Source organism: Artemia sp. Qi Xiang Cuo, chromosome 17 (genome assembly GCF_049724085.1).
Source record: "Artemia sp. Qi Xiang Cuo chromosome 17, ASM4972408v1, whole genome shotgun sequence".
Taxonomy (NCBI): domain Eukaryota; kingdom Metazoa; phylum Arthropoda; class Branchiopoda; order Anostraca; family Artemiidae; genus Artemia; species Artemia sp. Qi Xiang Cuo.
Window position 1 is genome coordinate 52,433,655 of NC_142810.1, and position 72,089 is coordinate 52,505,743.

General features: G+C 37.0%; 2 protein-coding genes across 2 annotated transcripts; one reads left to right on the forward strand and one right to left on the reverse strand.

Annotated features, from left to right (window-relative positions):
- Positions 1-2,201: 2,201 nt before the first annotated feature.
- Positions 2,202-17,052, reverse strand: LOC148942323 (uncharacterized). Its single transcript, XM_089102838.1, has 3 exons — positions 16,901-17,052; positions 13,092-13,256; positions 2,202-3,420 (listed from the first exon to the last, which is right to left on the reverse strand). Exons 1-3 carry the CDS (start codon positions 16,968-16,970, stop codon positions 2,450-2,452), a joined length of 1,206 nt encoding a protein of 401 aa, XP_088958964.1. The 5' UTR covers positions 16,971-17,052; the 3' UTR covers positions 2,202-2,449.
- Positions 17,053-69,404: 52,352 nt separating this feature from the next.
- On the forward strand, positions 69,405-69,824 carry LOC148942324 (protein CFDP2-like). Its single transcript, XM_089103295.1, has one exon. The coding sequence runs from the start codon at positions 69,405-69,407 to the stop codon at positions 69,822-69,824; it is 420 nt and encodes a 139-aa protein (XP_088959421.1).
- The last annotated feature ends 2,265 nt before the right edge of the window (positions 69,825-72,089 follow it).

Below are 72,089 nucleotides of genomic sequence, written 5' to 3' on the forward strand. Positions count from 1 at the left end.
CTACCGCTATTCAATACTATTACTAGTAATATCAATATTACTACTGTGACTATCACAACTATGCCTAAGGGCATGAAGGTGAAATTTTCAAGAAATTTTGAGGGGGAGACAAACTGAATCAGAACATGCCCTTTATGTGCAGGTTGTCCAAAAGATGTAACAGCAATATCTTAGGAACGGTTTGGAGTGTGAAGTTAAAACTAACAGGGCTTGTTGAGAGGGATGTTCAACTAACCAAAAAAAAATATTTGCATCCTAATACTACTGCTTCTACTCATACTACTGCTACTCTTGCTATTATTACTACATCTATTAGTACTACTGCCACTAAAGCGTAGAACTACAATTAATTCTACAGCTACTACTACTACTACTGCTATTAAAACTAAGGATATGAATGCAAACATTTTGGGATATACAGAACCTGTAGGGAACTAAATCGTAACAAACTATGCCCAAACAGATTGTCAAGCGGACGCATCAGAAATGCTTCAGGAATGGTTGATGGTAGGTATTAAGCTGAAAATTTCAGCGTGAATTGAAGGGGATGTCGAAAAAACCAAAGGTGCTATGCGTATACTGCAACTAATGATGCTACAACTATTGCAACTGCGCAAGCTAAGGGTATTAAGGTGAAGCTTTTAAGGATAATTAGGTGGATGATGAACTAAATAAAAAGAAAAAACTATGAGTATGTGGACTTTCAAAAAGTTGACAAAGCAATATCTGAAGAAAAACTTATATTATTAATTTAGACCTTTAAGGGTAACTTATGGGGGATTTTGCAATATCATAGGCAGCACCACTCTATTATAGCTCAAAATATCATTGAAACTTTTAAAAGGACTAATTCAAATCAAAATTAAAAGTTTTGGTGCCCGTTTTAAGAGTAACAAGAGATCGGAGGGCAAGCAGCACTTCTCCCAAGCCCATTCATTTTCAAAACACATCCAGCCAAAATTAGGAGAAAGCCATTTTGTTCAGCACAGTAGAAAGGTCCAGCAACTATATCTTTAGGGATATTAGGCATGTCAATTATCCAAAATTATGCAATTAGCCCATTATGCTTTAAGACTAAAAACTGGTTTAAGTTAAATAAAACGGATTTGTGTTTTTGGTTGCAAATAATACACATCAGAAATATACCTAAAACGACTCAGCAATATATCAAGATTAGGTTGAAACTTTTGGGGATACTACTATTACTATTTCTGTTCTTACAATTTAAATAAATAAAAAAAGTATAAGTGTATCGAGGTTGTCAACGGGTGTAGATAGAATCTTTTGGGAATGATACTAAGTTTTATTTTTCAGGACAACTTCAGAAGCTCTAAAATTAAATTAAAAAATACTGTTCGTGTCAGTATTAAAAAATATTGAAAAAGTTTCTCCAACATAAAAATAGCTATGTTTTCCATACTATGGAAAAAAAAAGTTCCCCATACTATGGATTCTTATAGAAAAAATATAAAATAGTATTTTTTCCATGAAAAAGACTAGGTCAATAAAAACGAACAGAAATTAATTTAAAAAACTTTTTCCACGAAACAAGTTTTGCAAAGAAAAGTATAGCTCCATTTAGCCAAAAAATGAGCAAAAACAAAGTAAAAGCTTCCAAGTGTAAGACTACCTCAAATCACAATCAATTAATAAATGAAACTCAAAAGAAACAGAAATTATGATAAATTGCCGAGTTAAACTCAAAACAAGAAAAAATTAACATAAGTAGGACTGGTAACCCCAGAGCCTTCTCAATACCAAAACAGAATTTAAGCTTTACTGGAAACAAAATAAGTTAAAATTATTAAAACTTTAAGGAATAAATATCAGTATATGTCAATTAAACTGAAAATATATGGTCATTTGTTTTTTATTGCTGTTTTTTTTGTCAGTAAAGTGCAAATTGTGTCCTGGTCTTGAGAGAACATAAGGGGTTATCAGCCCTACTCATGATAATTTTTTTGAGTTTCATTTTGAAGAGTTTCTCAGCTGTATAAACTATTTGGAGCTAATTCAAAAATCTTGATGTGGACAAGCATTTCTTACATACATCATATTTGTTTCAATCAAGCAAATATGTATCGCTAATTATCACAGGATGATGATTAAACTGCTAAAAAACTGCTAAAGAAACTAAAGACATGAAAAAAAAAGACATGAATTTGCTAAAAAAAAAATCCATGAAAAAACATTTAAAAAAACTAATTCGATGTATTACTAAGTGGTTGTGAGAATAATAGCCTCAAATCAATGAGGATAGAACTAGTGTTACAACAATTTTGATAGACTCCTGTATGCACTTTTTGATACCTGTGCAAATTGCTAAAATCACAAAAAAATTTCTACACTCATCACATATGAAAGGTTTTTCAACTGTATGCCGTATTTAAGGTGCATTCAAACTGTACGCTTGCGAAAAACACTTCAAACATACATAACATTTATTTGGCTACTCATCCGTATGCACTCTTTGGTGCCTGTTCAAACTGCCCAGTTGAGAAAAGTTAATTTTACATAAATCGCATTTAAACGGCTTCTCACCCGTATGAATTCTTTGATGTGTGTTCAAACTTGCAGGTTGTGAAAAGGTCTTGTCACATACATCGCATTTAAACGGTTTCTCACCCGTATGAATTCTTTGATGGGATTTCAAATTTGCAGAGTCAGAAAAGGTTTTGTCACATACATCGCATTTAAACGGTTTCTCACCCGTATGAATTCTTTGATGGGTTTTCAAATTTACAGGTTTAGAAAAGGTCTTGTCACATACATCGCATTTAAACGGTTTCTCACCCGTATGCATTCTTTTATGTGGTTTCAAATGCTCAGGTCGAGAAAAGGTCTTGTCACATACATCGCATTTAAACGGTTTCTCACCTGTATGCACTCTTTGGTGCAAGTTCAAATATGAATAATGAGAAAAGGTCTTATCACATACATCACACTTAAACGGTTTCTCACCAGTATGCATTCTTTGATGTGTGTTCAAAGTACCAGCGCGAGAAAAGGTCTTGTCACATACATCACACTTAAATTGTTTTTCACCCGTATGCACTCTTTTATGGGTGTTCAAATTTCCTGCAAGAGAAAAGGTCTTGTGACAATCATCGCATTTAAACGGTTTCTCCCCTGTATGCACTCTTTGGTGCTCGTTCAAACGCTGCTTTCGAGGAAATATCTTGTCACATACCTCACATTTATATGTTTTTTTCTCTTTATGAGTTCTTTGAGATCTTTCCGATTTTGTATACTTCTTACTTTGCAAGCACCTTTTCAAACCAGTTTTCTGATTTTCTAAGCCTTTTCTTTCAGATTCCGATGCACATGCATTTGAAAAACCACTTGTTGACGGATTCTTTGAAACAACTAGTGACGTATTTCCCTGTAAGTATATTCCAGACATGTTTTGTGAAAAGTGACCTAAAATTTAAAATTTCATAGATTTCAAAGAAATCACAAAAAATAAATAAATAAAACGAATAATAAAAACTTAAAAAACCAAAAACACATCTTTCAATATGTTTTTAAAAGACTACGTAGTAAAAAAAAAGAATAAAACAAAATATAAAAAATCAATAAGCTTAAAAAAAAAATAAATAAACCTTTCAATATGTTTTAAAAGTCTAAAAAAAAGGTATATGTTTTGATATGTCTTAACAACTAATTTGTCCTAACAACTAATATGTCTAACACAAATACTTATATTAGCATTTAAAATTAGTTATTCTAATGCAATGAAAGAGCGAAAATGAAACCTTAAGTGATCAAAAAGTATACCGTGGTGTAAATTAACCCATAAGTGAAGGAGAGGAAATATTACAACAAATATTAGGAATTATTGTAACTAAAATAGGAAGAGCTAAAAGAATACACATCATATGTTGAAGCAAAATCTTTGGGATAGCCACAAAGCTTTGGATTAAAAAAAAAATGACGAAAGTCACGTTTTCCACAGGTCTTACACATATCAAATCCAATAGCAATAAGGAGAAGTCAACAAGGGGCAATAAGGGTAACTCAACAGCAACTGGGTGGTGTGAAATTGAATAAAGGATTATTGGCCAAATTTGTGAGAAAGAACATTTATTTCTACCCATATTTGTCATTTTTTGTTTATATTTGTACCTAAGTGCCATTTTAAGTGGCTTCCCTTGGTGTGTCACTTTACTTACTTATATCTTAAAGTTACAGAATGTTTATTTTCTATTCCCAAGGGACTTAATAAAAACAACTGATGTTTGTAAACAAAGCCAAGCTAAATCGATGTCCTTCTTCTTCTTCTTCAGAATCTGCAGCCATCAATAGACATAGTTGCCAAATGCTAAATATTAAAACGCCACCGATTACGTTTGCTTGTCCGTTTGTGCGTATTTTTGGTGATAGTTTGTGCAGATGGGAACAATATTAAAGAAACAAGAGGCCGAGTTGGTACCAGCGGAGTTTTAATCCTTAAACTGCAGGGAATAGGTGATTTGAGTATTGCACTTCCCACATTCTGTCTACCTCAAAGGCAATAAGAATTTTCAAATTAGAAAACATATTGGCTGAGTAAACATATTTTGAAAACATATTGGCACATTTTGGCCTTCACACTAATTGTATATATTCTTTCTTGCTTGTAGGCTAGACTAAAAGTTGGTACTGGTTCATTTAAAGACCAAGACGCCCCCCCCCCTTGGATCCGTAAATCGACGCTAGTACACAGCCAAATAAACCCCTGCTGACTGACGAATAAACCCCTACTTCTCAAAAATAACTGATGGCACCATAAGAGCCGGACGGTCAGCCTACCAACACAAAAGAGAACAAGTACTATGACTGATCCCCACGAGAGTTATCGTACGCAAGGTACTGCGCCTTGTCAGTACAAGTGAAGAAGGTACAAAAACAAGACAAATTACTGATAATCAAATCTCCCCGACTACAGGAACAGCTGAGACTTGCCAGTCTTCGGCAAAACCCAGGACTGAGCTTCCGAAAAAGGATCAATCAGTCATTGTACTCGACTCTCCAACTGAGACTCAGAAAAAGGCAGAAAAAAATTACTTTTATTTTAAAAACGGACACTGTAGATGGGGCAACGGGTGCAGGAATTCCCATTCAGCAGCAGTACGGTCGATATGTGAATATCACTGCAGCTTAGGTGGTTGTGAAGGTGCCAAATCAGACAAACGCGCAAAACTTTATCTCCGAAATGCAAGAAGTTTGCAACAGGCCGCTGCAACAGGGGATATCGTTGCAATTACTACCACCTACCGTCACCAGTTAAACAAACAGCCAAAGCTAACGTGGATACCACAGGACCAAAAAACTCTACAAATCCTCTGAAACATCACCCACCGCAACAACTTCAACGGGAATGTTTTCGAACTCGCACTTTCTATAGGAATGGCTCCTCAGCCACAGACAACGTCCGCCACCAACAAACAGAGATAAACGATGAAGCAATGAACCAGAATCAACCAGCAGTCAACAGAAAACAAATGGAAGACGCAGCTATTGTACAATAAACACAAAAATCAACCATCACTATCCAAACCCCTTCCGTCAGGAACCGACAAACTCCAACTCTCGATACTACAAGAACACTTACCGGCAGATACCGGGCAAACTTACCATGCCTCCGGTCACCATCCTCGAGACGATGGTGTAATTTCTAAAAAGGAAGGTCTAGCAAACTGGAATCCAGAAACTGACCTAAAAAATAAAATAAATACGCCCACCAAAAAAAACATTTTTGACGCAGAATCACTCAAGGTCATGGGCGAGGTAAATGCAATGATTCCCCTCAAACCTGGAAGAAAGAAACATATTTTCAGTTCTTTCCCTAACATGGCGCTCATCAACTCCCAGTCCCTAGGAAATAAGACTCAGGAGCTCAAACACTTCGTACGCCGTGACAAAATCGACATCGAAGCATTTACTAAAACATGGGTGCCCTCTGCAGATTTCGTATAAATCGACGGGTACAACTTCCATCTGCTACCACGGTGTGACGCTGGCGGAATTCCAGTCCATCATGGAGGATGCGTCCGTTTTTCTGTGCAAACTTTCCATTAAATCTCAGATTCTGCAAATATCAGTTCAGAGTAACAGATTTTCAGAAGTCTAGTGGCTAGGGGCTAGGTGTCTTTGGGTGCGTTGTCTACGGAGTCGTTTATTAACCCTTAAATGGACCGTTCCGTAAAGAGTTACTCTCTTACTGACAAAACTGCACGGACCGGATTCGCTACAAATACCCGTGCGCTGCGATAATCATCGCCGGAGATTTTAATGACATAAATTCATCGTGGGTGTATGAGCCGCTATCCCTGAAACAGATGTCAACTTTCCCACCAGAAAAGAGAAGACTCTCGATCGTATCTTCACTAACTGAGCCGATTACTTTCGTGAGCCCGAAACTCAGCACCCACTTGAAAGAGGAGACCATCTAATTATTCGCCTGGTGCCAAATGGCTACAAGCCGAAAAATGGATATTAGATTAGAAAATACCGTTCCATCACCAAAGAGGGCGTCACGAATTACAGATAATGCCTTTCCTTGACGAACTGGACTGGGTTCCTGAGACTCGTGGGAGCTAACGAGATGACTGAATTTCTTCTGGACTACCTTTTCGAAGGATTTCAACAGTGCTTTCCTGAAAAACAGAAAAAGGTTAAAGCCCTGGATGAAGCACGGGATCAGACAAATAATAAACGAGCGTGGCCAACTGTTTGACAAAGGGTACTAGAATGAGGCAAGGAAGTTGCGGAATGTAGTTGTGAACAAATCTCGAGCCGCCCACCGACAGTACGGAGCCAAAGTAGTTGAACAACTTTCGACGACAGATCCCAAGAAATTCCACACTACAGTCAAGAAACTACTCGGTCGTAAATCTCGGAACTCCGAAGTTCTTGATCAAGAGGGGAGATCCTTGTCAACAGACGAAATAAACTCCTACTTCGCCGAAATCTGCTCTAAACATCGACCTCTTCAGAAACCATCCGAATTCGACAGAACACTGAATGGAAATCTCGATAATCACTCCCCTAGAAGTCAAGAAAAAGATTCGCAAGATGGACCAGAATGAGGCATCATGTCCCTTCGAAGTCCCCACCAAAATCATTGCCCAGTGTTCGAAGGAACTGTCTGTACCACTTGCTGTAGTTTTCAATCAGAGCCTTGTTGAGGGAACCTTCCCCCAGCAATTTAAGGAGGCGTAGATCATCCCTATCCCAAAGATGCCGAACCCGAGACAAGTTAAAGACCTGCGGCCTATCTCGAAGACTCCAAACTTCTCAAAAATCTTCGAAAATTTTCTATTTGACTGGTTCTATAACGACATAAAGAAATCGCTTGATTCACGGCAATTTGGATTCCGCCCCAATAACAGCACTTTAAACTACCTTGTCATCGTGATGGAAGAAATCCTGAGCCACCTTGAAAATCCTGGCTCTTACGTCGATGTTCTTATTGGGGACATGGTCAAGGCGTTCGACCTCTTAGACCATTATATCGTCGTTTCTGAAACAGCTGAAATGAAAGCTCGACAATTTCTTGTTAGACAGATACCCAGTTTTCTGAGCGACAGGATGCAATGCGTTGAACTTAAAAATAAGCAGACAACAAAGACGTCAAAGTTCCTCGGATTTCTTCGTAGCATCCTGCCAGAGTTTCAGTTAGCTCCTGAAAATCAGCGCCCCAACCGGGGGTCAAACTGGAGAAAAGAAAAATTTAAGCTCCCCCAGCTAATTGTAGTGTGCGATATGATCGTTCTTTTGTGCCATACTTTTGTAAACATTATAATAACATGTCACAGTGATTAACGTCTTTTTTTCTGACATGCCAGACCTAGTCTTTTGGATATTTTGGCGTAATAATAAACTTGATTGATTGATTAATAGGAATAAATCCTTTAAAGGCCGGACTGTATGGTTACCGAAAATTATCTATGCAGAAGAGATCTTACTGTACAAAAAATGGCGGTTATCTTTTGACGAATGCAAACAGGTTTAGAAGGCGGTCCTTAACTGGAGAAAGCAAAATTTGAATAGCAGGGTTTCAAGTTATCACCTGATTTTAGAAGACAAAATGACAAAAAAAAGGTAAAAAGCAGACACATAGGAAGAACTTTGTTTCACTCTCAGCAATAGCCTTTATGATCACGTTGAGGAAGAAAAAAAAAACAATTAAAGAGAAAACGCGAGGGCAATTGATAGGACACTGACAAGAAAGAATACGCTTATTTAGGGTAAATTATTTGACAATTTATAGATTATACAGCGTGTATGATTGGCGAAACAGGATTAGTCATTGGGAAAGGGAAAAATGATCTAACCTGGTTGTGTCACAAAAGAGTAAGGGTCTAAATGTGCAATTTCTGTGGATGCTGAGGGGTATTTCGAACTAAATCGAAAACCACTATGTGTACCCTGAGGAGGAGTAAAATTTGAAAAATACAGAGTGTTGAGGAGGGGGAACCACCTTAATATACGGAATAATTTCTGTTCGTTTCAAGTTTTAATGTTGCTCCTTACTTCCAGTTGAAAAAAACTTGTTTTTAAAATTTAATTTCTGATCATTTTTTAAATAATCCCATGAAATCTGGCACAACCTCCACGGAAAAATACCCTCTTCACGGATATATTATCTAGACAATTCAATCCCGGGGAAAATTTACCCGGGCAATTACCCTTAACAACTGTTAAGGGTAATTACCCTTAACAACGCGTAAAATTGAGACAGAAAAGAGAAAGCAAGAAATAAAAAAAAACAATTTTTATAGGAGTTCTGGAAAATTCCCCTAGTGTATAATTTTCTGTGAATAAGTTCACCCCCTCGAACCTTATCTCCCCATAAAGTTCCCCCCGTGAAAAAAAACCTAGCAGATAATTCGTATTCCCACCCTAAAATGTATGTATGCTTTCCAACAACAAAAACTTTGCGTAAACAATGGACAACTTTTATAACTTAAAGACCCTTTCCCTGGGGCGGGGGAGGGGGGGGGGGTGGTCAGGTTATATCTAAAACCAAAGTTACTGGGCCTTTCAATTATGCTGATTAAAAGGGATATCTCAAAAATTTTATAGTAAGATTTCGGGGGAAAAGGGGTGGGACGGGGCCTAGATGCCCTCCAATCATTTGGTCACTTAAAAAGGCTACTAGAACTTTTAACTTCCGTTTGAATGAGACCTCTCATTATAATTATAAACTCATGTGACCAGAGACAACTTTTCCGTCTATCATAAGCAGCGGAATCGCGCTGCCTAAGTAAAGAATGATGTTGGCACAATGTATTATTTTTTTCTTTAGACCAGCGCACTTTGCATGGAAAAAATTGTCGTAGAAACTTCGAAAAGGGTTCATTCGATTGGAAATTGGAATGGCTTGTGCCCGTTTTAATAGTCGAAAGTGATTGGGAGGCAACTAACACAACGTCCACGCCCAGAATTTCCGGAAACACATCCACCCAAAAGTTTGAAATAGCCATTTTGTTCAACGTAGGTGATTTCCAGATAAAAATTATATTTTTGAGGAGGACACTCCCCCAAAGCACTGCAGGCAAGGATGTAAGTTATGCCCTGGGGGCAAAAAAGGTTTTTTATAGAAAGCGTTGTCGTAGAAACTTCAAAAAATCCTCATTCGATTGGAAATTCAAAGAGCTAGTGCCCTTGTTAATGGTCAAAAGTAATTTGAGGGCAACTAACCCCCCTCTCACGCCCACCGTTTCCCCAAACACATCAAAATTTTGATATAGCCAATTTGTTCACCGTAGTTGAAAATACTGGCAATTAGGTCTTTGTGGATGACAATCCCCCCCCCCACAGACCTCCGGGTCATGGTGGCACGTTATGCCTTGGGGCACAAAAGGTTTTATTGAAAGCTGTGTAGTAGAAACTTGCAAAGGGGCTCAATATATTGGAAATGCAAAGAGATAGTGCCCCTGTTAATATTCGGAAGAGATTGAAGGATAACTAACCCCCCTCTCATGCCCACCTTTATCCCAACTACATCCAATCAAAATTTTTAGATAGCCATTTTGTTCAGGGTACTTAAAAGTCTTAGAAATTAAGTCTTTGAGGATGATAACCCTCTCAGAGCCCCTCAAGGCAAGAGTTGTAAGTTATGCCCTGGGAAAATATAATGTTTTAATAGATAGTGATGTTGTGGAAACTTAAAAAAGGGCTCATTCGATTGGAAATTAGAAGGGCTTGTGCCCTTTTCAACAGTCGAAAGTGATTGGAGGATAACTAAAACCCCTCTTACACCTATCATTTCCCCAAACACAACATATCTAAATATTGAGATAGCCATATTGTTTGACGTAGTTAAAAACTCCAAAAATTATGTTTTTGAGGATGACACTCCCCCTTCAGCCCTTAGGGCAAGAGTTTTAAGTTATGCCCTGGGGGAACATAAGTTTTTTTTTTCATAGAAAGCGTTGTCGTAGAAAATTCAAAAAGGAATCATTTGATTAGAAATTAAAACGGCTAGAGCCCCTTTTAATAGTCGAAAGTGACTGGAGGGCCAGTAACCCCCCTCTCACGCCCACCCTTTCCCCAAAAACATCCACTCAAAATTTTGTGAAAACCATTTTGTTCAACGTTGTTGAAAGATCCGTAAATTATTTATTTGAGGATGACAACCCCCCCCCCCGCAGCCCTTAAGGCAAGGGTTGTAAGTTATGCCCTGGGGGCATATAAGGTTTTTATTGAAAGCGTTGTCGTAGAAACTTCAAAAGGGCTCATTGGATTGGAAATTCGAAGAGCTAGTGCCTTTTTTATTGTTTGAAAGTGACTGGAGAGCAACTAACGCCCCTCTCACGCCCATCATTTCTCCAAAAATATCCAATCAAATTTTGAGATAGCCGTTTTGTTTAACGTAATTGAAAGTTCTGTAAATTAGGTCTTTGAGGAAGACAAAACCCTCACAGCCCTCAGGGCAAGGGTTATAAATTATGCCCTTGGGGCATATAAGGTGTTTCGAGCAAGCATTGTCGTAGAAACTCAAAAAGAGCTCATTCGATTGGAAATTGAAATGGCTAGTGCTCTTTTTAATAGTCGAAAGTGATTGGAAGGCTTGATATTTTTATAGTAAAGATTGATGTGAGTACAATGTATTATTTTTGTTTTGTGTAGACTAGGGCACTTCGTATCGAAGGAGTTGTTGTAGGAACTTCGAAAAGGGCTCATTCGATTGAAAATAGAAAGGACTAATACCCTTTTTAAGAGTCAAAAGTAATTGGAGGGCCACTAGTCCCACGCCCACCCTCCCATTTGCTCATTATGTTAACAAACTAAATGTTGCCTTAAGATTAAATAAAAATGCACTGTATTAATGCAACATCCCAATAAGGCATTTCAGCATTATCCCAAGAACGACTGAGGGTATTATGTTCAAACTTTTGGGGCTACTTCTGCCGTTCAAATTTAACCAAATCAAAATATTGTAAGTGTATCAAACCTATCAAAGAAAGTAAACAGATTTGTTTTGTGAATGGCATCAAGTTTTCTATTTCAGGTCAAAAATGAAACTAAATTAAATACAACTATTTACGTCCAGATTTTTAAAAGGGCGTATGTTGTTAAAAATTTTTCTCCAGCATGCATATAGCATACTCCATTTTCTCTAGCATACGAAACTATAAAGTCTTAAAAAAAACAAAAAGATTTAAAGTATTACTTTTTTTTTCCTGAAAAGATAAACAAACATAGTTTTACAGAAGTCCATCTTCAAGAATTGGGAAAGAATTAAAATTTTAGCATAAACAGCGAGGTGTTGAAGAGGAGGCACCCCCTTTCCTATAAATAAGTTTCTGTTCGTTTTCAGTTTTAATGTTGCTCCTTACTTCCCATTGAAATAACATGTTTTATTTTATGTTTAATTTCTGATAGTTTTTTTTAAATAATACCAAGAAATCTAGCCTCACCTCCATGGAAAAATGCCCTACCCACAAATATATCCTCTAGACAATTCAATCCTGGTGAAAATTTACCCAGGCAATTACCCTTAACAACTCCACGCGTAAAATTGATACGGACAAGAGAAAGCAAGAAAAAAAAAAAAAATATGTATAGGAATTCGGGCAAATTTCCCCAGTGTATAATTTTCTATGACAAAATCGCCCCCTGGAACCTTTCCTCCCCGTTGAAAGTTTCCCTATGGAAAAACCCTCAGCAGAAAATTTGTCACCCTAAAATGCATGCATGCTTCCCAACAATACATACTATGCGTAAACAATGGGCAATTTTTATAACTTAAAGACCTTTCCCATAGGGCTATGAGGGGGGGGGGTCATGTTATATCCAAGGCATATTTATTAGGCCTTTCAACTATGGTAAATAAAATGGCTATCTGAAATTTTTTTCGGACGATTTTGGGGGAAAAGGGGCGAGGAGGAGACCTAGTTGCCCTACAATCTTTCTGGTCACTTAAAAAGGGCACAGGAACTTTTAATTTCAATTTGTATGAGCCTTTTCACAATATTATAGGACCACTGGGTCGACACAATTACCCCTGGGAAAAAAACAAACAACTAAAAAAACAAATAAACACGCATCCATGATCTTTCTTCAGGCAAAAATAAAAAATTCCTCATTTATGCAGATAGAAGCTGGAAAACTCAATGTTAAGGTTCTCTGATATGCTGAATCTGATGGTGTGATTTTCATTAAGATTCTATGACCTTTAGGGGATTTTTCACGCTTTTTTTCAAAAATCAGGAAAATTTTCTCAGTCTCGTAACCTTTGATGCGTAAGACTAAACTTAATGAAACTTATATATTTGAAATCAGCATAAAAAATCCGATCCTTTTGCTGTATCTATTGGTATCAAAATTCCGTTTTTAAAGATTCGGCTACTATTGAGGCGGGCTGATTCTTACTTACAGTTCGTTACCACGAATTGTTAGATAATAAAACCTACCAAACCATTTTAAAGTGAAAATTTTAAAATGTTCATGAAAGACCACAAACGGTTTGGCAAATACCTGCCCATTGGAATAAGAAAAAAAAGCTCCATCTTAAGATTAAGCCCCTTTGTCCTATTATTGTCCAATAGAAATATTATTCAATACATTTCAGTCAACAAAACAGAATGTTTCTGATGTACCTCCGTTGATAGAACATTTGGATTCCTGGGTGTCATATTCAAATTTACATGGTCCTGAAATGCCAGGCAAATTGAGCAAAGGAACATCTTCACATTTTGGTGACAAAGTAAGGTTCGGAAAATGAAAGGGGTTCTCGCTGTGACCTGGTAAAGCATCTTCAACTTCTAAAACAAAAGTTAGATTAAACGGACATAGAAAAATTAAACATTAAAGCTTACTAAGCAAATCTAACAATTTTTTTCTCTTTAGTTACGTGTAAAAAATGTAAATATACAGACATTATATGTACACATAAAATCAGATATATGTGCAGGTTTGTTCACAAATCTTTTTTAAAAATCTACTTTTCATAAAGGAAAAGAAAACCAGAAACATTCAACGAAATTCACAAACATAGAACGAATTAAAACTTTAAATTCATAACATAGAACGAGTTGCTGGATTAAATTGACCAAAAATCACATAACAAAAACTCCGGGGATAACATATCCCCCCCCTCAGAACCGAGGGCCAAGTTTGTAAGTTATGCACCTAGGGCATATAAGGTTTTTATGGAAGGGATGGTAGCACAAACTTCAGAGGAGGAACATTCGAATGTAAATTGGAATTTCTAGTTCCTTTTTTGAGAGTCAAAAGTAACCTGATTGCAACTAGCCCCCTCCCCTCCCACAACAGACCGTCTTTTCCCCAAATACATCCGATCAAATTTTTGAGATGTCCATTTTATCCAAAATAGATTTAAGAAGAAAAGACTAGAGAAAAGGATAGAGAAAAGACAAATAGACTAAATAGACAATACATAGTAGAAACTCCGGGGTTTACACAGCCCCCCAGAACCCGGGGGCATATAAGGTTTTTATGGAAGGAATGATCGTATAACTTCGTTGGGGGCTCATTCTATTGGAAATTAAAAATACTAGTACCCTTTTTAAGAATCAATAGAAACCAGAGGTTAACTAACCCTCCTGCCTTATTTACCTCAAATCCACCCGATCGAATTTTTTAGATAGCTATTTTGTTAAAATGAGTCAGAAGATCAACTAACAAATACCCCAGGGTCAAAACCCCCAGATCTCTGGGGCAAGTTTCGTATGATGTCCAGGGGGCATAAGGTTCTTATGTGAGAGCTTTGAAAATATTTCAAAGATCAGATAAGCCAAATTATGGGGTTCCACCCCTGCTTCTTTTCTTTTCACATAAATGACCCACTTTATTTTCTGTAATTATATTGTACTATGAGATAATTTTTAATCCTAAGTTGAATTCTGGATGCTAAGCTAGATTCTTTCGCAATAAGTAAGCCTAGAAGTAAATTCTATTTTGGTCTTCCTGGTCTTAGCCATTGACAGAAAAAGTAAAGAAAAAGTAAAATGGATTTTGAATGTGGATTGAGAGGATTGGCTAGGGCCAAGCGAAGGTTCACCCCTATGCAAAGTTTGTGTACAGAACAAATATTATTTTTGAGCTAGTCTACATTGAGACCCCGGTTGGGGAAGTCTATTCTTTTTGTTATATGTGTCTGACCTTCGGAAGATTACAAGTAAGCTATTTTCTACAACTGTATAGACTCTTTTTCCAGGAACCCAGACAGGGTCGGAACAGAGTTACAAGATACCGTCATTATTATATTGACAGGGCGGTTCGTTACCTCCAAGGAGATAGTTAGAGATTTTTTTAGTGGTGACCCGGGTCGGGTACACCCTTGACCTTAGAATTTAGCCATTTGATCACTCGATTACGTTATCATACCCTGGGGCAGGGTATACTGTAAATTGGGTACTAATACACCCTATATTTACAGAAACATTGTGGTAAGCACGGGCATCCCATATTTGGCACCGCTAGGGGCGTTCCCTCCAGTAAGTGGTGTAACACCATTTTTGCAGCAATAAGTGGTGACACCCGTACCTTACTACAAGAATATCAAACCTCTACCCCCACTAAAAAAACGATATTTTATTCCAAAACACAAGGGAGCTGACCCCTGGCCTTCTCTGCACGGCCCGACCCCCTCCCCCAAAAAAACTTGTTAACGATATTTTATTCCAAAAAAATGGCAATTCACCATTTGCCCTCCATGGCCTGACTCCCCCACCCCCCAGAAAAAGACTTATTAACAATATTCCATTCCAAAACTTATAGGATCTGACGCCTGGTCCTCCATGGCCTGATACCCCATCCTCCCCCCAAAAACTATCAATGATAAATCTTGAAAAATGACCCCTGGTCCTCCCTCCCTCTGGTCAATTTATTCAAGTCTATAGAATAAAAAAAAAACAATATAATTAAAGTTTGACAGAGAGAGAGAGAGAGAGAAATAATTTATTAACAAAAATAACGCTTACATAATCTTTCAACAATAATCAGGGAAACTCATTGGGTTGTATATGATGGTTGTTTCCATCCTTACAATCTACTAATATATATTCACACTCCACTTATAGATCTAATCGCAAAAAAATAATAATAAAAAAAAAACTAAAAACTTTGACAACTTCCCAGAAGGTAGCAGTTTCAACCCACTCTAAAACTAGTTAAAATTATCTGCCCCCTTTATACACTCCGGGAGAGAATTCCACAGCTGTGTTCCTACAAAAAGCAGAAATAAAGATCCTCGTTGAGTACTCCGAGCCTCAGACACTATCCCAGAAGAATATTGAGTTTCACAACAATGTTAAAACGAGTTAGACTTAAAAATATCCCAGCAATCCGCCAAGTAAAGATTAAAACATTGATAAACAAAAACAGTTACTTGATAATCTCTTAACTTATAAACGTTTAGAATTTTCATTTTAGTGAAGCAGCTCAAAGTGCTATTTTCAAATCTTACATATTCTCCTAAGGCACGAACAACTTTATTTTGTAAAATTTGGACTCTTTTAAAACTTGACGCAAAAGAACTAGTCCACAGCAAACAACCATAAGAAAGATACGGATTGATAAGAGAATGATTGAGGCTCATTAGAATTCTTGGTGGAAGCTCATTCCTTAGCCTTCTTATAAGGCCCAATCCTCTTGCCACTTTTGCTGCTATTGCTTCATAGTGTTGTTTCAAACTCCATTTGCAATCATGATAAATCCTAAATATTTAACACTATAAGCTGGATTTAAGAATACACCATTCAGACAAATTTTATCTTTTAAAATAATGGGAGAGCCAATTCTACAAAGTCATGAAATTCGTCTTAAAAACATAAACAGATAGACAGCTAAATCTCATATGACTTGCCAGTTCATTTAGGGCCTAATTAGCCTTTTCAATAAAATATTTTTTGCAAGATGATGTTACTGTAAACACAGTGTCATCAAAACTTAACATCAAAACTTAAAACAATACCAATCAGTAGGAGTTTTCTACATTAGTTCCCATAACATATTATACAAAATATAGTCTCCCAAATTTTAGCAGCTGAATTCAACTAATCTTGTTTATCTCTTACATGTATTATGATTAGATGTTCACATCTGAACCCCCATAACTACCCATCCTTTGATAGAAATATTTCGTTCATCATATCAGCACAGAGAGGATTGACAGAAAATTCCTCAACTGGATGATTTAATTGTCTCACCAAACTTAAAAATTAAAGCTAATAAATTGAATTTAAATGTGTTTTACATCACAAATAAGTCACTTTATCACCCCCTCAGCTCTTAATCGTTAGATTCAAGTACATATGCAGTTATTTTTTTTTTTTTTTTGTTAAGATCCCTTAATTAGCAAGAAGGAAAAAAAAAGAAATAATTATTTTCTAGAACAAGGTAGCTTTTATTTTATTCCGACACAAAAATTAACTGTACAACTTACCGTTTTTAATGAAAGAATCCTCAGAAACTGTGATGGGATCGGCCATTTTCAGAATTTGCGGCAAGTCCATGAAAGATTTTGGAACGGAGTTAATGCAAACTATGAGAAGTAGAATACTATCATCGAAACTTGGATACAAAACAGATTTTAGCCATGAGATTCCTAAAATACAAAATATATTAGGATTGATGACTAATAATGACTTTTAATCCCTCCAGAGCATGTTTTATCTTAATGCAGTTGAAAGAAAAGGCTAAACTCCTTCAGCAGTTAAAGAGATTACAAATTCGATTATTATTAAAATTTGATTTCTTTTTTTTAAGGGTGGAAAAATTCAAAAAATGTCTTTTTGATTTAACTAAATTTAAATTGTAGTTGAGGATTTTAAGGTATAGTTAAATTTAGCGGTAAAGAGCCAAATAAAGCTGTCACCTTATTTTGTTAGGTGTGTTCTGTTAGTAAATTTTCCAATCTGAAAACTTGGAAAATTTGGTTTAATTCCTGAAAAAAAAGCTTTATTCAAGGTTTTAATGCTTTAAACACTACAAAGTGTAGGTATATTATGTACATATGTACATATACTATGTACATATCCTCATGTTTTTCAAAGAGGGCAAATCTATGTGTTTTTACTTTTAGGACTTGAAGAATGTGAAAATAGATCTAAAATGAGATCAAAACAGATATTATGTAATAGCATTCTATTCATCAATTAAAAATTTAATCAAAAATTAAGTAATTACCTTCTAAAGGAATTTAAAATTAAAATCTGAAGTGAATCTCAAGCAACTTACAAAATATTTATAGAAAAAAAGTCTTTTGTCTTTAACATGAAGAAAGAAAACGATCCAAAATTGGGTTTTTAATGGCCAAACGAAAATACTGAAGAAACACACAACACGAATATTTCGAGAAAACAGCCACCTCTCTTCTTTAGCTCGAACAAAATAAAATAATCAATGAAAATGCTGAAGAAAAAAAACAAAAAAAAATCGTGAAAAAAAAACAATGAAAAAAAATAATAAAAGATAGGCTAAATAAAATTCAATAAAAGCCAAAAATTATAAGAATTAAACCAATATAAAATATATAATTTTTGGGTTTTATTGAATTTTAATTACCTTTTACGCAGTTAATGCAAACTATGAGAAGTAAAATACTATCATTGGAACTTGGATACAACACAGATTTTAGTCAGGAGAGTCCTAAAATACAAAATATATAAGAATTGATGACTAATAATTATTAGGATAATTAAAAAATATATTAGGATGATGAAATAAGAATTAAACCAATATAAAATATATAATTTCTGGCTTTTATTCAATTTTATTTATCTTTTTTTTCATTGGTTTTGTTGACTTTTCACGCTTTTTTTTTTTTTTTTTTTTTTTTTAAAGATTATGCATACCCCAGAAAATTCAGAAGGATCCACAAGAACCTTCAACTGTGCCTCAATCGCATTCGTCTTCTACTATCACGCTATGCTCATGAATAAATAAATACTTTACATTGCCACTGAAAATAGACACCAAAACCGCGCCGAAATAAAATTCAGCGGCGGTGGACACAATTATGCCACCACCGAAAAATTTTCGGCGACGCGCCGTCAATTTGTCGGCGTTTATTCTATTTTTCTAAATTTTTCGGCTACTTTTAAAAAGTTGTGAAAACTAAATTGGTATCATTTTTTTATCAAAATTCAGTCTACGATTCATTTTTAGCTTCATTACCATGACCGAACCTCGGACAAAATAAGTACGAGATATCAATCCTAACTTTTCACATACATTCTTTTAACCCATTAATTAAAAAAACTTTAGATAAAATAAGTTTTTCAAAGAAAATTAAAGGTCATTTTAAACTTAAGCTCAGGAGATATGAATTCCTGTTAAAATTCAAACTCAAAACGACCAGAAATCACTATTAAAGAATAAATGAAACCCAAAACGAGCAGAAATTAAATAAACAATCATAGCAAAAAACATACAACAAGTAATAATATAAATGAATAAATAGATCTTTAAAGTGAATAATGCTTAGATTGAACATGAAAATCAAGCTTAAAACGAAAAAAAATAGTTTACAATTGAAGTATAAATGAAACTTAAAACAAACAGAAATTAAGTAAACAATCAATGCGAACAAACATACAATATATATTAATGTAAATGAATAAATAAATCTTAAAACGAGTGAAACTTAAATTGAATATGCAAATCAAGTTTGAATCGAATAAAAATAACTACGAACAAGAGTTTGGGTATCGCCTCACTGCAGAAGGCTAAAACCTACTGCGTCGTTCGCGCCTTATTGGAAACTATATGAGTCTTGAACAGTCTTGGAAAGTATAAACAAAATCAAATTGAATATTAGATATATAACGATATTACTTGTTGAAAGATCCGTTAGTTCAAGATTTTTTTTTTAACTGTTATTTTTATTTTCATTTTCAATGCTTCTTCTTTCTTCTTCTATTTAACAGCAGGCGGGCTTTTCAGTAACACTATTTAGCCCTTTTCCTTTTGCTTCACTCTGTGGGCTACAGAGCTACTGGCTTGATTGCCTCATATTTATTAGATATATTCAGATATCTTTCAGCAGATCTTTCGACTCTAGGAGTTCAAATATAAGATGATAGATGTCGATTTCTATACTCTGTGTGCAGGTATAGTTGGCTAGGCTCTTGGCTGATAGTGGGATTTTGTGGTGTTTGAGGTATTTTAACAGTTTAGACAGCAAGGTATGTTGTGCAGACGTCAGCATATTACATTCAAATAGGCAATGGTCAATTGTTTCATTATTCATATTACAATGCCTGCAAAGAGGGGACAGGGGAATTGAACCACTTGAATTAGAAAGCTTATATGAGAATGCAAGGAAATTTAGTCCATTTGTTCCAGAACGAATTCTATGATAAATTTTAGAAAGGTACTTATTGGGAAAGGGGGAAAGGATAGGATTAATTTTATTAAAATTAATATCAGATAGCCTCCATCGGTAAATATCTCTAATTGGGATTGGTCTCCCACTTGGCTGGTCAATATTTATAGCATTTTTTGCTATTTCATAAACCTGATGATTACCACTTATGCCAGAGTGGCTAGGAATATACTTAAAATAAGTTTTTATGCCACTTGAAGCAAGATTATCAATAATACTGAGACAATGATAAGTGTCAATGTCCAACTTATATTGAGGAGCTGAGGCCAGCAACTCAAGGCTTGATAAAGAGTCAGAATAAATGATAATATTATTCGAATTTTCAATCAAAGATTGGTTTTGCTTAAGGTGTTCTAATGCCATGATTATGTCATTTAACTCAGCAGACATTATAGATAAATTATTAAACAATCTCTCTCCCATTTCTATTTTCATGTTAGAAAGGAAAAAACCACTTTCAACCTTCTCATTAATTTTTGACCAATCAAAAAATATTTGGAAGTGATTTTTATATGTAATTTTATTAAGTTATTCAAATTTTTTCTGAACAAAAGCAATGGGGGTTAAATCTTAATTCCATTTTGAAAATTCAGTATTTATTATGGGAAATGACCAATTCCATGGAGGGGATTGGGGGAAAGTAGGTACAATAGACTTTGCTGGTACAGGGAACTTCTTTTGAATATTGGCATACTCATCTGCAATACCTCTATACATGGCTGGATTTCTTAACCAATTATGTAATGTGTGTGAGCTATTTGATTCAATTTTTGTAAGATGTTTTATCAAGAGAAAGCTACGTCTCTCCCTTATTGTTGTTAATCCACTCTCCATAAGCAGAAACTTGGTGCTTGTGGGTTTCCTAAGACCAAATATGAGGCGTATTATATCATTTTGTGTTGTTTCAATTTTTTACATCTGGGTCTTTGCACATGCACCATAGACAATGAGCCCATAGTCAATATGGGGTCTTATATGTGATTTATAAAACTGGAGTAAGGTTTTCTCCTTACAACCCCAGGGTGTGGAAAGAAGTCTTTTTAGTATATTTGCTTTTCTATAACATTTTTTTATTGTGTTTGAAATGTGGAGGTGGAAGTTAAGTTTTTGGTCAAGCATGAGACCTAGGTAATTAATATTATCATCTTCTGGAATAGTTGTTTCATTTAGAGTTAGTTTTGCATTAACATGGTTTCGCTTCCTGTGAAATTGGATTATTTTTGACTTGGTGGGTGCAATGGGTAAATCTGAATGTTGAGAGAATTTTTCAAACTGGAAAAGTGACTTTTGCAGATTTGACTGTGCTATCTGAAAGGTGTTGCCAGATGACCATAGCTCCAGATCATCAGCATATTGTAGATTCGTGTGGGGTAGGTTCATGTCCCAGAGATATAGGGCAAATAGGAGGCAACTGAGGACTGCTCCCTGAGGTAGGCCTTTGGATATTGTCTTTTGGGATGAAGAGGCTGAACCAACATAAACAAAGAAACTTCGCACTTCTATGAATGATTTAATAAAAGATACGAGCTTGGGAGGTAATCCAAGGTTTGCAAGTTTATTTAAAAGGATTCGGTGGTTCACATTGTCATATGCACCTTCAAAATCAAGGAAAGCTGCCACTAGGATATTATTTTTTGAGAAAGATTCATTTATTGCATTTGTTAGCAAAATGAAAGCATCTGTTGAGGAGTGGTATTTCCTGAATCCAGTTTGAGTGTGTGGGATCATGTTATTTTTCTCAACAAACCAGAGGAGTCTGTGATAAATCATTTTCTCCATTATTTTCCCCATCACAGGTGTAATCATTATGGGCCTATAAGACTCAGGGTTATCTTTTGGTTTATTTTTCTTTAGGATTGGTAGGAGGGACGAACATTTCCATATATTGGGGAACCTAGAGGATGCCCAAGCGTGATTATAACAATTTAGCAGTTCTTGTTTGTATGAAGGTGTGAGATTCTTTATCCATGTAGGGTGTATATTTTCATTACAGCTGCTAGTTTTGGACCTGATATGATGTATTGCATTATTCAATTCCTGGATTGAAAATGGATTAGTTATGTACTCGGATCCTGGGCGTGGTTGGTAACTAGGGTTCATAGGAATTGTGGACAGATTGCTTTGATTGTTTGATGTTAGCTTATTAACAAAAAGAGTTGCAAATAGGTTAGCCTTTTCAATATCATTGTCATAATGGGTATTTTTATGTATAAGTTCATACAGGAGTGGGTTGGGAGAAGTCTTTTTCCCAAATATGTGGCTTATTACTTAACGTATAATTGGCTCATGCGTCTCTCTGGAGATATTATTTGCAAAATTATTCCTGTATTTTCATTTAGCATCTATTATAGTCCTTTTTAGATTAGATTCTGCTTGTAATTTTTTTAAATATGTAGTAGGTGTTGGTTTTTTTATGAATTCTGTCCTAGCTGCCTTTTTTATCTTCCATTTATTTAGGCACTCATTTGTCCACCATGCTTTAGGAATTTGTTTAGGGAATGTTTTCTTAGGTGTTGTCCTGGGGATAGCATGATTAGCTTTATTTATTAGTAAAGATGTCAAGGCTTCAGCATGTGTGTCAACTGTTGTGTTAGAAATGCATGAACTTTGGGTGAAACTTGTAATTTCATCATTTAGCTTATTTTGGAAAATAGACCAATTTGCTTTAGTGTTGATATATTTGGAAGTATGAGAAGAAGTTTCAGCAGGTTCATTTAGGGAGCAAACTATAGCAAAGTGGTCTGTACACAGACTATCAATTTTATTTATGTAAATTTTGTTCAAAAAATTTAAAGACACAATTTGTAGGTCAATTGTGGAGAATTTGGCACTTTTGGGGTTAAAATATGTAATTAGGTTTGGAGGGGTAGCAACAGCTAATTCATTATTATTTGAAATCATATGCTCAATAAATTTACCAGCTTTATTTGCTGGTTTATTCCCCCACAAAAGGCTGTGGGCATTGAAATCACCACAAATAATGATGTTTTTTAACATATTAGAATTATTTATATAATTAAAGAAATCCTTGGCATCTGAAGTTTGGCCATTAGGGTTATAAAAGCTTATTATGTAGGTTTTTAAATTATTCAGCCAAACACTTATACCAATTACATCAACATCATTTTCAAAATCTGGAAAATTGATGCCACAAAATTTTATATTATTATTAACTAATAAAGCTACACCACCTCCTTTTCTCTCTGAAGATCTATCCTTTCTCAGGATAGTGTATCCCAGAGACTTAATTTGTTGATTTTGGGTTAAATGAGTTTCCTGGAGGCAAGCAATATTAATGGAATTATTATTCATAAATGATATTAGTTCATTTAGCTTATTTTCTGTGAGTGATCTTACATTCCATTGGAGTATTGATAAATGTTGTGTTGTTGATTTATTCTTCATATGACTGTGTATCAATGTTCAGCTTTGTCAAAAGTAAAGCAAGATCTTTTTTTGCTTGAATGAGCATATCATCTGGAATGTAAATTTTTGCCAATTCTGCAATAATTTTTGTTTTCTGTAGTTGATGTATGTTCATGTCCTGAACTGCATTACAGTTTAGAATGAATAAGCATATATTTGGGGATTGCATTTTTGGTAGTGCAGCCTGTTTGTTGGTTAATGGATTGATTCCTGGTAGTGTTTCTGGTTTGTTTTTTCTTGGGAGGGAGGGCCAGGCTGGCCTCATCTCACCGGACAAGGAGGCTTGTTGGCTTGGTGATTGCTTCTGATAGGGATTTGAGCTAGGGGGCTTAGAAGATGGTGTTTTATATGGGGTGCTTGAGGCAGTGGGGGCGTTGGACTGGGGGGTTTTGGTTGGTTTCATTACAGGCTTTATTTGGTATTGTTGGGCAGCATTTGCTTCCATTGCTGCAAAGGGGTATGGGATTGCCTTCTCTGTTGATATTTGGAGTGTTAGAGCTCTTTTCTTGTATGCAGGGCATAATGATTTATTTGTAGATTCATGTGGGCCTTTGCAATTGATGCATGTAGGCTGAGTGTTGTTGCAAGTTGTCAGCTCTTTAGGATGGAAAGATTTACAATTACTACACTCTTGGAGAATTTCATTGCATTTGTTTGTTGTGTGTCCCAGTTTGAAACACTTCTGACACTGAATAGGCTTAGGTTTGTATTCCTTGTGTGGTTTGATTTGCCCAAATGGGAATAATTTTTCTGGGACATCAATTTTATCCTTCAGTGTGAATAAGAAGGATCTACTAGTTTTTAGGCCAGTAGAGTTAGGTTTTCCAAGTTGGGTAACATCCTCAACTGGGATTGTGTTTCCGGCCCTATCTGAAAGGCCTTCTTTTAACTCCTGAGTAGATATCTCTGGGGGAACATTATAAACTACTATTTTTGTTGGTGATTGTTTTGTGTTCCAATTAGATGCAATAATTGGGGTATTCAGAAGGGATTTAAGGTTAATTATTGTATCTGCTGATTTCTGATTTTCTACAGCTATTAGCAGAGATCCATTACTGTTAATGTTAAGAGAGAACATTGATTTTAGCAATTTAAAAATTGCAACTCTTATTGCAGAGATCATTTTTATTTCAAAGGGGGTAGTGGGAGTCATTTTAAGGTAAATTCCTAAGTTTTTGGAGGGATTATCTTGGTCAGGGAGAGGAGACATTCTTTCAGGTTGGGCGATTTTTTTCCTTTTTTGGGAACCTCGAGAGAGGACCTCTTGGAACCCATTATCATCATTTATAGTTACATTATCCCCCCCACTTATCATTTTCCTATTCTCCGAATTGGAGCTATCATTTAAAATTTGAGAATTTGTGCTTGACCAGCCAAGATGGGTATCTTTCACTATGGCACATTCACTGGAATTTGATTTGGGATCTGGGGGGACATTTTTTTTGGAGGACTTCTAAACATTGCCTATTGGAAAAAGCTTTAAACAGAGAAAAAACAAAACTAAGGCAAGAAGGGAAAATGGAATGATATCAAACCGTCTGCACTATACTATGGGGAGGAGAACACCACAGTATAGCCCTGAGGATGAGTTGAGCAGGATTGGTTTGGTATAACTGCTGATTAGAAGCGATAATAATTCACAAGAAAATTTGTAATACAAGAGTAATTCGTTTTCAGTGAAGCGCCAATGACGCAGAAGGCTTTAGGTTTTTGCAGTTAAATAAGGGGGCAGTATCCAAAATTTGTTTGTAGTGAAACTATATTTGTCTTAATCAATCTTGGAAAGAACTAATAAATTAAACTGAATATTTGATGGATAATGATATTAATTGCTGAAAGCTCATCAGTTCAAAATTTTACTGCAATTTTAATATCTATTTTCAATATTAAGTACAAAAGAAAACATTTGTAATATAATTCGTTTTCAGTAAAGCGCCAATGAAGCAGTAGGTTTTAGGCTTCTGCAGTGAGGCGATACCCAAACTCTTGTTTGTAGTTATTTTTATTCGATTCAAACTTGATTTGCATATTCAATTTAAGTTTCACTCATTTTAAGATTTATTTATTCATTTACATTAATATATTTTATGTTTGTTCCCATTGATTCTTTATTTAATTTTTATTCATTTTAAGATCCACTTACTATCTAATAGCAAATTATTTTTTTCGTTTTAAGCTTGATTTTCATATCCAATCGAAGTATTACTCACTCTAAGACCTGTTTATTCATTTATATTATTAATTATTGTATGTTTTTTGCTATGATTGTTTATTTAATTTCTGTTCGTTTTTGGGTTTCATTTATTCTTTAATAGTAATTTGTGGTCGTTTTGAGTTTGAATTTTAACAGGTATTCATATCTCCTGAACTTGAGTTTAAAATGGCCTTTACTCTTCTTTCAAAAACTTATTTTTCGGAAAGTTTTTTTTAAATTAATTTTTGTTCGTTTTTGATTGCAAAAAGTTTCAAGTTTTATTGCATGGGGGGGGGGTTGCTTACTGTCCGATTATTCTTAACTTGAAAAAACGGATCTAGAACTTTCAATTTAAATAGAATGAGGCTTTTTTCAAGGTCTATACGATTACCTCTTTGATAAAAACCTTATATATGAACAATAGACAGCTTGCATAACTTGTGGACAGCGATTGGCAATTGGAAACCTTAGCGGAGACAGTGGTGGGGGGAAGTCTCCCCCCTCACATGCATAATGGAACAGCCACAGAGAAAGTAAAACAAATGAAATGAATCTGTCTTTGGAAAATGTCTTTTTTCAAAAGGCACAAACAAAATCGTCTAAAGGAACCTGAAGTGCTATCTCTGACATTTCCGTTGATTCTTTATTCCCGTAACTTTCAGATGTAAAATTTAGAATATTATCGAATGGGTTTAGTCGTCCCCTCCCTAAATAATTCACATTTCGAAAACCCACCCCTGGGAAATTCCCCCCCCCCCTCAAAGAACATTTTCCTTTCCTGCTGATAATTCCTCCGCGTTAAATTCTACCCAAAAGAAATTTCCCAGTCGTGGAATATGCTCCCCAAACATATTCCCCTCAGATAATTTCGGATATTCATAAAAATGGAAGATGAAATTTCTACTCAACTTTTTAGGTCAGAAGCAATGCTATAGCGTTACCTAAGTAAAGAGCCATAAGGGTTGAATGGATTAATACTTATTTATTTTTCCAGGGGCACTTTTTGTGGAAGAGGTGGTCGCATAAACTTTGGAACAGGGTTCATTGAATTACAAATTAAAATTTTTAGTGCCCTTACACCAGGGGCAGATCCAGGATTTTTTAGGGGGAGAGGGCGCAAAATAAGTTGATCCGATAAACTTGCGTTAGGACCAAGTTTAATTGACGCAATCTTGCGTTAATTAAGTAAATTACACTACTCTAAACTACGTTAAGGGGGGCGCCCTTTCCCCCTCGCCCCTCGCCTGGATCCGCCACTGCCTTACACTCTCTGTTTCTTTCCTTGTTAGGGAGGAGAGCAGATGCCTAATAGGCGTGTGTTAATACCAAAACATTCTAACTCTCATTCGGCCTTCAGATATAAACAGCATTAGTTCAAAGGGAGGGGTGGGGAAAAAGGGCATGGGGCGGTATTTGCCCTCCGATCGATTTTGACTCGTAAGAGCTGGACTAGAACTTCCAATTTCCAATCAAATGAGCCCTCTCTGAAGTTTACACGAGAATCCCTTCCTGTCCCGGGGTCCTGGGGGGTTTTGTCGACGCCAGAGTTTTGTTACTTAACCTTTCAACTATTTTTAACAAAAATTTTATCTGATGCATTTAGGGAGTGGAGGAGGGGGAGCTAGTTGCCCTCCAATCTCTTTTGACTCTTCAAAACTGAACAAGAACTTTCAATTTCGAATGAAATGAGCCCTCTCTAAAGTTTATAAAAGTATCCCTTCCATAAAAAATGATATGAAGGATTCGGAGAATCCTTAAATTACAACCCTTGCCCTGAGGGCTGTGGAGGAGTCCATCCTCAAAGACCTAATTTCAAGACCTTAAAACTACGTTTAATAAAATGGCTGTCTCAAAATTTTGATTGGATGTGTTTGGGGAAAAGGTGGGGGTGAGAGGGAGGTTAGTTGCCCTCAAATACCTTTTGACTGTTAAAAAGGGCACTAGCCCTTTGAATTTCCAAACGAATAAGCCTTTTTTGAAGTTTCTACAACACCGCCTTCTATAAAAACCATATATACCCCCAGGGTTTAACTTAAAACCCTTGCTTTGGGGGTTGTGGGGGAGTGTCCTCATCAAAAACATATTTTCTATCTGAAAATCGACTACGTTGAACAAAATGGCTATCTCAAAATTTTGACTGGATGTGTTTGGGGGAATTATGGGCCTAGGGGGGATAGTTGCCCTCCAATCACTTTCGAATATTAAAAAGGGCACTAGCCCTTTGAATTTCCAATCGAATGCGCCTTTTTTGAAGTTTCTACGACAATGCCTTCTACAAAAACCTTATATGACCCCAGGGCATAACTTAAAACCTTTGCCCTGAGGGTTGTGAGGGAGTGCCCTCCTGAAAAAGTTATTTTCTATCTTAAAATTAACTACGCTTAACAAAATGGCTATTTTAAAATATTGATTGGATGTGTATGGGGGAATGATGGGCGTGGGGGGGGCTAGTTGCCCTCCAATCACTTTCGAATATTAAAAAGGGCACTAGCCCTTTCAATTTCCAATCGAATGATCCTTTTTTGAAGTTTCTACGACAACGCCTTCTACAAAAACCTTATATGCCCCCAGGGCATAACTTAAAACCTTTGCCCTGTGGGTTGTAGAGGAGTGTCCTCCTCAAAAACATTTTCTATGTGGAAATCAACTACGCTGAACAAAATGGTTATCAAAAAATTTCTATTAGATGTGTTTAGGGGAATAATGGGCGTGGGGGGGGCTAGTTGCCCTCAAATCACTTTTGACTATTAAAAAGGGCACTATCCCTTTGAATTTCCAATCGAATGAGCCTATTTTGAAGTTTCTAACACAATGCCTTTTACAAAAATCTTAGACGCCTCCCGGGCATAACTTAAAACCCTTGTCTTTAAGGTTGGGCGGGAGTGTCCTCCTCAAAAATATATTTTTTATCTGGAAATCAACTAAGTTGAAAAAATCGCTATATTAAAATATTGATCGGATGTGTTCGGGGGAAGGATGGACGTAGGGGGGGGGGGGGGCTAGTTGCCCTCTAATCACTTTTGACAATTAGAAAGCGCACTAGCCCTATGAATTTCTAATCGAATGAGCCTTTTTTGAAGTTTCTACGATAACACCTTCTGTAAAAACCTTATATGCCCTCAGGGCATAACTTAAAACCCTTGTCATGAGGGTTATGTGTGAGTGAACTCCTCAAAAATATATTTTCTATCTGGAAATCAACTACGCTGAACAAAATGGCTATCTCAAAATTTTGATTGGATGTGTTTGGGGGAATGATGGGTGTGGGGGGGGGGGCTAAGTGCCCTCCAATTATTTTCGACTATTAAAAAGGGCACTAGAACTCTCGATTTCCAATCGAATGAGCCCCCTTTGAAGGTTCTACGACGACCCGTTCCATTTGAAGTGCCCCTGGGGAAAATAATAATAATAATAAAACATTAGAGCCGTACAACCTTTACTATAGGCAACGCTACAGCATTGCCTCTGATATGATTGATAGCGAGACCTTAAACAGCCTAATATTTGAATTAATCCGACAAAATAGGTTATTTAAAATTTAGTTTAAATTAAGCTCTAAAGCTGAAACTAAACAAATGTACTTGCACCTTAACTAAAAGGCTAATTTATGAAACCTTGATGGAATCTGAAGTTTATGTCTTACTTCATGTCTGAATTTCGTGGTCTTCTAAACTGCATTCCACTTCTTTGACTACCCTACACCTTAACCCATCACTCTCTATGCTACAAAAGCTATTATTTCTCATTGCCTAGAGATTGAATCCTCTCACTTAAGAGCAATATAGGCTAATAAAGGTTTTAAAATTAAACGTTTAAACGGACTCCTTTGAGAATGAAAGAGATTATTTATTCTCCTTCCCATCTCGGCAATTAAGGTACCACGGTTGTGGACGTTTAAATTAAGCTCTAAAGCTGAAACTAAACAAATGTACTTGCACCTTAAATAAAAGGCTAATTTATGAAACCTTGATGGAATCTGAAGTTTATGTCTTACTTCATGTCTGAATTTCGTGGTCTTCTAAACTGCATTCCACTTCTTTGACTACCCTACACCTTAACCCATCACTCTCTATGCTACAAAAGCTATTATTTCTCATTGCCTAGAGATTGAATCCTCTCACTTAAGAGCAATATAGGCTAATAAAGGTTTTAAAATTAAACGTTTAAACGGACTCCTTTGAGAATGAAAGAGATTATTTATTCTCCTTCCCATCTCGGCAATTAAGGTACCACGGTTGTGGACGTACCTGGACATGGTGGGGAAGCAAATCAAACGATCAAAGTTTTACTTTAGCAACTAGGATTTAATATTTGATTTTTTTTTTTGTTACATAGTCAATTTTCAGAAAACTTAGCATGTGGTTCTTTAAGAATAGTTCGTTCCGAGGTGTTAGAAGAAAAGAAGGCAGCATTTTGTAAAGAAAAGGTTTTATATAAAAAAAAGGCAAAATCTTGTAAAGAAAAGCATTATATATAATTAAATTTTTAATTCTAGCTTTAAATTTCAGAGTTTAATTCAAATGAAGTTTGAAATTCCCCTTTCTGTCAATTCTCAGGCAGTTTAAGGAGCCAGAATAAAAAAAAAAAATTCAAAACACTTAGCTAGAAATAAACTATCACTTTCCTTTAAAGCTTTGACAAACGTGTACTTATTATGTATAAAAATAAGATTTTTTACATGGTGTGGGACCAACAAAGAACTTAGCAACAAGTCCTGCATTCTTGAAACCCTTTCTGCTATGGCACTTGTCACAGCCAACAATAGAACTTTTCTTGCTAAAGCTGCAATCCATGGCAGCTGAGGAAATTATCGTTTCCAGAAGGCAGTGGTTGTATTGATTGCATCAACTAGGGCAGGACTGGATGTGTTTGGGGAAATGGTGGAGTTAGTTGCCCTCCAATCACTTTTGACTATTAAAAAGGGAACTAGCCCTATCTTATTTCCAATCAAATGAGCCCTTTTTGAAATTTCTACAACAACGCTTTCTATAAGTCTTATATGCCCCCAGGGCATAACTTACGGCCCTTGCCCTGAGGGTTGTTTAACCAAATGGCTATCTCTAAATTTTGATCGGACGTGTTTGGAGAAATGGTGGGTGTGAGAGGGATGTTAGTTGCCCTCCAATCACTTTTAACTATTAAAAAGGACACTAGCCCTTTTAATTTCCAATCAAATGAGCCCTTTATGAAGTTTCTATAACAACTCCTTTGATATGAAGCAACAAATGGCATTATCGAAATTTTGACTGGATATTTTTAGTGAAATGGGGGGGCGTGAGATGGGGGTTAGTTGCCCTACAATCACTTTTGATTATAAAAAGCAGCTCTAGCCCTTTCAATTTCCAATCATGTGGAGAATTTCGTACCAAAGCTAGAGTTGGGCAAATCAGCTTTCTCTTTAGCTTCTGAGGTCTTTGTGTCATCCTCTTTCATGAAGTCTGGGATATTATGTCTAGAGGGATTAGCTGCTGAGACATGGTGCCAGAACCCCTTTGGATTCTGCTTTGTGTCAGCTGCAATTGCCACTTTGTGGTTTTTTACAATCTTCCAAGTCAAATTTCTTAGCCTGTCTCTGAATTTCTTGAACATATCATAGTGGTTATCTCGTCTGCACCTTATGTATTTTGTCCCTGCTCTTTTCTTCATCCTTCTAGCCCATATGACTTCTTTGGGCAGGAAGGGGAGTGTTTTTGGCAGGGGTGACCAGTATACCCAGGCATGCTTATTTTCAGCAGCTAGGACTACTGTCTTAAATGCCTCCCAGCTTTTTGCTATATTACCATCATCAACCACATTCTCTTATTTTATCTTTGACAGGTTCTGCTGTATCAACTCATAATCTGTAAAGTATATTTACTGTGTGTATCATATTTACTATAATACTGCCAGTATGGGAAAATGGAGGGGGAGCTGCTCCCCCCCCCCCCCCTAGAACTTCAAATTTACACTAGATATGGCTGAAAAAGCAGTTGAAAAAGGTATATGGCTAAAAAAGCAGTTTATAAAAGGTAGATGGTTGGAAAAGTTGGAAATAAACAGCCAAAATGACAGAATAAAAGTCAAACAAGAAGCAATTATCCATAATGTTGGTACTCCTGCATTATGCAGGCACTGGTAAAGAAGTCAAGTTTGGTTAATGCTAATGAAATATATAATAGCTTATAAACAAATTTGGGCAATATATTTGCACATTAAAGGGGGGGGGGGGGTAAAGCATACCATATATTAAATATGTAACTCAACCTAGGTACCTTTCCCCCTTTAAACCCCCCAAAAAATATTATTTAAATAGTATAACTCATTGAGAAAACCATGGCTTTGCAGTCATTTATGTATAATGGTCTCTTGAAAATAGCCTGTTTGACAGGTTTTTTGTAACTGGTTTCCTTGTACAATATATAGCCCTCAAAATGCAGGAGCACTATAATGTCTTAGAAAGATTTAGCTCTAATCTAAGAAGATTAATGCTGATGCTTATTCATGATTTTTGGTGATTACTTTTATTAATAAAGATTTCATAGGTATGATAGAACTTGCTGGCAATGTAAGCTTTTGTGAACTAACAATATAACTTCAGCTTCCTCCCCCCTGTCCTTCATCACAGAATTGGCTGCCCCCCCCCCCTCTAGACAAGAAACTGTATGCCCATGACTGCTAGTGGAGTATAGTATTCTAAGTCTGAAGTATACTGTATATAGCTTACTGCTGTTACTTTATGGATGGAATCGTACACTCCAATACTATTTGTATTATAAAAATAATGCATACTCAACTCCATGCTTGATACTGATTAATCACTATACTACAAATATAATAAGCATCATTTGATTTTCTGGGAGAACAATATTGATTGGCAGCCTGGCAATCACATGCATTATGTGGCTTTGATATTAGTTTTGCCCTAATCTAATCCCCAAAATAAACAGAAAATTGCTGCTACATTGTAGTGTGGCTGTTTTAAGCTACTAATCTTCTGCATTCCAGCTTTCCTATAACCTGCCTTAACTGTATGTAAACCTTGATTGCTACCAGCCCTTTTAAGATTCTTTCAACAGACAAATTAACAGTTTGAGAGAATTTGGTTATTTCTGCAAGATTTGGACAAATATTCACTTTCAGTTGAAGAGAAGTAGAGCAAGTAAAAACTCAACCACAAGGACAAAGGACAACAATGATGTAAAAGTAAATTTTCACACAGCAACACTAAAACTAAATGAGCTGTTAGTTTGAACAAGTTTTAAAAAGCAGTACCGTAGTGTGAGAAGAGATATTTTAGAAGAGATACATCACCTGGTAAAAAAAAGAATATCAAAAACGTAAACAGTTCTTTTTTTGTTTTTTTGTTGCCTTTATTTTAGAGTTTTTGGTTCCTGTTGGGTTGAGTTACTTACAGTCCATTACCACAAACTGTTTGATCAATCTTCAATCATTTTTCAATTTAACTCCTTTATATTTTCCAACCTTTGAAAATTAAACAGAATAGCAAAAGAAAACACAATTTAAACTCACAGTCCAGCTATCTGCATTCATACTCAGGATTACACTGAAAGTAAAAATGTCCAAACTAAATTTTTTACCACAAGTCATAAGAGAATATTTGATGAAATGGTATAGTCTTATTATAAATGTTATGCTTTTAGTAGCATAGTAAGAAAGGTTGGTAATTCAATGATCTATGTCTGGTTTTTTATGTTTAGTAAATAACTGAGATCAAAATTTTGGAATGTAGTGAAAAATTATGCCAAGCTAAGTGAAAGTGATAGTTAATAGGGGTGGATTGTCACTAGTGATGAATCACTAGGGGTGGCAGCCCTGAACAAAGGGGGATTTTTGGGGAACCAATTTTTTTCAAGAAGACAGATTTTTGGGGAAATCCCCAAAATTTGGGGATAGCAGAAGCACTGGTATTTTAAGACAAAATAAGCCAACAAAGCTACTAAGCCATAAACTACCCAGTAGCACTGCTACAATGCTACCCCACTTTTTGCACAGCAGAGCACAACTTGTGTTTTGACACTTTTCTTTGGACAAAAAAATATTTTTAAATGTAAAATGGTATTTTCAGACAAAATCTGCCAACAAATTTTGAAAACTGCCAAGTAGCATTGCTAGTTTGCTACCCCACTTTTTGCACGGCAGGGCTGAAGGAACATTTTTAGTTGGCCTGGTATTCCACTACATCAGACAAGAATTTTCAACATTTGAAACATACTTTTATCAATATAATATTAGCTGCCATTTTAAGTTAATTTAACCAAGAAAAACCTAATGTGGCTACATTTTAGAGAAGTTCAGATGTATCTTGACACAATGGTGTGATCCCAACTTTTTTTGCAAAAAAATAACCAAGTAAAGACAGTTTGAACATTACATAGCTAAGAAATTGTCTGGAGCTAATTTTGTGCAAAAACAGGAAACTAATTGAATTGAATATTCTTTTCTTATCTAAGTGTATTGGATATAGTGTCCATGTTTTGCATTATCAAAATACAACAACAGCCTCAAGAGATGGTGTTCCAAGTCATGACTAAGCAGAGTTATCCTGCTTTAAATGAAAATCTTGACAGTGGTTCCAAAATTGCACTGTCAAATCATCAGTGCCTTTACCCTATAATTTTCTACATAAAAACAGATGTTACTTCAACTTTAGACCTGAGATGGATCTAGGAGACAAAAAATGCAGAGGTGGTTTTAGGAGAGGGACAGAGGGGGCACATGCTTGGGGTGCAAAATTTTAGATGATGCAAAATTTCAAATAAATAACCAAAATTTGGTAATTTTTAAAACTTATTCTTTTTTAAACAAGTAGAGAGAGCAGTTGATAAATAAAAAAGTTTTTTTAATTAATTAATAAAATAAAAGTAAATTGAAAAATAATAAAATAATAATAATTAAAATAGTTGATAAAAATTAAATAGTTAAATAATAAAGTTTGAAATACTTAAAAATAAATTATTAATTAATTAATAAAATGAAAATTGTTTCACTAATGAATGAAAATTTTTTTTTAACTTGGCCTGAAAATTTTGTGGGAGACAGGAAGGGAAGTGGGGGCTAATCAAGATTCTGCCCCGGGCGCAAGAGAGGTCAGAACCAGCACTGAAGAGATTTTGTTATATTGTTATCCTTTGTGCTTTAACTCTTTTAGTTATAGTTATAAAAAGTGAAGCCACTGAGTCCATAAAACACAAAACCAATCCTCTGGGTTCATATATCAATACTCAATCCTCTGGATTCAGACTTTTTTTTTCAGACAAGGCTAAAAGTGTGTAAAACTAGTATGAAAACTAACAGTGCAGACTCTACAACATGAATGATTTGAAATGCCCTTTAACAGGATTAGCTAATTTTTAATTATTTCTTAGAATATGTTGTTGTGTTTGCTATGTTGTTTTATACAATTCAATATATCTATTTTTTCAATTCAATTTGTTTAATTACCAAATGGTAAACACATAACATTAATTTAAGTCCAAAGAAACACATGAAAGCAATTGATACTGGGTGACCTCATGTGTAACAAATGCTTAACAAACAAACAAAACAAACACAAAAGGAAATAAAACAACTAAATTATGACAAATCTCTAACTATGAAAATAAACATAAATATGCAAAAAAAAATAATATTGTAATAATAATAATAATCAAAGCAAATAAAAAAGAGAAAAAAAAGGAAAAAACCAAAAAACATCTATGAACCAGGTACCGTACTAACCCTTCTTTCTTTTCTGGAAATGTACAAACAACATTTAGGCATAGTTAAAATTTATCTAATTAATAAATTAAAGGTAAACAACTTTTTTTTTATTTCATCTTTAATTTACTCCAAAGCCAATTTACCCTAACCTACACTATATAGGATCTTTAGGAGGAGACAGGATTTGATAGTGAATTGTTTAGTTTATTTGGAAAGAACATACATGGAATAAAGTAGGTAGTAGGCCTATGTTTACCTTGTCCTAATTTAAGTTATGGAATCTTAAATATATTGACTAAAAACACATATATTATTCAGGGGTATACCTTGCCAAATTAGGAGAGGACACAACTGTAAAGGTAAGGAATTTTAATGTTAATACATAATTATATATTTCATATGCATCACTCTTATTTCAGCCTATTTACCCATAATGTAAGTCTAGGAGCAGTCAAGTACATAAGGAAGCATGCTAAGAAAACAAATCTTACTTCATAATATGCAGAATAATCCTAGTTAACATATTTTGCAGGGGGAGAACCTTTATCTTCACTTCTCTCCTTGTATTTTCAGTTTGTTTTATCACATTTTAAATATTTGTGTCTATTCTCTAAGTTTTGGAAATCAATTGTAAACAAACACCCAAAAGCAATCTAACTAATCTAGGTAAATTTTTACCAAATCATATTACTGACTTACAAATAAAGTGAATATGTCATTTGATGCCTTTTTTTGTGCTGATTACAAATATAATAATCATTTCTGTCAGAAATGAATATTAGCCCCCCTCCTATATTTGTCAATTCAGAATATATATTTGCACATTTGGGGGTGGGGGTTAGGTTAGGGGGGGGGGGCTAAAATTCATTTTGGTATAAATTTAGAATTCTGTCACCTGATGAGGAGACATGTTAAGAAAACAATTCTTACTTTAAAATATGTATAATGATCCTAGTTCTTATATTATACAAGGGGAGAACCTTTATCATCAAGTCTTTCCACTAAAAATCCTTCTTTTTCCAGCTTAAAAGAAAATGTTTCCAAAACCCATGCTGCTGAGATTCAATGTTTAAGTCTTTTTAAATTGCTGCCTAATAAGTTCTTTTATAGATAGCGTTCATGCCAATCTTTTTAATACTTTTTTTTTAAAGAGCAGTGGCAAAGGGCAAATATCAAAATATGAACAATAAAGACCGGCATGAACGCTATCTATAAAAGAACATATTAGGTGGCAATTTAAAGTGGAAATTTCAAAGGACTGAAAAGGAAAAGCATTGAATCTCAACATGGTGATTTTAGGAAACTTTTCTCTTAAGCTGGAAAAAGAAGGATTTTTAGAGGAAAGACTTGATGGTATGAGGCATGATGGTTCTCCCCTTGGATAATATAAGAACTAGGATCATTATAAATATTTTAAAGTAAGAATTGTTTTCTTAACATTCTCCTTATCAGGTGACAGAATGCTAAATATTTACCTTCATTTCCAACAAAAATGATTATTATATTTGAAATCAGCATAAAAAAAGGCATTGAATTGTATATTCACTTTAGTTGTTACTCAATAATATAATTTGGTAAAAATTTACCCTAATCTAACTAACTAACCTAAATTATCAGTATTTGTCTATTAAGGTGGCATTGATGGTGTCTAACTACAAATTTAGATTATTTGAATACAGAAAATGCAGTTGAATTATGTTTATTTTTCAGAATTTTCTTAAAAAATTAAAAACAGTAAAAGAAGTGAAGATAAAGGTTCTCCCTAGCAAAATATGTTTATTAGGATTATTATGCATATTATGAAGTAAGATCTGTTTTCTTAACATGTTTCCTAATGTACTGGACTGCTCCTAGACTTACACCCCCATAAATTGCATCAGCAGTAATGAAATCCATGAAATGAATAATACAGAGGAAATATAAATTATTAGGGCTAGGCTATATAGCCTACAGGTATTTCCATATAGGAGGCTTCATAGTAAAATAGAGTTAGGCCTAAAACAACTTCAAATTGTGTCAACTAGCCTAAAATCTTCCTACATAGGCTATTATGAAGTAAGAGTTGTTTTCTTACAATGTTTCCTTCTAGAAAGCCCCAATTCTATGCTAATACCTGTAATAATATGAAGATCAAATTTAGGCTATGAATGTACAATAGGAAACTCAAGAGTAAGCCTACCACTATTTAATTTTCAATGATACTCACTCAGAAAAACGCATAGTCTATTAAAAGGACTATTTTTTATGCCTATACAACAATAACAACCGCAATGATTGGACACCACTCACACCAGCTAAATAAAATGCTTGAATAAGCCAGTCTTGTCTTTTCTTCTGCACAAATGTTTCTGTAAAGCATGCCCTCTACGCTCCTTAGGAATGTTTCTCAGGTTCCGTTGTCTACGATGCCCAATTTCAACTTATGAAGTTGCCAAGAAGTCACATCTTTCATAACCTTGGTTAAAGATTGTCTTGCCCATATTGTGCAGCCTAGTGTACCAGGAAGATATGAAATAGGATCAATGAAAGTAAAATTCAAGGAAAATTGGATAAGCATTGTCAATTATTATAACAATTCTACAGGAAACTTTGATATGAAACAACTTAATGAGGTTCTGAATAGCTGTGAAGACTCAAAAATATTGGCTGGAGATTTCTCTCTCCACAATCCCATTAGGATACAGTATCACCTCAGGATAACAAGTCAAATGAACTGACCAACAATATGATTGATTCAGCATTCTTGACATGCTTACTCCCCCCCCCCCCCTGGATCTTGGTACAAGACTTAATAAAACAACTGGAAAAACATCTACAATTGACACGAACTTGGCTCCCCCAAACCTATCAACTGTTTTCAGCATCAGAATCCCAGACACTTTCTCATCAGATCACTATCCAGTGTTAACTACCTTTCACATGCTTGAGGAACATAGTAACACATACCAAGTACAAGAATTGAAACTATGGAACTTTAAGGAAGAGATGTAGCCAGCCTGGAGATATGAAGTTGACCAGCAGCTTAACAAAATCCAAGATAGAGCTGCCATAACTCCAGATGAACTGAGAGACACAATCACCAACACCCTAATCAGTGCAGGCCAGAAGGTATTTGGTTTTAAGAAATTTAAGGAAAAAAAGCTCAACTTAATCGCTGGATAGAATTCAACATGCCAAAAAGCCCACACCGAGAAGAAACAAGCTGAGAACAAGGTCAAACGGAACCCTGGCACCGAAAACCGTATTGAACTGGATAAAAAGTTAGCAAAACTCCGCCAGACCATAATCCAAGAAACAACTGCAAGCTGGACCTCTCTAATTGAGACACATTTCCAAAAGTCAACTTCCATTAGAGATCTGTGGCGAAATTTCCTAGCATTTGCGGGGAAAAAGAAAACAAGGAAGAAACCCCCAGTCCTCCTGAGAAATGGTATCCCAGTTACCTCGACCCAAGAAAAATTCAATGTTCTTCTGGACCAGTTCACTGAACAAGCACCAGAAAGTGCGAGACATAACCAAAAGACACACTCTACCAAATACAGCATACCTTTTGAGCCTTTTACTGCATCAGAAGTTATTCAGGAAACTATGAGACTGAAATCAGGTGCAATGGGACCCGACTTGATACAAAATCAAATGTTAAGAAACCTTAGCCTCAAAACAGTAGAGACTATTACAGCTTTGTTCAACAAGTCTGCAGCAACATCAATAGTCCCAAAAAAGTGGAAGAAGGCCACTGTAATTTCTATATTGAAGACAGGAGAGGATGCAAGACTTCCAGCCTCCTACAGACCTATAGCCCTCACATCATGCCTTTTCAAACTTATGAAACACCTTGTTAAGTTAAGAATCCTCCCAGAACTAGCAAATTCACTCCAACATGAACAATTTGGTTTTCTCCCTAATAGAGGAACCACAGATGCACTTCTAAGGTTAGAACACCAGATAAAATCTGGTTTTCAAGCAGGGTAAGGAGACACTAGCAGCCTTCTTGGATATGAGGGCTGCTTTTGATAAGGTTAGTGTGGATAACCTGATGGGAAAGTTACAGTCTTTCCAATTCTGCCTAGAACTGAGGATGTGGATAGAAGATTACTTGAGAAACCGGGAACTGGAGATCCATATGGGGGAGAGTAAATCTCCATCAAGAACTAAGCCAGATGTGGGAGTACCTCAAGGGGGGGGGGAGTACTAACCCCACTCCTCTTCCTTATTTACTGCAGGGATATTAGTTTTGAACATATTCTGGGATGCAATCTGTATTTGTATGCTGAGGATATTGCACTTGTTGCAACATCAAGAGATAAGCATGCCCTGCAAGCTGCTGTCCTGAAGGGTCTTGATTATATTGGTTTATGGGCAACTGTCAACAACATGGAATTCTCTCCTGCTAAATCAGCAGTGCTCCTCTTCACAAGGAAAAAGATTAATTCAACGCCAAGGCTCTCAATTAATGGCACCACTGTCCCAGCAGTTGAAAAGTTTTGCTACCTTGGGGTGATTTTTAATACTTCATTCTCATGGACTCACCATGTGAATTATTTAATTGGAAACCTCAAGAGCAGAGCCAACTTTGTCAATGCTATTTGCTTATCTAAGACAGGAGCCCCTTTCTCTGTTGCCACCCAACTTGTGAGAGCAGTTGTAACAAGCAAGCTGGATTATGGCTGCCTCCTATACCAAGAAGCACCTGCCCAACTCCTGAAAAAACTGGATACATCCCTGCATTGTATACTGAGGAAAATTCTCGGATGCCTAAAATCAACCCCCCTACCTGCAATATACTGTGAAATAGGACTGACAACATTAGAAACTAAAATGAAGAAATTAGAAGCACAATATTTTACATGGTAGATGTCGATCCCAAATGACATTATCTACAAAGAACTTATTGAAACATATGATCAGAACCAAAGATTCCAACCAAAATCAATTCCACCATACTGTCGAATGGTGAAACACATCTCTGAAACAGCTGCTCCTATCCCAACTCCTGAGGTTATTGATGAGATAGGTTCAGCTTCTAGTACAGGTATAAAGTCAAATATAAAATTGCCCCCATTCTCAAGGGGTAGCCCAGAGGAACCACCAGAGATGGCAAGAGCTAAGTGGCATGAATGGGTAGACCAATGGACACAGATTGGACAAAGAATGGTGTTCGTAGTGCTAGCTACCGCTGGCACCAATGTTCGTGGTGTTTAGTTATCAATGTTATACCGGTAGGCCACAACGCCACTGGCGTGGTAATATACGGGTGTCACCACTTATTGAAGGGGAAAGCCCCGGCCCCGAATTATAATGCTATGCCCGTGTCTACCACACCGGTTCTGCAAATATCGGGTTTGGTACTACCCTATTTACAGTATACCCTGTCCCAGGGTATGATAACGCGATCGAGTGGTCAAATGGCCACTTTCTAAAGCCAAATATACCCGGCTTGGGTTACGGCTAGAAAATCTCTTAACTCTCTCCTTGGAGGTAGCAAACCTCCCTGTCAATATAATAATGACGGTACCTCGCAGCTCTATTCCTACCCTACCTGGGTTACAGAAAATAGTACACAATTTGTAGAAAATACCTTACATGTATTCTTCCAAAAGGGTCACATATAACAACAGAAATATCCTTCCCCAAGCGGGGTCAAAACGCAGACTAGCACAAAATAATATTTTACACACCACTGTTCATATGGGTGGACCTACGCTTGGCCCAGCCAATCAGCTACATCCTCATTCAAACCCAATTCAACTTCTTAGATTTATTTCAATGACTCCCAAACCCGGAAGTACAAAAATAAACTTGGTTCAAAGCTTACCTATTGCAAAACCACTATCGCTTAGTAACGGAGTCTAACCTGTCTTTTGAAATTATACTATAAGCAAATGTAATTAACAAAAACGAAAACAGGTCATTCATCTGAAATGAAAACAAACAGGGGTGGAACCCCAACAAATGGTATTCACTGATGGATCATACTTTGCGACTGTGGGTGGGGCTGCGGTTGTTGTTCTTGGGCTCAGTCATGCACTGTCTTTTAAAGTAACAGAGAAGTTGTCAATATTTTCCCTTGAGTTGTATGCACTATAGAAAGCGTTTAAATTTATTGCAAGTGTTTTGCCAGTAGGTAAATATGTGATCTATAGTGACTCACTTTCAGTGCTGAATTATTTGATGTATGGCCATAGGCCAGCAAGAAAATCAGTGCTGCTTTTAGAAAAGATACTGCTAAAACTGATGACAGCCAAGTATAAGATTGTAGCAACATGGGTACCAGTAAATGTTGGAATTAGGGGAAATGAGCAGGTAGATAAGCTGGAAAAATGGAGTGCTAGGTATGGGGAGAATTTAGTATATCAGTATTCAGTGAATGATTTTTTATGTTATTATATTAAGGTGCTAAAGGAGAAGGAGAAAGAGGTTTTTGGTCAAAGGTCTCAGAACCAGATCCTTGATTTGTATGATTATGGTATCCCACCTCCTGATCTATGTAACCCAGTCAGACACCTGGATATCAGTATATTCAGGCTCAGAACAGGCCATGCTCGAATTAGGAGTGTATTATTTAAATGGAAGTCAGTAGACTCTCCATTATGTGAGGTCTGCAATGTAGAAGAGGATGTTAGGCATATTTTAATGTATTGTAAAAAGTATGAGACACAGAGACTGCCACTGAAAAAAGCGTGCCTAAAGTATTTTGGTGCATCCACGCTCAGAAGTATCCTGGGCCATGCACAGGCACCACAATGGGCTAGGAAAAAATCTGTGGAAGTATTAGGCCATTTTATTGTAGATACTAAGCTACACTTAGTGCTGTAATTTGTATTAATAATTGTATATATTAATATTATTGCACATTATTTTAATATTGTACATGTAAATTAGTGATATGTAAGCTATATGTACGAGTATGTGGATATATTGCAAGCCAAGCTCACCAGTTTAAATTGCCTTATCAGCCAGTTGTATTTGAATTCTAAATATGGAGGCTCAATTGTGACACCATTGGACAGAGTTGAATACAGCTTGACATTGATTTATTATTTTTTGCCTTGAGATTCTTCAAAACCCCTCCCTAGCCACAGTGACAAAAGCCAGATAGCTTTTTAAACTATTTGACCCTCGGTCATGACAGAACAAAAGCTGGACAGCTGAATTTTGACGTGGAATACCTTTCATCCCTAAAGGCTCTGATGAAATCATGGAGACGTGCACAATGGGCAGCCTGCCCAGGAGTGCTTCAAACAAACAACAACAGTCACATCTTTTGACCACAGTGAATTTCTGTTTACCTTCCTGTTTGCCTTTCTGCTTGGTAATGAGCTACACGATTTTAGTACTTTAATTAACTAAAAAAAAACAAGTTTTTTTTTAACTGAAAATAAGGAGTGACATTAAAACTTAAAACAAAAAGAAATTATTCCGTATATGGAAGGGGCTGTTCCCTCCTTAACGCCTCGCTCTTTACGCTAAAGTTTGACTCTGTCTCAAAACTTTATTTTTTAAAACAATAAAAAACTTTAGCGTGAAGAGCGAGGCGTTGAGGAGGGGACAGCCCCTTTCATATACGGAATAATTTCTGTTTGTTTTAAGTTTTAATGTCGCTCCTTACTTTCAGTTAAAAAAACTTTCTTTTTTTTAAAGTTTATTTCTGAACGTTTTTGAATTAATGCAGCTTTGATTTTGACTCACCGTACATGAATAATTAAAACGAAATTTGCATATTAATTTTCCTTTTTTTGGCAAATTGGCTTTCTCGAAATTTTGTTCTGACGTAACTTCCGAATTAACTTACGTAACAAATTTCTATATTCGTATGTTTTTACTACGTATATTAGGGAGTTCGCTCCCTGATACCTCGCTTTTTACGCTAAAGTTCGAATTCTGTTCGAATCACAAACCTCTGAATCACAAAGGCCGGTTAATTAGAATAGATAGCTCTTTTGAAAGTACTTAAAAACTTTAGCGTAAAAACGCCGTATCGCTTGTTCTTTTTATTGTTTTTTTGATTACGTATATGTTATTACGTATATGAGGGGGTTCTCCCTTTAGTCAATACCACGCGTTTTACGCTAAAGTTAAAATTTTGTTTAAATCACAAACCCCTGAATCACAAAGGCTGTTTAATTAGAATAGATAGCTCTTTTGAAAGTACTAAAAAAAAAAACTGTAGCGTAAAGAGCGAGGTATTGACTAGGAGGTGAACCCACTCCTATACGTAATGATTTCTGTTCATTTTAATTTCTAATGTTGATCCTTGCTTTCTGTTGAAAAAAACTGTTTTTTTGTTTATTTTCAGATAGTTTTTTAAATAATGGGTGAAAATCTGGCGCCCCCTTCATAGAAATGCCCCTTCCCCCAAGGAAACATCCTTCACGGAAAGATTCTCCCGAGTAACCTCCTCATCCAGCCCCCCCAACCAGAAAAAAATCCTTCCTGAAAATGTCTGTGTATCAGAGGCAACGCTGTAGTGTTGCCTACAGTAAAGGCCATACGTCTCCAATGTTTTATTATTATTTATTATTATTTTTTTTTCCCAGAGGCACTTCATATGGAAGGGGTCGTCATAGAAGCTTCAAAGGAAGCTCATTCAATTGGAAATCGAGAGTTCTAGTGCCCTTTTTAATAGTCGAAAATGCTTGGAGGGCAACTAGCCCCCCCCCCGCCCATCATTCCCCCCAACACATCCAATCAAAATTTTGAAATAGTCATTTTGTTCAGCGTAGTTGATTTCCAGATAGAAAATATATTTTTGAGGAGGATACTCCCCCACATCCCTTAGGGCAAGGGTTTTAGTTATGCCCTGGGGGCATATAAGGTTTTTACAAATGGCGTTGTCGTAGAAACTTCAAAACAGGCTCATTCGATTGGAAATTAAAGAGCTAATGCCCTTTTTAACAGTCGAAAGTGATTGAGTGTAACTAGCTCCCCTCTCCCCCCACGCCCATCATTTCCCCAAACACATCCAATCAAAATTTTGAGAGAGTCATTTTGTTCAGCGTAGTTGATTTCCAGATAGAAAATATGTTTTTGAGGAGGACACTCCCCCACAACCCTCAGGGCAAGGGTTATAAGTTATGCCCTGGGGGCATATAAGGTTTTTATAGAAGGTGTTGTCGTAGAAACAGGCTCATTCAATTGGAAATTAAAGGGCTGGTGCCCTTTTTAATAGTCGAAAATGATCGGAGGTCAAGTAGCCCCCCCCCGAGCCCATCAGTCCCCCAAACACATCCAATCAAAATTTTGAGATATACATTTTGTTCAGCGTAGTTGATTTCCAGATAGAAAATATATTTTTGAGGATGATACTCCCCCTCAACCCTCAGGGCAAGGGTTTTAAGTTATGCCCTGAGGGCATATAAGGTTTTTATAGAAGGAGTTGTTGTAGAAACTTCAAAACAGGCTCATTCGATTGGAAATTAAAGAGCTAGTGCCCTTTTTAATAGTCGAAAGTGATTGGAGTGTAACTAGCCACCCCCACGCTCATCTTTTCCCAAAGCATATCCAATCAAAATTTTGAGATAGCCATTTTGTTCAGCGTAGTTGATTTCCAGATAGAAAATATATTTTTGAGGAGGATACTCCCCCACAACCCTCAGGGCAAGGGTTTTCAGTTATGCCCTGGGGGCATATATGGTTTTTAAAGAAGGCGTTGTCGTAGAAACTTCAAAACAGTCTCATTCGATTGGAAATTAAAGAGCTAGTGCCATTTTTAATAGTCTAAAGTGATCGGAGTTTAACTAGCCCCCCCCCCACACCCATCATTACCCCAAACACATCCAATCAAAATTTTCAGATAGCCATTTTGTTCAGCGCAGTTGATTTCCAAATAGAAAATATATTTTTGAGGAGGACACAATCCTCAGGGCAAGGGTTTTAAGTTATGCCCTGGGGGTATATAAGGTTTTTTATAGAAGGCGTTGTCTTATAAACTTCAAAACAGGCTCATAAGATTGGAAATGAAAGGGCTAGAGCCCTTTTAATAGTAAAATATGATTGGAGGGCAACTAGCCCCCCCCCCCTGCCCATCATTCCCCCACACACATCAAATTAAAATTTTGAGATAGCCATTTTATTCAGCGTAGTTGATTTCTAGATAGAAAATATATTTTTGAGGAGGATACCCCCCCCCACAACCCTCAGGGCAAGGGTTTAGGTTATGCTCTGGAGCATATAAGGTTTTTATAGAAGGCGTTGTCGTAGAAACTTCAAAACCGACTCATTCGATTGGAAATTAAAGGGATAGTGCCCTTTTTAATAGTCGAAAATGATTTGAGGGCAAATAGCCACCCCCACGCACATCATTCCCTCAAACACATCCAATCAAAGTTTTTAGATAGCCATTTTGTTAAGCGTAGTTGATTTCCAGATAGAAAATATATTTTTGAGGAGGACACTCCCTCACAACCCTAGGCGAACGGGTTTTAAGTTATGCCCTGGGGGCTTATAAGGTTTTTGTAGAAAGCATTATCGTAGAAACTTCAAAACAGGCTCATTCGATTGGATATTAAAGGGCTAGTGCCCTTTTTAATACTCAAATGTGATTGGAGTGCAACTAGCCCCCCCCCCCCGACGCCCATCATTTCCTCAAACACATTCAATCAAAATTTTGAGATAGCCATTTTGTTCAGCGTAGTTAATTTCCAGATAGAAAATATGTTTTTGAGGAGGACACCCCCACAACCTTCAGGGCAAGGGTTTTAAGATATGACCTGGGGGCCTATAAGGTTTTTCTAGAAGACGTTGTCGTAAAAACTTCAAAAAAAGCTCATTCGATTGTAAATTCAAAAGGATAGTGCCATTTTTAATAGTCGAAAGTGATTGGAGGGCAACTGCCCCTCCACACGCCGATCATTTCCCCAAACACATCCAATCAAAATTTTAGATAGCCATTTCGTTCAGCATAGGTGATTTCCAGAAAGAAAAGATATTTGTAAGGAGGACAATTCCCCACAACCCTCAGGGCAAGGGTTGTAAGTTATGCCCTTGGGGCATATAAGGTTTTTATAGAAGCCGGTGTCGTAGAAACTTCAAAAAAGGCTCATTCGATTGGAAATTCAAAGGGCTAGTGCCCTGTTTAATAGTCAAAAGTGATTTGAGGGCAACTAGCCCCCCCCCCCCCGCACACCATTTCCCTAAAAACATCCAATCAAAATTTTGAGACATCCATTTTATTAAACGTAGTTTTTAGTTCTGGAAATTAGGTCTTTGAGAATGACAACTCCCCCACAGCCCTCAGGGCAAGAGTTGTAATTTAAGGATTCTCCAAATCCTTCAAATTATTTCTTATGGAAGGGATGCTCGTATAAACTTTAGAGAGGTCTCATTTGACTGAAAATTGAAAGTTCTTGTTCACTTTTTAAGAGTCAAAAGAGATTGGAGGGTGACTAGCCCCCCCCTCCTCCACGCCCTTAATGCATGAGATAAAAATTTTGAGATAGACATTTTGTTAAAAAGTTCAAAGTTCTCATAACAAAAAACTCCGGTGTCGACACAGCCCACCAGGGACCGGGGGTAGGCGTTGTAAGTTATGCCCTGGGGCATAACTTATTAAAGTGGGTTTATAACTTATGGGAAGGCGTTTTGTATGGGAAGAACACATAGGAAATATATTATGATTATCCAATTATAAGGTTAAAATACATACTCTGAGATAAATTTAAAATTGCTTTGGCACACAAAATCCTATTAAGGCCAATTCCAAACAGTCGTGATCCCTTTGTGTCAGCAAGTGAAATGGTCTAAACCCCCTTATTGGAGCTATTTTTTCAATCCATTCATTGTTGTCAATCGCTGTCCACAAGTTATGCAAGCTGTCTATTGTTCATATATAAGGTTTTTATCAAAGAGGTAATCGTACAGACTTTGAAAAAAGCCTCATTCGATTTAAACTGAAAGTTCTAGATCCGTTTTTTAAAGCCAAGAATAATCGGACAGTAAGGACCCCCCCCCCTGCCATAAAAACTTGAAATTTTTTTCAATCAAAAAAGAACCAAAATTAATTAAAAAAAACTTTTCGACAAAGAATTTGTTAAAGAGAAATTAAACTTAATTTTAAACTTACGCTCAACAGATACAAGTGCTTGTTAAATTCCATATACAAAACAACCAGAAATTATTATTTAAGAATATATGAAACCCAAAACGAGCAAAAATTAAACATAAAATCATAGGAAAATACAACAAGTAATAATATATATGAGTAAATAAATCTTAAAGAGAGTAATGCTTAGATTGAATATGAAAATCAAGCTTAAAACGAAAACAAATATTTTGCTATTAAAGTATAAATGAAACTTAAAACGAACAGAAATTAAATAACAATCCATGCGATCAAACATATAATAGATATTAATGTAAATGAATAAATAAATATTAAAACGAGTGAAACTTAAATTGAATATGCAAATCAAGCTTGAATCGAATAAAAATAACTACAAACAAGAGTTTGGGTATCGCCTCACTGAAGAAGCCTAAAACATACTGCGTCATTGGCGCTTGATCAGCCCAATATTTTATGTTAGCAAAATAAATGAGTTTTGGGATTTAATGCTGCAAGAAAAGATTAGGTTTGTAAACTAATGTTAAGAAAACCATCTCGCTTAGACTAAGATTCAGTAAAGATAAAGAGGAGGTAAGGCAGTGTCACGATATAATTGTTTAAGTGGACAGCTGCTTCACTTATCAAAGCAAAATTTTTATAAAAGGGGAAGGGTGCAATGAAGGTGGTGAGAGTGGACCCCCCCCCCAGCATTTTCACGAAATTACACCACTGTACATCATGCAAGGCTCAAGTTGTTTTTGCAAGATTACAAAGATTTGGAAGGAAACTTTGTAAACAAAGATCAGAATATTGAAAGTTTATTTACGGGGACAGCTTCACTTATTAAAATAAAATCCAGGTTGAAACGGTAGCTTGTAACCTAGTAAGAGACGATCGCGTCCAATACTAAGAAATACAATAATCAATAACTCCTTAAAAATAGTGTCAGACCGAAAAACAAAGTAACTATTAGAACCGCTTTGTCCGAAACTCCTATATAGGAAACTTACAGTCTCTTGGCTTGAACAACAAAGAAATTATGTCGGCTTAAAAACCAGAAAAGTTGCTTGACTTACAATATTCTATATCGACGGCATTTTTTTTTACGCTTTTTCTTATAAACTCAGATAGCTGGGCACTGGAAAATCATAAAGAGCTATTTCATGGCTCATCTTAAAAGAAATTAATACATCTAGTGCCTTTTGTAATAAAAAAACAAATAGATTTTAAAACAGAATCACTTTTTACAAAGAAACTATATTTTCACGTACAAGCTGGATGAATTAAGACGTCATTGTTGATATGATCTGCTCTCGGTCTCATCTGATTTGTTCTTTATCTGATCAAATCTATTCTTGGTCTGATCTGATCTGTTTTTGATCTGATCTGATCTGTTCTCAGTCTGATCTGATCTGTTCCCGGTCTTATCTGATCTTATCTCCCTCTGATATGATTTGTTCTCTGTCTGATATGATCTGTTCTCGGTATGATCTGATCTGTTCTTGGTCTTATATGATCTGTTATTTTCCTGGTCTGATCTGATCTAATCTCGGTCAGATCTGATCTATTCTCGGTTTGATCTGATATGTTCTCGGTCTGATCTGATCTGTTCTCCGTCTTATCTGATCTGCTCTCAGTCTGATCTGAACTGTTCTTGGTCTGATATAACCTGTTCTCGGTCTGATCTGATCTTGTCTCGGTCTGATCTAATCTGTTCTCCTTATTATCTGATCTGTTCTCAGTCTCATCTCATAATTTCTTGGTCTGATCTGTTCTCGGTCTGATATGATCTGTTTTCGGTTTGAACTGAGCTGTTCTCGGTCTGAAATGATCTATTTTCCGTCTAATCTGATCTATTTTTGGTCTGATGTGATCTGTTTTTCGTCTTATCTGATCTGCTTTCGGACTTATCTGATCTCTTCTCGGTCTGATCTTATCTGTGCTCGGTCTAATCTGATCTATTCTGGGTCTTATGTGATCTGTTCTCAGTCCGATCTGATCTGTTCTCTGTCGTATCTGATCCTTTCTCAGTCTCATATGATCTGTTTTCTTTCTGATCTGATCTGTTCTTGGTCTGATCTGATATGTTCTTGGTCTGATTTAATATGTTCTCGGTCTGATCTGATATGCTCTCGGTCTGATCTGATTTGCTCTCGGTCTGATCTGATCTGTTCTCTGTCTGATCTGGTCAGTTCTCGGTCTGATCTGATCTGTTCTCGGTCTGATCTGATCTGTTCTTTAGCTGATCTGATCTGTTCTCGGCCTTATCTGATCTGTTCTTGGTCTGATATGATCCGTTCTCTGTCTGATCTGATTTTTTCTTGGTCTGATCCGATCTGTTCACAGTCTGATGGGATCTGTTCTTGGTCTGATTTTGTTCTGATCTTATCTGTTCTCAATCTGATCTGATCCGTTCTTGGTCTGATCTGATCTGTGCTTGGTCTAATCTGATCTGTTCTGGGTCTTATCTGATCTGTTCTCAGTCTGATCTGATCTGTTCTCTGTCGTATCTTATCTTTTCTTGGTCTCATATGATCTGTTTTCTGTCTGATCTGTTCTTTGTCCGATCTGATCTGTTCTCGGTCTGATCTGATCTGCTCACGGTCTGATCTGATTAGCTCTTGGTCTGATATGATATGTTCTCGGTCTGATCTCATGTGTTCTCGGTCTGATCTGATCTGTTCTCGGTCTGATCTGATCTGTTCTTTAGCTGGTCTGATCCGTTGTCGGCCTTATTTGATATGTTCTTGGTCTGACCTGATTTTTTCTTGGTCTGATCCGATCTTTTCATGGTCTGATGGGATCTGTTCTTGGTCTGATCTCGTTCTGATCTTATCTGTTCTCAATCTGATCTGATCCGTTCTTCGTCTGATCTGATCTGTGCTTGGTCTAATCTAATCTATTCTGGGTCTTATTTGATCTGTTTTCAGTCTGATCTGCTCTGTTCCGTGTCGTATCTGATCTTTTCTCAGTCTCAAATGATCTGTTCTCTTTCTGATCTGATCTGTTCTTGGTCTGATCTAATCCGCTCTTGGTCGTATTTGATCTGTCCTCGGTCTGATCTGATCTGCTCTCGGTCTGATCTGATTGGTTCTCGATCCAATCTGATCTTTTCTCGGTCTAGTATGATCTGTTCTTGGTCTGATCTGATCTCTTCTCGGTCTGAACTGATCTGTTCTTCGTCTGATCTGATCTGTTTTCAGTCTGTTCTGATCTGTTTTTGGCCTTATCTTATCTGCTCCTGGTTTGATAGGATCTGTTTTCGGTCTGATATAATCTGTTTTCCGTATGATCCGATCTATTCTTGGTCTGATGTGATCTGTTCCTGGTCTGATCTGATGTGCTCTCGGTCTGCCCTGATCTGTTGTCAGTCCGATCTGATCTGTTTCCGGTCTTATCTGATCTTTTCTCGGTCTGATATGATCTGTTATCTTTCTGATCTGATATGTTCTTGGTCTGATTTGATCTGTTTTCGGGCTTATCTGATCTGCTCTCGGTCTGATCTGATCTGTTCTTGGTCTTATTTGATCTGTTCTCGATCTGATCTTTTGTTGGTCTGATATGATCTGTTCTTGGTCTGATCTGATCTATTCTTGGTCTTATTTTATCTGTTCTCAGTCTGATCTGATCTGTTCCCGGTCTCATCTGATCTTTTCTCGGTCTGATCTGTTCTGTTCTTGGTCTAGTATGATCTGTTCTCGATCTGATATGATCTCTTCTCGGTCTGATCTCATCTGCTCTTGGTCTGATCTGATCTGTTCTCCTTGTTATCTGATCTGCTCTCTCTCTCTCTCTCTCTCTCTCTCTCTCTCTCTCTCTCTCTCTCTCTCTCTCTCTCTCTCTCTCTCTCTCTCTCTCTCGATCTTAACTGTTTTTGGTCTGATATGATCTGTTCTCGGTCTGATCTGATCTTGTTTTGGTGTGATCTAATCTGTTCTTGGTATTACCTTATCTGTTCTCCGTTTTATGGCACCTTTTCTCGGTCTGATCTGATCTGTTCTCATTCTGATCTAATCTGTTCTCGGTATTATCTGATCTGTTCTTGGTCTCATCTGATCTTTTCTCCGTCTGATCTGATCGGTTCTCGGTGTGATGTGATCTGTTCTTTAGTCTGAACTGATCTGTTCTTGGTCTTATCTGATCTGTTATAGGTCTGATAATATCTGTTCTTGATCGAAACTGATTTGTTCTTGGTTTTATCTGATCTGTTCAAGGTCTGATATGATATTTTCTCGGTTTGATCTGATCTGCTCTCGGTCTGATCTGATCTGTTCGTTGTCTGATCTGATCTTTTCTCGGTCTTATCTGATCTGTTCTTGGTCTGATATGATCTATTCTCGGATCTGATCTGATTTGTTCTTGGTCTGATCTGATCTGTTCACTGTCTGATGTGATCTGTTCTGGGTCTGATCTCTTCTCGGTCTGAACTGATATGTTCTTGGTCTGATCTGAACTGTTCTCGGTCTGTTCTGATCTATTCTCGGTCTTATCTGATCTGTACTTGGTCTGATATGATCTGTTCTGCGTCTGCAACAGAGCGCCAGTCTAAATTTAATAGAAAATGAAATCGAAGAGAAATATTATGGGTTCAAAATACGGAAAACAAAAGTCCCTCCCAAAACAATGCAAAGAATTCAAATTTCAAAAATGATCGAACCAATAAATTACAAATCCGAAATATGGTTTGCGACTCCGTCGGACGGAATTCCCAAAAATCTGTTATGCGAAGAACAGATTATATCCTACGAGAAAGGAGAAGGTTTCATTTGGGTAACTATATTGATCTGTTCTCAATCTGATCTGATCTATTCACAGTCTTATCTGATCTTTTCTTGTTCTGATCTGTTCTTGGTCTGATCTGTTCTTGATCCGATCTGATCTGTTCTCGGTCTGATCTGATCTGTTCACGGTCTGATGGGATCTGTTCTTGGTCTGATCTCTTCTCCGTCTGAACTGATATGTTCTTGGTCTGATCTGATCTGTTCTTGATCCGATCTGATCTGTTCTCGGTCTGATCTGATCTGTTCACGGTCTGATCTGATCTGTTCTTGGTCTGATATGATATGTTCTCGGTCTGATCTAATGTGTTCTCGGTCTGTTCTGATCTGTTCTCGGTCTTATCTGATCTGTACTTGGTCTGATATGATCTGTTCTGCGTCTGCAACAGAGCGCCAGTCTAAATTTAATAGAAAATGAAATCGAAGAGAAATATTATGGGTTCAAAATACGGAAAACAAAAGTCCCTCCCAAAAAAATGTAAAGAATTTAAATTTCAAAAATGATCGAACCCATACATGACAAATCCGAAATATGGTTTGCGACTCCGTCGGACGGAATTCCCAAAAATCTGTTATGCGAAGAACAGATTATATCCTACGAGAAAGGAGAAGGTTTCATTTGGGTAACTAATTTGATCTGTTCTCAGTCTGATCTGTTCACAGTCTTATCTGATCTTCTCTTGTTCTGATATGATCTGTTCTTGGTCTGATCTGATCTGTTCTTGATCTGATTTGATCTGTTCTCGGTCTTATATGATCTGTTCTCGGTCTTAGCTGATCTTGTCTCGGTCTGATATAATCTGTTCTTGGTATTATCTGATCTTTTCTTGGTCTCATCTCACCTTTTCTTGGTCTGCTCTGATCTGTTCTCGGTCTGAACTAATCTGTTCTCGGTATATCTGATCTGGTCTTGTTCTGATATGATATGCTCTCGGTCTGATCTGATATGTTCTTGGTCTGATCTGATCTGTTCACGGTCTGCTGTGATCTGTTCTTGGTCTAATCTCTTCTCGTCTGAACTGATCTGTTCTGATCTGATCTGTTCTCGGTCTGTTCTGATCTGTTCTCAGTCTTATTCAATCTGTTTTCGGTCTGATCTGATCTGTTCTCGGCCTTATATGACCTGTTCTTGGCTGATGTGATCTGTTCTCGGTCTGATCTGATCTGTTCACGGTCTGATCTGATCTCTTCTCCGTCTTATCTGATCCGTTTTCAGTCTGATTAGAACTGTTCTTGGTCTGATATGATCTGTTGTCGGTCTTATCTAATCTGTTCTCGGTCTAATCTGATCTGTTCCTTGTCTGATCTGATCTATTTTCGGTCTGATCTGATGTTTTCTTGGTCTTATTTGATCTGTTCTTGGTCTGATACGATCTTTTTTTGGATTGAACTGATCTGTTATTTGTCTGATCTGATCTGTTCTCGGTCTGATATGTACTTAGTTACTTGTACTTGTTGCATGCTCAAGCCACATTCAGACTCATCGTGGTGCCCAGCAGATGACAACATGTCTCCTTCCACAGGTTTCGCTCGAGGGTGGCAGGCTCCACCATATCCAGCCACTGGCGATCCCAGCCACAGCCGTATTTTCGGAATCATCCGATTGGCTCCTGATCAGACTTAATTGTTGCTAGCCACGTCTTTTTTTGGCCTCCTGCCCTCTTCTTCCATGCGGGTAGTGGTAGACATTTGAAGGGTTTTTTTCTTATATGGTCATCTGGTCTGTGCATTGTGTGGCAAAACCATCTCAGTCTCCTATGCTTAACTATGTCAGAGACAAGTGGGCGATCCCCACATCTTCTCCTTACTTCTTCATTCGAGATTCTATCTGAGAGGCGGATGCCCAGGATGTAGCGCAGGTATTTTTGGTTGAATATATTCAAGCTCAACGCTTCGGCTGCTATAAGTGACCACGTTTCACATCCATAGAGAAGGACAGAGACAACTATAGCTTCATACACTCGGAGCTTTGTGCGTAGCGATATTTTGCTCCACTTCCTTAGATGTTACCCAAGGCTACCACAAAGTAAAGATTGCGGAGAAAGATGTCTATAAAACTGCGTTTTCTGCAACTGAATGCGGTTCCTATGAATACTGAAGAGTACCTTTTGGACTTAAGACAAGTTCAAGGGTTTTATGTAGACACTTGTTACACCTACTAAGAGGATTAAAGAATTTTATTCACTTCGTTGACGATGTGATATGCGTAGGTGAAAATGCAGAAGAACATTTAGTGACATGGGCTAAAGCATTCGAGAAATTCAGAGAGGGCAACTTGAAATGCTGGCCTGAAAAAGTAAATTTATTTCAACCCAAAATCAAGTTTTTAGGAGTAGTGGTGACCCAAGGTAAGATATTCCCAGATCCTCACAAAATAAAATGTGTTGAAAATCTTAAACCCCCTCGAACTATGAATCAATTAAGAGGAATTTTGGGCTTTTGTGGTTACTTTAGAAAATTTATACGCAATTACGCCCAAATTGTGAAACTCCTGACAGAACTAGCTAAAGGGAAGTCCCAAAATAATAATCCCAAAAGTAATATAAATATTACCTGGTCCCAGGGAGTTTAAACTTCCTTAGACTGTCTCTAAAAGGCACTCACTTCTGAACCAATATTATCGTTACCTGATTTCAAAAAAGGACAATTTGTGGTCACGACTGATGCCAGTTTGAAGGGCACTTACGCACTTTCAAAAACCCCACTGGAATTTTATCTAGATGGATAATGAAAATCCAAGACCTAGACTATGAATTCAAATATTTAAAAGTCAAACAAAACGCAGATTTTGATTACTTGAGTAGATTCCCAGAAAATATCCCGTTGGAAGCCGAGCAAGAAGAAATTAATGCAATCAATACTAAGAGTAAACGCGAATACAAGAAAAACAAAGCGAAAAACAGAATAGAAGAAAATGAGAATAACTATTGTCCCTTATCCTTCGAAAATATAAAAAGAAATCAAAATAAGGATGAAATGTCCCTAGCACTTACTAATTATTTTGTGAATGATAATAAGTTACCCGATAAATTCAAAACTCTTAGAAAATAAAAAGATAATTGTTATTATGATCTTGACGAAGAAATCTTATGCAGTATTGTGACATCTGAGGCAACCAGAAACCAAACCTCAATAATCCCTGTATTACCCCAAAACTTAATAATACCTGCTTTCGAATTCTTTTATTCGGATACAGGCGGACACTTAGAAATAACCAAAACCTTCCATAAATTAAAACAATATTTTGTGTACCGTCAGCATTAACAAAACTTAAGGACTTTGTAAGTAGATGCGAAGCATGTAACTTGAGAAAAAAACAATCTTATCCTAACCCCCAATGGGAAGAGTTCCAGTAGCAAGTTTCTCTTTCGATATTATCTCATTTAACTTGTATGGAACCAGTGGAGGCTTGCCTGTTTCCAACAGAGGCCATACTTGTATTCTTTCAGTTATAGATCATTTTTCCGGATTTACTTTTGCAAAAGCTTTAAAAAAATCAAGGCGCGTACTAATGTAGAGATATTGGTGACATATCCTTATCATCCACAAGCTAATTTCAAAATAGAAAATAGGCATATCATATTTTCGGATGTCTGAAGCATTTACACAAAAGATAAAAGGAATAACTGGGATCATTTCCTATCAACACTGCTTATTCAGAGACAACTAAAGAAAGTCCTTTTTATTTATCATTTGGCCGTGACTTTATAATACCTTATTAAGTCATTATTGAGACCCGACAATATTTTAATAACACGGAGGATTACAAACAAGAGTTCATAAGTAGAATGAGGAAGACTTATAAGATAGTTAGGCAAGAGTTGGAAAAAATTAAAATAAGCCAAGAGCTAAAAAACCTAACCAAAGTCAAGGGGAAGATAGATTTTAAGATAGGAGACTGCGTCTACCTAAAGAGTGAAGCTAAAACAGAAGGCAAAAAACTTTCCAATAAATACTCTGGACCGTATAGAATAATCAAAAAGTACGATAACGGTTTTACGTTTAAAATGGCAAACCCCGATAATGGAATAAATTATAAAGCACACGTTATTCGAATAAAAAGAGCCAAATTTCCAGAAAAATGGATATCACAACCCGCATCTACCGATTCATCAGAAGCGGAAGTCGAACCCCCTCGGTCAAGGTTGGCCGAGTTAAAACCCTTTAATTTCAAACAAGATTATTTTGAAAATGGCAGTGATGAGGAAAACTTTGAGGAATTATTAGCTATAAAAACCTAGTTGTTCCCAAAAGAAAGTCCCTAGTATGAGCGAGAATAAAAACACCAAAATCTCCAAACAGTTCATCATCGGAAAGTTCAGGAGAGTTAGATTATACCCTATCTCCAAAAACCCAATTCTTTCCAGATAGAATTTCTACCCCTTGTCCCCCCAAAAGATTTACAGACGACATGGTTTCACCAGCAACCCCAATAGAGAGACCCCTGTCATTATAGGAGGAATTAAACACAGCTGTAGAAACACAGGGTAATACTGTAAAGAAAACTCCTCCCAAAGATTCAATAAAAACAAATCTGCGAGAGGATATGAATTTAATAAAATTACCCATAAAAACGAGGCAAATTACATTGCCATAGAATCTCCAAACTACCAAGCATGCCCAACAAGGACAAAATCATGACATAACCGTATCTAAGGTTAAGCCCAAAGAATGGTCTTCATGGAGGGAGACACTAGTGCAAAAAATGCCTCATCCCTCCGAAGACATGGCATTTAAACAATAGAGGAACCCTGCAAAAACATTTGATTCCTCTCAGAGCTCTCAAGAAACTTTCAAGTCTCCCGAATCAAGAATTCCAAAGGAGGAATTGGAAAGTAAACCTTCTCCTTTCAGAGGAGAAGAAATATATGAAGGACGAGCAGGTTCTACCTCAAAAACACAAAGTGCCACTTCTAAGAGCTCTAATGCGGAATCATCGGAAATCAGTTCAGAAGAGTCTGACGGTGAATCAGACCAGATGGCAGTTAAAGAAACAGGGAAATCAAAACAGACCTCAGCGGCCGCGCATGCAAAAGAAACAAAATTAAAAGGTCAAGAATTCCTGAAAAAAAAACAATATATAAAGTTTGATCTTATATCGCTAGCAAAACCCAAAAAGAAAAACCACAAGAAACCGAGGAAAAATTAACAACACAATCGGGTAGGACAGTTAAAAAACCTGATAGATGAAAATACCCCTAGTTGGTGCAAAATCAAAAAGAAAATTTCCAATAGTAATGTTTCATAATAATAATTAATAAAAAAACTCTTTGTCTAAAATAAAATTTTTAGCAGTAAAACCGTAATACATGCGAGTTACAAATGGACAACAGATCCTTAGACTGAAAGGTAATGATAACACAAGGACTCACTCAACATGTTCAATGTAATGTTTATCCACGCGGTATCAAACCAAACAACCCAAGTCAAAAAGAAAATCGAAAATGCCATTGCCACGGGAGCTTGCGTGTTTTTGTCGTAGGGAGTTTGTACTCAGATCCAGCAACAAATAGTTTTTTTTGTTGATGGCGGTAGGTTTCAAATCCTTTATGAAAATCAACTTATATTCCTACAAAAATAATCTACAAGAATAAATTTAAAAGTATGTGAATAAATTCACCAAGTCAATATTAGTGAGTATATAGTAATATAAGTGAAGTCAAAATATTAGTGGTTAATGAGAATAGCCCAACGTAGGAAGCTCGTGGTCGGTTGATGATGACAAGTGGTGTTTAGAGTCCTATTTGGCACATTCCGAAACCGGGTAGCTCCCTTACGACAAACAACTGTACCTCTACAAAAGTGACTTACAAGAGCCCTTCCCCTACTACTTCAGCTGCAGTAATATGTTGCTTAATCTACATAACAACCCAAAATAAACCTAGTATGTCGAAATTAAATAGACGAATTCTATATCGTGGGAAGTTTGTGTTCCGGCTCACCCAAAAACAGTTTTTTATTCAGTGTGTGGGAGAGACGGTCCCTAAGCTCCTCTATGAAAATCAACCTATATTTCTACAAAAATGATCCATGAAACCCATTTTCCCCCTTCCTTATCACGTTGTGTTACCGAAATTAAAGTGACGAACTCCATATCGTAGGAAGTTTTGGGTGGAGCTCGACACAAAATAACGTTTGGTTCTGATTGGGTCGTGTTCTTCCTGAGATTTCCTTGTGAAATTAACCCACATTGTTACAAAACTTATATTGCTAAAAACAAAAACTACTAGTGTAAATATGCGTAATTATAAACTGATCATTTTCAGATCATGACAGCAGAATCATGGTCAGTTCGAAAGGCAATTATTGACACGGAATATATTAAGCAGGGAGTGATGCACAGCTAATCACACCTATATCAATCGGAGGCAACGCTGTAGTGTTGCCTATAGTAAAGACCATACGGCTCCAATATTTTATTATTATTTATTTATTATTTATTTTTTTTCCCAGAGGCACTTCATACGGAAGGGGTCGTAGTAGAAACATCAAAGGGGGCTCATTCGACTGTAAATCGAGAGTTCTAGTGTCCTTTTTAATAGTTGAAAATGATTGGCGGGCAACTAGCCCCCTCCCCCTCCCACGCCCATCATTCACCCAAACACATCCAATCAAAATTTTGGGATAGCAATTTTGTTCAGCGTTGTTGATTTCCAGATAGAAAATATATTTTTGAGGAGGACACTCCCCCACAACCCTCGGGGCAAGAGTTATAAGTTATGCTCTGGGGGAATATAAGGTTTTTACAGAATGTGTTGTCGTAGAAACTTCAAAACAGGTTAATTCGATTGGAAATTCAAAGAGCTAGTGCCTTTTTTAATAGTCGAAATTGATTGGAGGGCAACTAGGGGCGCCCCCCCCCCCTAAACCCATCATTTCCCCAAACACTTCCAATCAAAATTTTGAGAAAGCCGTTTTGTTCAGCGTAGTTGATTTCCAGATAGAAAATATGTTTTTGAGGAGGACACTCCCCCTCAACCCTCAGGGCCAGGGTTTTAAGTTATGCCCTGGGGGCATATAAGGTTTTTATAGAAGGCGTTGTCGTAGAAACTTCAAACGAGGCTCATTCGATTAGAGATAGAGAGTTCTAGTGCCCTTTTTAATAGTCGAAAGTGGTTGGAGGGCAACTAGCCCCCGCCCAACGCCCATCATTCCTCCAAACACATCCAATAAAAATTTTGAGATAGCCATTTTGTTCAGCGTAGTTGATTTCCAGATCGAAAATATATTTTTGAACAGGACACTCCCCTACAACCCTCAGGGCAAGAGTTTTAAGTTATGCCCTGGGGGCATATAAGGTATTTATAGAAGGCGTTGTCATAGAAACTTCAAAACAGGTTCATTCGATTGGACTTTCAAAGGGTTAGTGCCATTTTTAATATTCGAAAGTGATTGGAGGGCAACTAGCCCCCCTCCCAAACCCATCATTTCCCCAAACATATCCAATCAAAATTTTGAGATAGCCGTTTCGTTCGGCGTAGTTGATTTCCAGATAGAAAATATGTTTTTGAGGAGGACACTCCCCCTCAACCTTCAGGGCAAGGGTTTTAAGTTATGCCCTGGGGGCATATAAGGTTTTTATAGAAGGCGTTGTCGTAGAAACTTCAAAGGGAGCTCATTCGATTAGAAATCGAGAGTTCTAGTGGCCTTTTTAATAGTCGAAAATGATGGGAGGGCAACTAGCCCCCCGCCTCCACGCCCATTATTCCTCCAAACACATCCAATCAAAATTTTGAGATAGCCATTTTGTTCAGCTTAGTTGATTTCCACATAGAAAATATATTTTTGAGGAGGACACTCCCCCACAACCCTCAGGACAAGAGTTTTAAGTTATGCCCTAGGGACATATAAGGTTTTTATAAAAGGTGTTGTCGTAGAAACTTCAAAACAGGCTCATTCGATTGGAGATTCAAAGGGCTAATGCCCTTTTCAAAAGTCGAAAGTGATTGGAGGGCAACTAAACCCCCCACCACGCCCATCATTTCCCCAAACAGATCCAATAAAAATTTTAAGATAGCTATTTTGTTCAGCGTACTTGATTTACAGATAGAAAATATTTTTTTGAGGAGGAAACTCCCCCTCAACCCTCCGGGCAAGGGTTTTAAGTTATGCCCTGGGGGCATATAAGGTTCTTATAGAGGGCGTTGTCGTAGAAACTTCAAAGAATGCTTATTTGATAGAAAATTCGAAGGGATTGTGCCCTTTTCAATAGTCGAATGGGATTGGTGGGCAACTAGCCCCCCCCCCCCCACGCCCATCATTCCCCCAAACACATCCAATCAAAATTTTGAGATAGCCATTTTGTTCAGCGTAGTTGATTTTCAGATAGAAAATTTGTTTTTGAGGAGGAAACTCCCCCACAACCCTCAGGGCAAGGGTTTTAATTTATACCCGGGGGTATATAAGGTTTTTATAGAAGGTATTGTCGTAGAATCTTCAACAAGGGCACATTCGATTGGAAATTGAAAGGGCTAGTGCCCTTTTTAATAGTCGAAAGTGATTAGAGGGCACCTAGCCCCCCCTCATGCCCATCATTCCCCCAAACACATCCAATCAAAATTTTGAGACAGCCATTTTATTAAACGTAGTTTTAAGTTCTGGAAATTAGGTCTTTGAGGATGACAACTCCCCCACAACCCTCAGGGCAAGGGTTGTAATTTAAGGATTTGCGAATCCTTCCCATTATTTTTTATGGAAGGGATGCTCGTATAAACTTTAGAGAGGGCCCATTTCACTGAAAATTGAAAGTTCTTGTTCATTTTTTAAGAGTCAAAAGAGATTGGAGGGTAGCTAGCCCCCCCCCCTCCTCCGCTACGCCCAAAATGCATCAGATAAAAAGTTTGAGATAGACATTTTGTTAAAATAGTTCTAAGTTCTGATAACAAAAAACTCCGGTGTCGACAAAGCCAACCAGGACCCGGGGGTAGGCGTTGTAAGTTATGCCCTAGGGGCATATAAACAATCAAACAATCATTAAATAAACAATCAATGCAAACAAAATACAATAGATATTAATGTAAATTAATAAATAATTTAGTGCTGATGTTAATGCAAATTAATATATAAATTTCTGCTGGGTGGAATTTAACGTGGGGGAATTATCAGCAGGAAAAGAAAATGTTCTTTGAGAGGGGAGGAATTTCCCAGGGGTGGGTTTTGCAAATGTGAATTATTCAGGAAGGGGTCGACTAAACCCATTCGATAATATTCTAAATTTTACATTTGAAACTAACAGGAATAAAGAATCAACGGAAATGTCAGAGATAGCACTTCAGGTTCCTTTAGACGATTTTGTTCGTGTCTTTTGAAAAAAGACGTTTTCAAAAGACAGATTATTTTCATTTCTATTACTTTCTCTATGACTGCTCAATTATGCATGTGAGCGGGGAGACTCCCCCCCACCTCTGTCTACGCTAAGGTTTCAGTTTTTATCTCAAGGCTTAAAAATGAACACAATGCAATAAAACTATAACTCAAAGTAACATATATAGAATAATATATGCACATAACACGGAACAATTAATCAAAATTGCATATTATGAGTTGAGGCTCACCCAAATGATGGCCCAGAGGGCTCACCATTCCACAATCTATGAAATCAATCCAGCATCTATGAACTGAAAAGTATTTTTGAGTATTTTAACGTCTTCCACAACTCAAACGGTTCAACATTCTACTGCCCAATGAGTCTGTATAATGTCCTAAATCGGGAACGGATGAGATAAGTGAAGTTCCGCCTTATATTGGATGAGTCTCCAACCTCACTCTCCTCCTCTCTTACTGTCTGCGCTTAAGTTTTCTTCTTTATGCCAAGTACGCCGCCCCCACCCCAAAGACTTTAATAAGGTAAAGTTTTGTTTTGGAAGAACACATAGTAAATCAATTATAATTATCCAATTATAAGGTTAAAGTACATATTCTGTGATAGATGCAAAAATGCTTTGGCAAACAAACTTCTATTAAAATCAATTCCGAAGAATCGTGATCCTTTTGTGTCAGCAATTTAAAAGGTCTAAAGCCCATTATTGTAGATATTTTTCCAACTCGTTTATTGATTTTCATCACTGTCTAAGTGTTACGCACGCTGTTGATTATTCATATATGAGGTTTTTATCAAAGTGGTAATCGTATAGACTTTGAAAAAAGCCTCATTCGATTTAAATTGAAAGTTCTAGATCCGTTTTTTAAAGTCAAGAATAATCGGACAGTAAGAACCCCCCCCCATGCCATAAAAACTTGAAACTTTTTGCAATCAAAAATGAACAAAAATTAATTTAAAAAAAACTTTACGAAAAATAAGTTTTTCAAAGAAAAGTAAAGGCCATTTTAAAATTAAGCTCAGGAGATACAAATACCTGTTAAAATTCAAATTCAAAACGACTAGATATTACTATTAAAGAATAAATGAAACCCAAAACGAGCAGAAATTAAATAAACAATCATAGCAAAAACCATACAACAAGTAATAATATAAATGAATAAATAGATCTTAAAGCGAGTAATGCTTCGATTGAATATGAAAATCAAGCTTAAACCGATAAAAATATTTTGCTATTAAAGTATAAATGAAACTTAAAACGAACAGAAATTACATAAACAATCAATGCGAACAAACATACAAGATATATTAATGTAAATGAATAAATAAATCTGAAAACGAGTGAAATTTAAATTGAATATGCAAATCAAGTTTGAATCGAATAAAAATAACTACAAGCAAGAGTTTAGGTATCGCCTCACTGCAGAAGCCTACTGCAGAAAACCTACTGCGTCATTGGCACTTTACTGAAAACGAAATATATTACAAATATTTTCTTTTGTATTTAATATTGAAAATAAATTTTAAATTACAGTAAAATTTTGAACTGATGAGCTTTCAGCAATTAATATCATTATACATCAAATATTCAGTTTAATTTATCAAGATTGGTCAAGACAAATATAGTTTCACTACAAACAAAATTTGGATACTGCCCCCTTTTTTAACTGTAAAAACCTAAAGCCTTCTGCGTCATTGGCGCTTCACTGAAAAAGAATTACTCGTATATTACAAATTTATTCTTTTCCAGTCCTTACAGCATTGAAAATGAAAAAAAAATTACAGTGAAGAAAATTCTTGAACTGATGGATTTTTCAACAATTAATATCATTATATATCTAATATTCAATTTGATTTTGTTTATACTTTCCAAGACCTTTCAAGACTCATATAGTTTTCAGTAAGGCGCCAATGACGCAGTAGGTTTTAGGCTTCTGCAGTGAGGCGATACCCAAATTCTTGTTTGTAGTTATTTTTATTCGATTCAAACTTGATTTGCATATTCAATTTAAATTTCACTTGTTATTTCGTTTTAAGCTTGATTTTCATATTCAATCTAAGCATTACTCGCTTTAAGATCTATTTATTCATTTATATTATTACTTGTTGTATGTTTTTTGCCATGATTTTTTATTTAATTTCCGTTCGTTTTGGGTTCATTTATACTTTAATATTAATTTCTGGTCGTTTTGAGTTTTAATTTTAACAGGTATTTTTATCTCCTGAGCTCAAGTTTAAAACGGCCTTTACTTTTCTTTGAAAAACTTGTTTTTGGTAAATTTTTTTTTAATTAATAGCATATAAATAGCGAGCGCAAAGGAGAACATTATATACGCAGCAGCTACTTTGCTAGAAATACAATATTATAAACAATTTTGATTAGACCTCGAATCCAAAGAATACAAACCCCTAGGTAGTAAATAATTTCTGAAACGTAAGAAAACACAACCAAAGAAAAAGAGAAGCCTATAAGAGTAATAACATGAAAATTAACAAAACCAGTAGAATATTCTAAACGCTAACCTAACATGATAAACCCAAATCAAAATTCTGAAAATTCCAAATTCCCTTAGGAATCCCAGCAAAAATAAATTGTCCTAAATTCTACAAAAATGTGTCATTTGTTAAAATTAAAATCACGCATTTGCAGATACACCGACCTCTGACGACCTCTCTCTTATCGTCATTGATGACCCAGTAAAACATCGGAAAGAGGTAACCTACACGGAAAGTTACTAGCCCCACTAGGTAGAACATTAAATTATTAAAAAAAAAAATAAATATGATAAAATTCTCCAGTTGGCCACAATTAAATAAACCAGATTCAACATCCGAAACATTGCGTTTTATATCCACAAAATGTTTAAATACGTATAAAAAATATCACAGTATGAATAATATAAATAAATCATTGAGCGAATATGTCTTAGTAAAGGTAGTGGAAGAGCTAAATTTTACCACATTACACTTCCTCCTCAAATCACTTAGAAGTCCCCTGGAAGATAGAGTAATCTTAAGAGTAATAGCAAGTTTAATATATTATAACTCTAGTACACAGGCAATGTTGACAACAGTTGAACGCACTAGATTAGCTGCTAACAAGGCGTTAAGAATTCTCTTACAAATGATTCCCATGTCCAAGTATCCCCTAATTTCTGAATTCATCGCAGAAGATCTTTGGCAAGTTCAGGATGACAATGGTATTATTACCATTTAGCCCCCACGATTCCTAGCCCTATACCAGACCGAGAACAGATCAGATCAGACCGAGAACAGATCAGTTAAAACCGAAAATAGATCATATCAGACAAAGAACAGATCAGATAAGACCGTGAACACATCATATAAGACCAAGAACAGATCAGAACAAACAAAGAACAGATCAGATTAGACCGAGCGGAAATTAGATCAGACCGAGAACTAATCATATCAGACCAAGAACAGATCATATTAGACCGAGAACAGATTAGATAAGACCAACAACAGATCAGATCAGACTGGAAAAAGATAAGATGAGACCAAAAACAGATTAGATAATACCAAAACCAGATTAGATCAGACCGAGAATATTTCAGATCAGACCGAGAACAGATCAGATAAGACCGAGAACAGAACAGATCAGACCAAAAACAGATCATATCAGACCAAGAACAGATCAGATAAGACCGAGAACAGATTATATTAGACCGAGAACAGATCAGATCAGGCAAAGAACAGATCAGATCAGACAAGAGAACAGGTCAGATCAGACCAAGAACAGATCAGATATGACCCAGAACAGAACAGACTAGACCAAGAACAGACCAGATAAGACCGATAACTAATGAGATAGACTAAGAACAGATCAGGTCACACCAAGATCAGATTTGACCGAGAACAGATCAGATCAGACAAAGAACAGTTCAGATCAGACCGAGAACAGATCAGATAAGACCAAAAACAGATCAGATATGACCCAAAACAGAACAGACTAGACCAAGAACAGACCAAATCAGGCCGAGAAAAGATCTTATCAGACCAAAATAAGATCAGATGAGACTGAGAACAGATCAGAACAGACCACGAACAGATTAGATAAGACTGAGAACAGATCAGATCAGACCAAGAACAGATCAGATGAGACAGAAAACAGATAAGATAAGACCAAGAACTGATGAGATAAACCAAAACCAGATCAGATCACACCAAGAACAGATAAGATCAGACCAAGAACGGATGAGACCAAGAACAGATCAGATCATACCGAGAACAGATCATATCAGACCAAGATCAGTTCAGATCAGACAGAGAGCAGATAAGATAAGAAGGAGAAAAGATCAGATCAGATCGAGAACGAATCAGATCCGGACCGAGAACAGATCAGATCAAACCGAGAACAGACCAGATAATACCGAGAACAGATAATATAAGACCAAGAACAGATCAGACCGAGAAAAGATCAGATCAGACAGAGAACAGATCATATCGGACCGAGAAAAGATCAGAGGAGACCGGGGACCGATCAGATCAGACTGAGAAAACAGATTAAATAAGACCCAGAATACATCGGATCAGACCAAGAACACATCACATCAGACGAAGAACAGATCAGATCAGATCGAGAAGAGATCAAATCAGACCGAGAACAGATTAGATGAGAGCAGATCAGATCAGACCGAGAACAGATCAAATCAGACCAAGAACAGATCAGTTCAGATCGAGAACAGATCAGATCAGAAAGAGAACATATCATATCAGACCGAGAAAGATCATATAAGACCGGGAACAGATCAGATATGAGTGAGAACAGATCAAATAAGACCCAGATTAGATCATATCAGACCAACCACAGATCAGATCAGACCAAGAACAGATCAGATCATATTGAGAACGGATCATATCACACCGAGAACAGATCAGATCAGACCAAGAATAAGACCCAGAATAGATCATATCAGACCAACCACAAATCAGATCAGACCAAGAACAGATCAGATCATATTGAGAACGGATCATATCACACCAAGAACAGATCAGAAGAGACAGAGAACATATAAGATAAGACCAAGAACTGATGAGATAAACCAAAACCAGATCAGATCACACCAAGAACAGATCAGATCAGACCAAGAACGGATGAGACCAAGAACAGATCAGGTCATACCGAGAACAGATTATATCAGACCAAGAACAGTTCAGATCAGACTGAGAGCAGATCAGATAAGACGGAGAACAGATCAGATCAGACCGAGAAAGAATCAGATCCGACCGAGAATAGATCAGATCTGACCGAGAACAGATCAGATCAGACCGAGAACAGATCATATAAGACCAAGAACAGATCAGACCGAGAAAAGATCAGATCAGAAAGAGAACAGATCAAATCAGACCGAGAAAAGATCAGAGGAGACCGGGGACAGATCAGATCAGACTGAGAACAGATTAAATAAGACCCAGAATACATCAGATCAGACCAAGAACACATCACATCAGACGAAGAACAGATAAGATCAGATCGAGAACAGATCAAATCAGACCGAGAACAGATCAGATGAGACCGAGAGCAGATCAGATCAGACCGAGAACAGATCAAATCAGACTAAGAACAGATCAGATCAGACCGAGAACAGATCAGATCAGAAAGAGAACATATCATATCAGACCGAGAAAGATCATATAAGACCGGGAACAGATCAGATCAGAGTGAGAACAGATCAAATAAGACCCAGATTAGATCGGATCAGACCAACCACAGATCAGATCAGACCAAGAACAGATCAGATCATATTGAGAACGGATCATATCAGACCGAGAACAGATCAGATCAGACGGAGAACAGATCAGATCAGACCGGGAACAGATCAGATCAGACCAAGAACATATCACATCAGACAAAGAATAGATCAGATCAGACGGAAAACAGATTGTATCAGACCAAGAAAAGATCATATCAGGCCAAGAGCAGATCAGATAATACCGAGAAGAGGTCCGTTCAGACCGAGAAGAGATCAGACCAAAAAAAGATCCCATCAGACCGTGAAAAGATCGGATCAGACCAAGAACACATCAGAAATTACCGAGAACACATTAGATCAGTCCGAGAACAGATGAGATCAGACCGAGAAAGACGAGGTGAGACCAAGAACAGATCAGATAATACCGAAAATAGATTAGATCAGACCGAGAAAAGATCAGATCAGACCGAGAACAGATCTTATCAGACCGAGAACAGTTCAGATCAGACTTAGAGCAGATCAGATAAGACGGCAAACAGATCAGATCAGACCGAGAACAGATCAGATCAGACCGAGAAAAGATCATATCAAACCAAGAACAGATCAAATAAGACGGAGAAAAGATCATATCAGACAGAGTTCAGATTTGATCAGACCGAGAACAGATGATATCAGACCGAGAACAGATCAGATAAGACCGAAAAGAGATCAGATAAGACCGAAAAGAGATCAGATAAGTCCGAAAAGAGATCAGATCAGACAAGGAACAGATCAGATCAGACCAAAAACAGATCAGACCAGACAAAGAATAGATCAGATCAGACAAAGCCCAGGTCAGATAAGACCAAGAACAGATCAGATATGATCAAGAACAGATCAGAGTAGACTAAAAACAGACCAGATCACACCGAGAACTGATCTTATCAAACCAAAAACAGATCAGATCAGACTGAAAACAGATCAAAACAGACCACGAACAGATCAGATCAGACCGAGTATAGATCAGATCAGACCAAAAAAAGATCTGATCAGACAAATAACAGATAAGATCATACCGACAACAGATCAGATCAGACCAAGAACAGATCAGATTAGACTAAGAACAGATCAGATATGACCGAGAACAGATCAGTTTAGACCAAGAACAGACCAGGTCAGACCGAGAACAGATAAATCAGACTGAAAACAGATCAGAACAGACCAAGAACAGATTAGATCAGACCAAGTATAGATCAGATCAGACCGAGAACCGAACAGATTAGACAGAGAACAGATCAGATCAGACCGAGCACAGATCATATCAGATTGAGAACAGATCAGATAAGACCAAGAACTTATTAGATAGACTAAGAACAGATCAGCCCACACCAAAAACAGATCAGATCAGACCGAGAACAGATCATATCAGACCAGGAAAAGATCAGATCCGACCAAGAAAAGGTCAGATCAGACCGAGAACAGATCATATCAGACCCAGAAAAGATCAGATAAGACCGGGAACAGATCAGACTGAGATTAGATAAAATAAGACCCAGAATAGGGTCTTATTTAGATAAAATAAGACCCAGAATAACCAAAAACAGATCATATCAGACCTTGAACAGATCAGATCAGACCAAGAAAAAATCAGATCAGACCAAGAACTTATCATTTAAGACCGAAAACAGATCAGATCAAACAGAGAATAGATCATATCAGCCCGAAGCCTATTGTTGATTCTAGGTGGGAGCAAAGGACTAGCTAAGCCGGTAAATTTCCACGGCGGTGGTGGGCATCCAGGCAATGAGGCTTGACCCTCCGTCCCTAGGTAGCATAGGAAATCCGCTAGCGCAACTCAAAACGGTGAAAGGGTGTAAACATCACTGAGCTCCACGCCGAGCAAGGTGATGGCCAACGCGCTTCAGGTGACCGCAGGACTGGGGACCTTGTGGTGTACCTTATCCCCTAGAAACGCTCAATGTTGATGACAAATATGATGATGAAAAGTTTGGCCATGGCATCCCCGGTATTATGCGATGCGACTAAAATGGTGCTCTCGTCGAAAAGTATGCTAGGTACCGTCCTATCTAGAAGACAAGGCCTGAATATCGGCTGCTGGAACCTGTGCTCGATTAAATTTTCATGACACAAGCTTTTGTAGCCGATGAATTTTATGTTTATAACCTTGATATTCTGTGCGTCTCTGAGACGAGCCTAAATGGACGTAACATCTTGACCCTTGAATCCTCGGCTGGGAAGGCGGTCTCTTTTTATAACTTGGGACCATTAGATGGATCTGGCTGAGCAGAAGTAGGTTTCCTGTTGTACCCCAAAGCAGTTACTGGGTTCATCGAAAATGAGTCTGTTTCTGAGAGAATCATACGGGCAAGAATTAAAGATCGCACTAACAATATGACTGTCCTTAGCGTTTACGCCCCAATAAGAGATGCCACTCAACAGCAAAAAGATCAGTTTTACAGTGACTTGCAGACAGTCATTGATAAGATTCCCCGGAAAGATATGCTCCTAATTGGAGGCGATTTCAATGCTAGAATCGGCGGAAAGCTGAATAACTTGGAACATGCGATCGGCAAGCATGGCCTCGGAAACAGTTGCACAAATGGAAACAGGCTTTTACTGTTCGCAATGCTAAACAATCTCACTGTGGCTAGCACCTGGCTTAGGTACAATCCATGTCATACGTATACATGGGAATCCCGCGATGGAACAGTAAAGGCCCAAATAGATTATCTCCTTGTATCCCGACGATGGAAATCCATGGTGTTGGAATCGATAGGGCACAGAGGTGCTGACACGGGATCGAAAAATTGATCTGATCACTTGTTGCTGAAGACTAGGCTAAAGTACAGACTTAGCTCAAGGAAGACTACTATGCCGAACCAGAAAATAGACGTGTCGAAGCTGAAAGTAGATGAGTACCGAGGAGCATTTGTCCTTGAACTATCAAACCGCTTCGCTGTCCATCAAGATGAAACCGAGAAGGCAACCCCGACTGATCAGTGCCCCAAGATAAAGATTGAGAAGAATTGGAGCAAATTCAAGGACCACATCAATGAAGCTGCCTCAAACAGGCTTGGGTTTGTCAAGCGTAAAACCAAGAAATGGATCTCAGAAAAGATACTCAAACTCTCTGCCGAGAAAAAAGAAATGACCGACAAGAAGTCCCCCACACACAAAGTGCTACCACAAGAATGTCAAAAATCAGCAAGAGCTGCCAAAAAAGCCTACTGGTCTAATGTTGCCAGTGCTATGGAAAGAGCCGCATCACGGAATGATACATGAAAATTCTATCAGATACTTGGAGAATGCACTGGGAAGAAGAAGCAAACTACCATCTTCTCGCTTAAGGTGAAGGATGGGAAAATACTCACAAGCAGCGAGGAACGTATCAAAAGATGGCGAGTTCACTTCCAAGAGCTATTGAGGCAAGGAGACAATAGCAATCGAAAGCAACCACTTACAGCACCACAGGACCCTCCGCACAACCAGGCTTATCAAAATGTATGTACGGACCAACCTCCAGGGATGAAGTAATTAAGGCGATCCAAGTTCTGAAAAACCATAAAAGCCCAGGAATAGATGGGATTCCTACCAAGTTACTGAAAGCTCTCCCCGAGGTGGTGGTGGATGAGCTTCATAGCTTTATAACCGAAGGCTGGGACAATGAATACATCCCAGATGACTGGAAGACCTCAATAATTGTCCCTATCTTAAAAAAAGGAGACCGACTGGACTGCGAAAATTACCGATGTATATCCCTTATCCCCATTGCTGCCAAGCTGTTCGCCCATATACTTTTAAACAGATTCAAAGACACCGGAAACAGCCAAACGCGACCCAACCAAGCATAACTCAGGCCGTGTATGGGTTGCTGTGACCAGATTTTTAGCCTGCAACAGATCCTTGAACACCGGTTTAAACACCAGCAGGAAACAATCCAAATCTTCATAGACTTCATTACCGCGTTTGATTTGGTCCATCGTGATGCAATATGGGAGGCAATGAGAGAGGACAGTGTACCTGAGAAGATCATCAATCTACTCAAGGCATACTATGCTGGAACAAAGGCCCGGGTAAGAGTCGATGGCCATCTTTCAGATCTAGCCCTGATTGAAGAAGGTGAACATCAAGACTGTGTTCTTTCACCATCTTTGTTCAACTTTGTCATCGATTGGATCCTCAGGGTCCTGGACAATTATAAAGGCGTTGCAGTGAGCCCGTCCCTCTCCATCACAGACCTTGACTTTGCTGATGATGTGAACATGATTGCTGAATCTGTTGCAGAAGCCCAGGCTATGATAAGTGACTTGGCAGTCAAGGCACTTTCGACTGGTCTACAAATAAGCCTAAGAAAAACAAAATCCATGCGAACAGATGTGATGGATGAAACCCCTGTGACCCTAAATGGTAATCAGATAGAGGACGTCCAGTCACTCAAATACCTCAGATCGATGGTAAACCCTGCTGGAAAATCTTCAGAAGAAATCCAGATCTGCATATCGTCAGCCTGGAGTGTCTTCCTTCAATTACGGAAGTATCTTTGGAAGCGGAGCAATTTTCTTGAGACGCAATATCCTCCACGAGACAAGAAAAGAGGTACAAAAGATTCTATTCTACGGACTGTTGCCTCTCCTTCCTCCACCCGTTGGGGCGAAAAATTCTTAGGGTATACGAGCCTTTCATTCGTCACGTCTAATAGCACTTTATTTGACTTAAAAAAATTGGTGCCGATTATTGTTTCATATGAAAAATTTTCACATATTATAAAGTTGGTGGGAAAATTTCTGTTATCCTTTTTTAAATTTAGGTCAATTGAACCTATTGCATTCAATTTATGCCCTGTTACACTAGTTAAATTGCTATTATTAAAATTCTTCCGTCGCTTAATATACGAGGGTAATTTATTGAATACGAATGAGTATATTATGTTAAAGGTTGCGCCAGAATCTATTAGTGCTTTAAAATAAATGTTTGCCACACAAAAATCATTGAATATAGGTAACATATTATTGTTATCACTAAAAGATGGTACTATTATTGGGTAAGACCTATAAAAAATTCTGGGTCCCTTCTTGG

Excerpts from the sequence above, each read along its gene's own strand:
- LOC148942323 (XM_089102838.1), bottom strand. The coding sequence starts at position 16,970 with ATGGACTTGCCGCAAATTCTGAAAATGGCCGATCCCATCACAGTTTCT. Across the intron at positions 13,257-16,900 it reads GGATTCTTTCATTAAAAACG|AAGTTGAAGATGCTTTACCA; the intron begins GTAAGTTGTACA and ends CTTTTGTTTTAG. Across the intron at positions 3,421-13,091 it reads CAAATGTTCTATCAACGGAG|GTCACTTTTCACAAAACATG; the intron begins GTACATCAGAAA and ends TTTAAATTTTAG.
- LOC148942324 (XM_089103295.1), top strand. The coding sequence starts at position 69,405 with ATGACTGTCCTTAGCGTTTACGCCCCAATAAGAGATGCCACTCAACAG.